The sequence below is a fragment of the Mandrillus leucophaeus genome, unplaced genomic scaffold (assembly GCF_000951045.1).
Source record: "Mandrillus leucophaeus isolate KB7577 unplaced genomic scaffold, Mleu.le_1.0 Scaffold842, whole genome shotgun sequence".
Lineage (NCBI taxonomy): Eukaryota > Metazoa > Chordata > Mammalia > Primates > Cercopithecidae > Mandrillus > Mandrillus leucophaeus.
Genome location: NW_012109164.1, coordinates 559,273 through 614,276, shown reverse-complemented (window position 1 = coordinate 614,276; position 55,004 = coordinate 559,273). Strand labels below are relative to the sequence as shown.

The 55,004-nt window shown below is 45.4% G+C and overlaps 2 protein-coding genes across 4 annotated transcripts; one reads left to right on the top strand and one right to left on the bottom strand.

Moving 5' to 3' along the window:
* The first annotated feature begins 8,536 nt into the window (after nucleotides 1-8,536).
* Nucleotides 8,537-35,009, top strand: DTX4 (deltex 4, E3 ubiquitin ligase). The gene is made up of 8 exons (XM_011968415.1): nucleotides 8,537-9,265; nucleotides 15,546-15,607; nucleotides 15,972-16,133; nucleotides 17,915-17,976; nucleotides 18,955-19,107; nucleotides 22,077-22,238; nucleotides 26,508-26,597; nucleotides 31,527-35,009. The coding sequence occupies exons 1-8, from the start codon at nucleotides 8,649-8,651 to the stop codon at nucleotides 31,758-31,760; spliced, it is 1,542 nt and encodes a 513-aa protein (XP_011823805.1). The 5' UTR covers nucleotides 8,537-8,648; the 3' UTR covers nucleotides 31,761-35,009.
* Nucleotides 35,010-35,348: 339 nt separating this feature from the next.
* On the bottom strand, nucleotides 35,349-39,955 carry LOC105530747 (macrophage-expressed gene 1 protein). Of its 3 annotated transcripts, none has more exons than XM_011968414.1 (2): nucleotides 36,806-39,955; nucleotides 35,349-36,771 (listed from the first exon to the last, which is right to left on the bottom strand). In XM_011968414.1, exon 1 carries the CDS (start codon nucleotides 39,804-39,806, stop codon nucleotides 37,656-37,658), a length of 2,151 nt encoding a protein of 716 aa, XP_011823804.1. In that variant the 5' UTR covers nucleotides 39,807-39,955; the 3' UTR covers nucleotides 35,349-36,771; nucleotides 36,806-37,655. The 3 variants fall into 3 exon arrangements, with proteins under 3 accessions (XP_011823804.1, XP_011823802.1, XP_011823801.1); XM_011968412.1 differs by having other exon boundaries at nucleotides 35,349-36,781; nucleotides 36,816-39,955; XM_011968411.1 differs by having other exon boundaries at nucleotides 35,349-36,710; nucleotides 36,816-39,955.
* Nucleotides 39,956-55,004: the final 15,049 nt, after the last annotated feature.

The window sequence follows — 55,004 nt, the reverse complement described above, 5'->3', positions numbered from 1 at the left end:
GGCACCTCGGCTGACCTGACCCTCTTTTGCCTCAGGCACGCTGGGGCTTGCCACACGTCCCCTCACCCCCGATCTCACTGCCTCTACGTCTCCTGTGTGGGATGCCTCCCGGCAGCTGGGTCCTGGATGTGGGAACTGGGGGAGGAAGAAGGGATTCCCCGGAGGTTCTCGCTGCAGTCGGGTAAGGGAAGCGCCGGGCTTCCTGGGAGGAGAGACTGGGGCTGGGGTACCCCGGACGCCGTGGCATTGGCGAATGCCTCTGCTACACACTACAAGTGCGAAGCAACAGGCCAGAGCAGATGGAGAGAGGAGGGGGAGGCTCGGGGCTTCGGAATGCATGGCAGGGAAGCCTCTCCCTTTGTCTGTGGAGGAGGAGGAGGCAGATTCCTAAGGAGAAACTGTCCCCACGCTTCCTCTTAAAACCATAGCCCGTAAGGAACCCTTGGTCTCCTGGAGCGCCAAACTACTATCTTTTCATGAGAATCAAGTTGCCACTGTAGCCAGCACAAACCCGCTTCCCAGCTGACCTGCCTTTCCAGGTCAGAGCCAGGAAGGGAGCCTCCAGGATGGGGTCGTGGGGGGTGGGGAGTGAGGGTGCTGCCCGAGGGAGAGCAGAACTGCCCCTCTTTGCTCGGTGCTTGCTTAATCGATGACCTGGGAAGAGTTTCCGTCTCCTTCGGTGACAGGTGGGGAGGGGGCCATTGTTTCTGGAATTCTGGCTCGGCTTTCCCAAGAGTGTAACGGAGGAGCCTGGAAAGGCCGGTGTGCTGGGGAGGAAGTAGAGAAGATGACTGAGAGGCCCTCCCCAGTGAACAGCTGTTTGAGCAGAGTCTCTCCGCTTCCTTGGAAAGCCCCCACATCCTGTGTGCTAATTAGGATTGTCATGGGAAAGGGGTATCTTTCCACCCTCATGTCCCCATCTTTAGTCATAACTCCCAGCAACCCCTTTGCCAAGGACTCTGCGGACACTGGCTGATTGAGGAGAGCTTTCTGGGGAGAGGATTCTGGAAGTGTTAGAATCTAGAGGGGCTTAAACGGTGTGTGGAGCTGAGGGAGACTGGGAGGAGGAGAGAATAGAGAGGAATGTGGGGAGATTGAGAAAGAGGATTAAGTGTGGCTGAGGTAGGGGGAGAGAACGTCAGTGTGCAACTTGGGTAAAGGTTGTGGAGGTGAGGGTGGAGGTGTCAGGAGGTGAGGATGGAGGGGGTGTGTGTTGTGGGGAGCTGAGCCGTGGAGGTGGAACCAGAGAGAGAGAGACCAGCAGTTAAAGCACCTGACAGGGGATTCCAGTCCCAGAAAAAAAAAAAAGCGGGTTTCAGCTTTTCTATTTCAGACTAAATCTCTGCAGCATTTGGAAAACCACCCTTGTGACAGAAAGGTCTCAGCCCCTTTCCCACATTTGGGAAGGGCAAAGGTGGAATCTGGGTTTGGTGGGACTTAGGATAGGCAAGGTATCTACAAAGGTTCATGACCCTTTCTACAGAAGTGAAGTTGTAGAGAAAACTGGGTGGAAGGAAAGAAGCTACGTGTCCCAGGTCTGATCACTCTTACCTGAGGACAGGTTGAGTACTGCCTGGTGATGAGCAATTTAGTCAGAGGATGGCGCTCCCTGGACTTTAAACCTCAGGCAGAGAACTTGCCCTGAATCATTTTAAAGGCTGCCCCAGGGTGTGTTTATCATCAGACTGCTGTGGTTTCATCCACTCATTGCTAGAGTCAGTCAGCCATCCTGAGTACCTCTCTCCTGTGCGCCAGGCCCTGTGCTGGGTGCTCAGACACTGGGCTGAATTCCCAGAAAAGCTGGGTCTGTCAGGGCGCTTGTCAAAGAAGAATAAAAGAATCTCTGGGTTTCTGAGCTCTGAGCCTCCTCCTCTCCCTTCTCCACCAACACACACATAGTTTCTCTCAATCTCATTGATGAGGCCATGACAGGGTAGGAACTTTAAACCAGTGGCTCCCAGGCAACCTCGGCCAAGCCCTTGCAATGTTTAATTAAATTACCCACCATCCTTAAGCCATAATTCAAAGCTGGGAACCAGAAACATCCCTACAAACAAAAGAGAGCTGGAAGTCCCCTGCCCAGAGGCGATTCCTCTCCTTTTTTGTTGCCTCCTCTATATGGGGACATTTCCTGACATGAGAGCTTTGTCTTTTTAGAAGTTACTTGCTCTGCTGCTGAGAGAGTCCTCAGGCTCTCGGCTTGCCTGGGCTCCTGACCTCATCTAGCCTGTCTCCAGGGAGATGGCTGGGAGATTGCAGACACCCGTCTGCCTGCCTCTGTTTGCCCTGGGCCCTTCTCCTTCCCCAGACCACCTAGGGGTCTGTTCTTATTTGCATTCTATGCCAGTCTCCTCTAGGCATTTTGGGCTAGAGAATCTGGAAGAAGGGAAGAGATGGGGTGAGATAGATGGGACTGGCTCTTGGCCATTTCCAAAAGCCTCAGTGAGGCCTTCTCCACCTGCCATCATTTACCTTGACTGGGTTGCCCTTTTTCTGTTGTAGGGCAGTGACTGAAGAACTTTACTTCAGCATCACTTCCCCCTGTACCTTTCAACACGCCTGATCCTATCAACTCCAGGGTTTCAGTAGCAGGATGAGGAAGACCCAGGCTGAGGGTGGGAGAAACAACTGTGGCCCTCATTCCAGGCTCACTGCTTACTCCGTGCCCCTGAGCAAGTCTCTAAATGGTCAGGCCTCATTTTTTTTTCTTTTTTTCTTTTTCTAGAATGAAGAGCAGCATTAAGATTTCTTTTTTCCTTCTTTTTCTTTCCTCCCATCATGCACGTCAACAGGTGAATGGGTTGGTCCCTGTGCCAGTGATGATACTGATAAGCACAGGGTGAAGGAGAGTTATTTCCAGCTCAGAGTTTCCTGTGCAAGTGTTGCCTTCTTTATGTCTTTTAAAGTGGTAAGAAGTGTCAGATGGAGAGAAAGAGGTTGGGTTGAATTAAATCATTTGACAGAAGCTGAGTTTTAGCCACCCCCCACAACACCCCCTACCCTATGTTAGCATAGAAGTGGAGGAGGCAGGCATCCTGATGACCACATGATAGTTACAATGTGCAGGATGCACCATGTGACTGCATCATGCCAAGCACGTTGCACACACTATCTGGTTTAATCCTTGCAACAGTCTTATGAAGAACCTATTATTATCCCCATTTTATAAGTAAGGAAACAAATTGAAAGTGATTAAGCTGCTCAAGGGTTTACAACTAGTCAATGGCAGGGCTGAGATTCTGAATGAGGTGCCCTATGTCCTATTTCTTCATTCAGTGAATAGTTATGGAGCAACTGTTTAGCGCAGGCACTGTTCCAGACATGTGGGATATAGCAATAATAGCGCATCCAAATGTTTCTTTGTCCTTGTGGAAAATTCTGGTGGGCGTAGGGGATGCTGGTAAGAGTGGTCTGAGACTTCTTGGACATAGTGCCTGCCCTGTAGGCAGTGAGTCACTTACATAGATGTGTGTAACATGTCCCAGAGACCTCAGTGCATGCCTGGAAGGCATTGCCTTCCACTTCCCAGAAGCGGAAAGATTTTGGGTGCTTTGTAACGCAGGTGGAAAATCAGTAAAAAACTGATTTTCTTTCTCCTTCATCATCCTTAGTTTATGAACATCCTCAATCCCTATCCTACTGGAGCCCTTTTCCTTGCATTACTTCACAGATTATCTGGTTTATAATCCTGATTCTAGAAAAGCTGAGAACCAGCACATCCAAAATAAGGTGGTCTCTGAAAATAATCAGAGAATAAAATCCCACCATGTCTGTGGTCTCAACCCTTTGGTTCTGAGGTCTGCATGTTATCTCTGACTCTCCTCTAGCGTTGAATTGAACTCAACAACTTTCCCTCCAAAACCAGCTCTTCCTGTTGACATCCCTCTGACACCATTTTACCACTTTCCCATGGTCCAAGCCCAGGATTCTTTGACTCATTCTGTCATTTAGAATCTTATTTGGGCACCTAATAGGTACAGGCACATAGATCCTGTAGCCCAGCAGCTGAAATTTGAGTGTACCTGTGCACCACTCAAGGTGGCCATTCACATGCAGATTCCCATACCCAGGCCTGGGAGATGCTGGCCTGTAGGTCTCAAGGGCATTGCTGATTCAATTCGTACCCCTGGAGATTCTGATGGAGGCAATCTTCAAACCTCACTTGGAAAGCATTTAGCTACTGATGATCAAGTCTTACCCATTTTTTTCTCTGTAAGGTCTCTCCTGTTTGTCACCTTCATTTCATTTTCTATGCCAACACCTTTCTACTCACCTGGAGCTAATGGACAGAGTGGCTCTGATCTTGCCCCTCTTTTCTTAACAAACTTTAGTGGCTCTTCATTGATTACAAATTAAATCTATCATAGCCTGCCATTTCAGACTTTCCATATCCTCTCTGGCTCTGACATATCTTTCCTGGATTGTCTTCTTCTATGTCTTATATTTCCCTCCAATCTGCCAAACAGAGGCCACCTCTATCCTCATGCATTCCTTTAGAGTTCTCTGACACCCTTCACTCCACAACTAGCCTTGAGGTCCCTTCTTCTGAAACACTGTCCTTTGCCATTTTTACCTGTCAAAATTATTTTTGTTATACGAGCCCATGCCATTTGTTATTCATTTCTTAAAATGTTCTCCACAGCTTGAAATGCTTTCCAAACCATCGTTACTTCATTTATTGAATCACTATTTCGGGGTGTCTAGGACATGCAGGCATAGAGAATACCACTATGAGCACACGCCTTGATGCCCATTCTCATGGGATTGGGAGTCTAGTGAGGGGGACAGATGTTCATCAAATTAGACACATAAATACATATGTAACTGCACATTGAGATGAGCGCTATTAAATGTTTTAAAAGGAATGAGAATTTGACCTGGCCAGGACTGCCTAGGGGGCTTCCTTGAAGAAATAAGCCCTTCCTGTAGGAAGAGCTATGGAAAAGATGCCAGAGAGTTTTGGGGAGGAACCAGCATTGTGAAGAGGCCCAGAATCAGAGAAGCCTAGCAATGAGGAGAGATTGAAGGCCCGTGTAGCTGAAATGTGGGCAGAGTTAGGCTATGAGGGGGCCATGTATGTTGGTGGGTAGGGGGGATTTAGATTTCAACCTAATGGGAAGTCATGGAAGGGATTTATGCAGGGAGGGGACGTGGTTGATTTTCCTGCCAACATGCATTTTGTTGGCATTCTCCTTGTGAAGCGTTCTGCCTCATAAATAGTCATTCACACACTTGTCTTCCAACCCTGTTTTAGACTGAAAGCTACTTCAGGAATGCTTGAGTCTGCATTCCCCATAGCAGTTAATGAGTACTCAGTGATATGTGATAAATGATTAAATATTAAAGTAGCCAGAAATCTTCAATCAGTCTCAGCAGTTTGTGGAGCCCTTGCAACTGCCAGACACTGCATTAGGCACTAAGAATGCAAAGAGCTCCACAGTGGCATTCCTGCCCCCGCTTAAGGCAGGCTGGTATGAAAAGTGTTGCTGAAACATTGGTGCACATCAGCATAGTCAAGCTACACAGCTCAGGCTTCCTGAGGGTGGAGCCTGGGCTGGGAGAACATTCTAAGAAATAGTTGGAGAATGGCTTAAGACCTGAATGGTAAGGAGAATTTTCAATAGGTAAAAATGGCAAAGGAGGCCATTTCAGTAGAAGGGACCTAGCGAATTGTGGGGGAGGGAGTCAGAGAACTCTGGGGGAATGCACGAGGATAAAAGGGGCCTCTGTCAGGCAGGAATAGAAGAAAACACAGAGACTGAGGAAAACAAACCTAGAAAGGTATATTATAGGTCCATGGCGTAGCTTCCAGAAGTTCTGGGACAACTCTCAGGCATCACCAGGATTGATAACGGTATTGTGTTTAAAAAAAAAAAAAAAGTCTTTTAGGCACATCTATGGGGGGATTAAATGCACCGTCCCTGCCACCCTGGAGAGAATATGAAATAGTGCCATTGAAACTCTCTAAACTTAAATTCTTCATTTGTGAAAGGTATTTCTAGGATTGCTATGAAATTTACATGGGATATGTGAGGTGCTTTGTAAGTAATAAAGATTGTGCAAATACCAATTTGAGAGCAGCAGAACGCAGCCAAATGACTAGGCAGATAGGGGCAGGTCTCCAGTGAAACCCTACCTTCAAGCCAAAAACAGCCTGAAGGCTGAAAGAGTGGACTGCTGGTCCAGGATGAAACCCGCAACCCAGCGTGAGAACTTCTGTTCCTGTTTCCCTACCCTTTCCCAATTGATTCTTTCTGAATAATGCCTTTCAACCAATCAAATGTTGCCTTTTCCAGTACTACCTACAGCCTGCCCCTCCCCTATTCTGAGCCTATAAAAGCCCTGGACTCGGCCACATTGCAGGGACTTTCCCAATTTTGGGTAGGGGGACCACCCCTGGGTCCCCTCTCTGCTGAAAGCTGTTTCATCACTCAATAAAACTCCCCACCTTGCTCACTCTTCGATTGTCAGCATACCCTCATTCTTCTTGGGTGTGGGACAAGAACTTAGGAACTGGTGTGCAGCCAAACTTGGCCCAGGTGGGCAGAGTGAGCAGGGCATCTCCTGCCATCTCCTGCAGCAGGCTGTGTGGCCGAGTGAGGCCTAGGCAGGTTGTTGCCGGCCAGAGGTCCCTGGCTTGCAAAGTGACCGAGAAGAAAATCCTGTGTCAGTTATATAGAAACTTTCTCTCTCTTTCTTACACCCCTCTACCACCCTAAACACACACACACACACACACACACACACACACACACACACCCTGAGCTAAACCTTCCCCATGGCTTCTCCATCCTGCTTAGACATATAATAGAAAATAAATTACAATAATAATCACCAACTTTCATTGAGCTCTTGCCATGGTGACAGGTGCTATTTTTGAGTTTTATATTCATTTCTTCATTTAATCCTCAAATCCACCCTTTGAAGTCGCTACCCGGGGCCCAAACAGATGAGGAAACTGAGGCTTAATCACACAGCTGGAAGGGACAAAACCACCCCTGTTGGCTCCAAAGCCCATACTCTTTGCCCCCAGCAAGCTGGGCACTTAGGAAGGAAATGGAGACAAACCAGGGAACTATCGCCTCCCCCTCCTCTGCTCCCCCATCCAGATACCCCCATGTTCCCCAGCAGAGGCCCTGGTGATGAATAGGGGATTGTTCTGCTTCTCCCTTGTGCCTCTGAATGTTGATGTTTGGGTCATTAAGGGGCTTGGAGTTGGGGTGGGGGGCGGGTTATGACCCTGGCAAAGGCCTGAATAGCCATTGTTTCTTTTCTTCCCTCCTTGAATGGGATTCTGTCCCCAGTCTTGGTATATCCCTCTGGGTTGGAGGAGGGGTGGGTCAGAGGCTGGTGAAGGGAGCCTTTTCTCACCACTTTGATGGATAGAGCTTAAGCTGACAGATGCAGAGATTCCAGCATCCCAGGGGCCCTCCCCAACCTCCCCACCCTCCCCTGAGCCAGGCATCTTTAGCCTTAATGTTGATACCATGAAATGAGCCCTGGTTGAGAATAGGTCAGGATTCAGGTTTTGAGTGGGGAGAAAGAGGTAACAGTTACAGGTTCAGTTCCCTTGCAGTCCTGACAGTTCATATCTGCTGTACCATTACCGTGTAATAACCCTGACCTCTTCCTGGCCCCAAAGTGAGACTGTCAAAATTAAGACAATCCTATCTTTAGGAGGGTTTGAGCTTCTTAAAGAAAGACATCAGATAAATATAAAATTATTCTCATGACCATTGAGAATGTTACTTTTGCTGCTGATATAAGACTTAATGTTGGGAAATATGAGAGAGTTTTCCCAACCTGATTTCCCGTCTCCTCATAGTAACACACCATTTTTTTTTTTTTTTTGACAGCATTCATAAATGTATAGAGATCCAGCTCCCTCACAGCCACTTCTGGGCAGCCTTCCCGCGTGGAGGCAGAGTCTTCCCTCAGTCCTCTAGGCTTCCACAGCCCTGCATTCTTTTCCTTATGACTCTTGGCACAAGAGCATTTAGAGGAACAGAGGAGAAGGAATATGATCATTATGAGCACCTACTGTCTGTCAAGGGCTTTACATGCCTTAGTGCATTCATAGGGTTCACATGAAATCCAGAACCTGGCATGTACAAATACATATTTGCTGAATAAATAAGTGAGTCATATTTAATTTGTACAAAAACTCTAGGAAGGAGTTATCCTGTTTCCCAGGAGGGAAAGGGAGGCTAAGAGGTTCTATAATAGCTAGTAAATGGAATGAATTTGGCTGCAAACCAAGTTGTCCTGACTACAAACCAGGAGGCAGTCTTTCTGCTACCTTACACTGCCACCCATATCCTTCATGTCATAACTCATCTGCTTCTACCGTGGTTGGACTGTAGACGTCTTAAAGGGAGAAATGAGTTTCATTCAAAGCTGGCACTTCAGGCAGTGTCATGCCCAGTACACAGTAGGACTTGTTTAATGTTTGCCATTATTGCAATGGCATGACTTGTTAATGTCATGCCATTCATGTAATTGCATGCTGACTCTGACCTCTCCCCTATCCCACCCTGGCAGGAACTCTCCGCCCAGTTCGCCGCAACTACTATGACCCCTCCTCAGCCCCTGGGAAGGGCGTGGTGTGGGAGTGGGAGAACGACAATGGCTCCTGGACGCCCTACGACATGGAAGTGGGCATCACCATCCAGCACGCCTATGAGAAGCAGCACCCCTGGATCGACCTCACTTCCATTGGCTTTAGCTATGTCATTGACTTCAACACCATGGGCCAGATCAACCGTCAGACCCAGCGCCAACGCCGCGTCCGCCGGCGCCTCGACCTCATCTACCCCATGGTCACGGGGACCTTGCCTAAGGCTCAGTCCTGGCCAGTCAGCTCTGGGCCAGCCACCTCGCCCCCCATGTCCCCCTGCTCCTGTCCCCAGTGTGTCTTGGTGATGAGTGTTAAGGCAGCTGTGGTCAATGGCAGCACTGGGCCCCTACAGCCACCAGTGACCCGCAAGAACTTGCCCCCTCCTGGAGTGGTCAGGCTGCCCCCACCACCAGGCTCTGGGGCCAAGCCACTGGACAGCACAGGCACCATTCGAGGCCCGGTGAAGACCGCCCCATCACAGGTAATCCGGAGACAAGCCTCCAGCGTGCCCACTGGGACAACCGTGGGCTCTCCTGCCAGCCCCCCAGGACCCAACGGCAAGACCGGAAGGGTGGCCCTGGCCACCTTGAATCGTAGCAACCTGCAGCGACTGGCCATTGCCCAGTCTCGGGTGCTGATCGCCTCTGGGTAGGTGCTTCCACAGCTGCCTCAGAGCATTTACTCACAGCAGAGATAGGCTACAGCAGATCTTCTGGATCAGAAGAAGGAGGGGCTGCCAAGACTTAAGCTTCTCCTCATCTTGTGCTGACCCCTGGCTGCCGGTGAAGGCAGCATGGTGTGGTGGATGAGGGAGGGTTTGATGCTCAGCCTCTGATCTGGACTCTGGTTGAGACTGGCTCTTACTAGTCATATGATTTAGGACCAGATCCCTAACATCATGGAGTCCTAACTTTCTCATCTGTAAATGCTGGCAGTAATACTCCTGTTAGGGTGGCTGTGAGGCTTACAGAAGATTGTGGCCAGGCGTGGTGGCTCATACCTGTAATCCCAGCACTTTGGGAGGCTGAGGCTGGAGGATCGCTTGAGCCCAGGAGGTCAAGGCTGCAGTGAGCTGTGATCGTACCACTACACTCCAGTTTGGGTGACAGAATGAGACCCTGTATCAAAAAAAAAAAAAAAAAAAGAAAGAAAGAAAAAATAAGATTGTGCCTACTAAGCAATAATAGGCAACATTAATTGAACTCCCACTATATTATAGTTTGGGGTTTTATCATCTCATGTAATCCTTGCAACAACTCTATGAAGTAGGCAAGTAGGCATTACCCCATTTATGGGTGAAGACAGTAAATGTTCACTTGTTCAAGGGTACATAGCTAATCATTGGCAGAGAATGGGATTCAGACTTTAGGACATCTGACACTAGAGCCCATATTCTGACTCTGCTGTGCTCCTCTTCTACCAAGTACCTACACAATGCCCAGCGTTCAGTAGGTGCAAAATGAGAGTTTCTTTCCTGTAGTCTCTCTGGAAGCCAGAGAGGTGACTCCACATTGAAATACTGGCCTCTTTTTAGTGATGACTTGTGGGCCAGGCACTTCCCATACATTGTCTCAGTTATTTCTGTGACAACCTGTTGATGCTGTGGGTCCTGTTTGTATTGCTTTTTATGTTCTTGATTTTCCTGATCATAAAATTGAAGTGACCCAGGTTCATGTGGTGGCTGCAAGCTTTGCCTGCCAGCCCCTGGTGTCTTAGCATCTCACAGCCACCCAGTCTTCCCTTCCTGTCTCCAGAGACGCCTGGCTCTCCTTGTTGCCCCTGATCCCAGCTGATCAGGATGGTTTTTGATTGCATTCGGTGCTTAAGTCTGAAAGTCCAGGCTGCCCTAAGAAGGTTGTTTTGATACTCGGCTGGGTCCCTGCACACAGAGGTTTGGTACTGGGAGGAGGAATGAAGGAGGGTACACCATAGAGTGGGAGGAGTGCTGGATTGGAAATCCAGAGGCCCAGCCCCTACTGCTACCGCTGTCACTGAGGTAAGCCCCAGAATCTTTGCAAGATCCAGTGGCCTTACCTCCTCCATGGAGTTATCGTGAAAATCTCCACTAAGGGAGTTGGCCGTTGGCAGTGCGTTCTCTTACTCTGTGATCTAAGTGTTACGCACAGACATCCTGCTCAGAACTGATTTCCCAAGGAGAAACACAGAGCTCATGTATTATGCAGTAGGGGTTGGAACCCAGGTTTTGGTCTCCTGATCCACTGTTCTTTTGGCTAAAGCCCAGCTCCTCATTGTACGCAAAGGCAGTTTATAAAAGGCAAAATGCTGGCGAGATGCATGAGATTTTCATGACTTCCCCTGAGATGGCAGAAGTGTTTGGGAGCGGGGAATGGATGGCTAAACCTTGCTACTGCTTAATTTCTCCCCAGTTTCACACAGCACCATCCTGGGGGCCTGTGCTGGATAAGAACACGTCCTCCAGAAACTGGGACTGTCTGGGCTCGAACCCAAGTGCCTTGCTGTGTCACTTGGGGCAAGATTTGCATCCCCTGTCTTCAGTTTCCTCACCCGTAAGATGGGATAGTAATAGTAACTTCCTTTTACAGTTGTCATGAGGATCAAATGACATGCTAAGTGTACACACTTAGCACAGTACTTGACACATAATAAGAGTTCAGTCAGTATAGGCTGCTGTCATTGTGATTGCTGTTATTATTGTTAACAGGTATCCATGTAGTTGAAGTCAAAGCTAAGTAGAGTCTGACATCCCACCTTGTCTCTGGTGCCCTTGACAAATGCCAAGTGACTTCATGCCATCACTGAGGGAGAGGCACCCAGGTGGCTTTGAATCTTGATGAGGGAGTGGGGTCAGCAGCTTTATCTATCTTCTTTATTTCCTCTGCCCGCTAATAGAATTGGGGCTAGAGAATGGGTGGAGGTCTGGGCAGCACAGTTTCAAATGGGCTAGGGAAACAAGTTGTTTTTTTTTTCTCTACTCTGTTTTCCTGACGAGGGAGGGCCCCGCTTACTCCTCTCGATCTTCCAGCCCTTTGCTTTTCACCTCTTACCACCTCTCTCACCCGCACTCCCATCTTCTCCTCCAGCCTTTCTTGGCCATTTAATTAGCGTGTTTATTCCCTTTGTCTGGCATTGCCATCAACCTTCTGTCGCTGCAGGGCCCCTTTCCCCCTCCTCTCTCTGCCCATGACCTCTTCCAGCAACTTTCCCACGGAAAAAGGAAGACCAGGGAGGGCGGGAGGAGTGGGATGAAGAGAAAGGTTTGGGGGCAGGAACAAAAGATCCTGTGAATTATTCAGAGACAGAAGCAGGGGGTTTCTAAAGGGAAGCAAGAAAGGGGCTGTGCAGTGGAGGCAAGCGCCACCCCTCTAGCCCCCTCCTCTAGAGCTGAGGATTCTCTGTCTCCAGCTAGGCCTCAGTTGCCGTAGAGACAAGATCCTTGTCCCGCTGGAGGATTCCTGGGCTGGTGCATAACTCCGAGAAAAACACTGCTTCTCGTTGTGGTGCCTGCAGCGATATCCTCCCTCCCTCAAAACTCCTTTCTCTGCCACCTTGCCAGCTCTCTTCTCTTGTCTTAGTTTTATGTTTTAGCGACAGAAACAAAACCTTGGACCCTGCATATCGGGGAACAGCCCAACTGAATGGGGGCAGAGAGTGTCTTCTGATTGGCCAAGAAGGGGTTAGCACAGACAGTTTTGGCTGATGGAGTTGCCTGAAGGATGTGAGGTGCATGCCTGCCATTGGGTTGCTGTTTTCTAGGAGAACTCAGGCTTTTGTAGCTGGGGCCCCAACTGGGTGTGACCAGATGGGACTTGATGGGCTGTTCTCCAAGGTTTAACCAGTAATAGTGGGGGAGGTGAGATCAGGTGTTGTCAACTCAACCATCTCCAGTACTACCCAGCACTCAGCTTTCTGCTGGATACCCATGACCTCAAGAATCAGAATCAGAAAATTGGAACATTAGAGCAGAAAAGGTCTTTCTTCAGCCCAATGCCCCTTTTATACTTGGGAGGTAAAAGCATAAACAAGCACCCAAACTTGCATAGGGCTCAGCTGTTTACACAGTTATTTGACCTAGTTCCTAAATCCTCACAGGGCCCCCGTGGGGCAGACATTTAGGATGCCCTTGTTCCCAGCTGTGGTAACTCAGAGATGGTCAACAAAACGCAGAGAGGCTGTGTGGTTCTCCCAAAGGCAAAGCAGGCCGTTGCTGAGCAGGGCTAAAACAGACTCCCTGACGCCAGTGCAGAGCTCCTTCCATTACACCGTTCTGGATTTCACAAGCAAATATCCCCCCTTCTCCCCAGGCCCCTCCTTCCCAGAGCCCAGTGACAAGCCCACCTACCATGTCATTCCTCTCCTGAAGTGGCAGGGACATGTATCTCTCCCACCTATTGAACCCACAGTCTTCTTGTGTGTCCCAGGTGCGCATGCGGGCCCTTCCCTCCCTCTCTCCAGACCTTGCCCCTGAGTTCTTGAGCTGCCTGAGACGTGTGGTGTTCCGGGGATTGGATTATTTCCTGGTTCGCCAGATTGGGTGTGGAAACCTGCCAGTCCAGTTTATGGGAACAAAGGTGGCTTTTGTCACCCAGATCACAGCTACTTATCAGCTGGAGTGGGGGGTTTGGAGATGGCGAGGGAGAAGGCAGGTGCACGACTGAGCCCTGAGTGCTGCCCCCTGCTGGGGAGCTGGGAGCAGGACACAGGAAGCCAGGTCTTTTCCCAAAACCTCTCCGGAAAGAGCTGGGGAAGGAGAATCTGCCGTAAGTGGGGGACTCAGGGCTTGGGTGGCCACCTTGTTCTCAGATATTGAGGTGGGAAGTTGTCAACCAGTTTCCCTGGCATCTTCTAACCCAAGACCCTCACAGTTTTACAGATGAGGAAATTGAAGCTCAGAAAAGCTAACTACCTTAGCGAGAAACTCCCGTCAGGGATGGGACTTGAACCTGATTTTCCTGACTCCCCATCCACCATACCATGCCTGGCCCTGGGGAGCAGGTCACAGAGTCCAGAAGCAAGTCCGGTCTTCTTTTCTTGGCCCAGTTGCCCTTGTTTTGTATTCAGCTTTCTCTTCCATCCTCCCATCCTGGTTTGATTTATCCTGGGGACAGTTTCAGAAGAAAAGTGGCTTTGGGTGGCCTGGTGAGACACAAACATTCCCATCCCCACATCTGTTCTTTCACATCCATCTCCCAGCATTGGTGCACATGTCGTCATCCCTGGGAAGGGACAGAGCCCCGGGCAGGCTCACAGTAGCTTAGAGCTGGGGAAGCACCTCCCTTACAGACATGAGGGGAAGAGACAGACCCCATTGCTTGGCATGGAGGTCCCGTTGCAGCTTTCCCCATTCCTAATGGTGGGTTTATTCATTACGCTCTCTGAGTTTCTGATCTATGTTTGCAGTGTGGGATGTTACAAGGATTACATAAACACAAGAGCGTGGCATAGTAAATGGGCTCTGGTGCCAGATTTTCTGGCTTAGCTGTGTGATCTTACCAAGTTTCCTTAACCTCTCTGTGCCTCAATGTAGTTGTCTCTAAAATGGTGTTAATAAGTGCATGTCTTGCATAGGATGTTGGAAGGATTAGACAGGTTTGTATGCTGTGAGCAGTTGGAGCCAGTCTTCGGAGGAGGTGAGCTCTGTGAATGTTGGCAACTATAACATGTGAGTGAAGAAGGGCCATGAGCTGTGTGTTCACTCCTGACCCCCAGCATTGGGAATAGCCAACAGCACAAAGTAGGGCTCAATAGATACTTTTTGGATGGATAAATCAATACACAGATATTCTTTTTTCCCTCCTCTTGCTTTCCCAGCACCATCCTGCCCCCACAGCAGAGCTGCTGGCTTCACAGGCTGTCTGCCTCCTGGAGTCGTCTGTGACCGGGTCCATTAGCCTCTCCAAGCCCAGCTGCAGGAGTGTGGGTGGCAGAAAGGATGGCGCAAGACCCAGCCCCATGTGTCCCATATTTTCCGAGTCAGCGCTGTGGGGGGTCGTGCCTTTCCCAGGCAGCTGCGCCATCTCCTCTCCAGCCTGGCTGGAGTTGCTGGGGAAAAGGATAGAAAGGGGAGGAGGCTTTGCCTCGTATTTATATATGTCTCAGGGAAAAGGAGACTTGAGAGCTGTTCTAGCAGTGGTTCCAAATGTTTTGCTGGGGATTACTACATCTGCATCCTCTCAGGAGCTTTGGGAAATGCAACTTCTTGTGCTCCACAGGTGGATATTCTGGTCTACACCTGGGACTCTGTCCTTCTAAAAGCGTCTTAGGTGACTCTTGTGTGTACCCTGGTTTGAACTTGCTTCTTTGTGTTTTCATTCCTTCAACAAATATCAGTTGAATGCCTGCTAGTGTCTGGCTCTGAACAAAACAGACAAAGATATTTTGCCCTTGTAGAGCCTGGATTCTAGAAGGAGGCATAATAAGCAATAATTTCCTTTAAAGGATGCTAAGTAGAGCAGGAGTCCTGGCGTGGGATGCAGGGGTGGGTAGCAGTATTCAATACGATGGTCTCAGGAACCTCACCTGGTAGGTAGGATTTAAGCCAGGACTGAAGGAGTTGTAGGAGGAAACTAAGCAGTTGTCTGGTGGAAGGGCATTTTGGGTACAGGGAACAGCATATGCAAAGGCTCTGAGGCAGGAATGCACCTGGCTCCTCGACAGCTGAGTGACATGAGAAGAAGCAAGATGAATAAGAGAAGCTGGGTGGCAGTGTTGGCAGATCGTGCCGGGCTCTGTAGGCCTTGCTAGGACTTCCGCTTTGACTCTGAGTGAACTGAGGAACAGAGGTCTGAGGTTCTGAGTGGTGGAGTGACACAGCCTGACTTAGGTTTTGAAGATGCCACTTCCTGCTGTCTGCTGTATTATGCACTTACTGCATTTTATTAGAATTAAATACTAGTCCATTTTGTTCCACATGTCAAAATGACATTGTATCTGCTCTTTCCTTTCACAGGGTCCCCACAGTCCCAGTGAAGAACCTAAATGGGTCCAGCCCTGTCAACCCTGCCTTGGCAGGTAAGAGAAACCCCAGGGTGCTCTGGGTTAAGGTAGAGAAATCAGAGTGATGAAATAGGTCATGAGCATTTGTGGGAAAAAAGGAGAGAATCTGGATATTAATGAAAGAAATGGTGATTTTAGGAATTGCATGGGAAGGGTATGAAGAGTTTGGAGAAGAACTTATTACTGAAAGGAAAGCATGCAATTGAAGATAAGTGAGTGAATAAATAAGTTTCTGGGGAAAGTGCAGGGTAGAGAATCCAGGAATTATGAGAACTTTCTCCTGGAAAGGAAGAGAGTAGGTTAATGGGGAAAGAGGAATTTGGGGAATGTTGAGAGCTAAGTCTCCAGTCCTTCCTCACCCATGCCCTGCCCCTTCCAGGAATCACTGGGATCCTCATGAGTGCAGCGGGGCTGCCTGTGTGTCTCACCAGGCCACCAAAGCTGGTCCTACACCCACCCCCCGTCAGCAAGAGTGAAATAAAATCCATCCCAGGGGTTTCCAACACAAGCCGCAAGACCACCAAAAAACAAGCCAAGAAAGGTACCAGCCTCTTGTCTTATGGGGTACTGAGAGTCAAAGACTTGGCTCTCAGCCCTGACTCTGCCTCCACCTCCAAGGGTCATAGCCACAGCTTCACCCTCTGTGCCTCAATCTCTGCATCTGCTGAGTGGGCCTAACCAGTAAACGTTGATAATTATACCAAAGCTGATTGTGTATGGATCATATAGAAACACCTTGAGAAATAAAAATATGTAGTGCAAAAGTGTAGAAACATAAAAATATAAGGTGTGGTACAAAGAAAATATGTTAGAAGAGAAAGATGACTTTGGCATTGGAACCAAAATAGACTGGAGTCAAATCGTACCTTTGTTTCTTGCAAGTTGTGTGACCACATGGAGCCCCTATTTTCTCATCTTTATAATGAAGTAAAAATAGTCACAACTGGTATAACTGGTATCCAGCAGGTATATCCTGGAATGCATCAATGACAGGATATAGTCACTGTCCTGTGTCCCCCTAGAATGTACAGATGCTCAGAAATCCTCCTTTAGGAACCCCCTCCTACCTGCACACAATCCGGCAAGTAAGGGGTCAATATCTGTACCTTCCTAGCATTGCAGGACCCCAGCTTAGCTCTGTGGCTGGTCTTTCTGGTCACTGGCATTAGTTGTTCAATTTGACCATCTCCCTAAGCCCAAACCTTGCAAACTTGTGAAGTTTAAATTGGATCATATGTGTGTGGCACTTAGCCCAGGGCCTGGCAAGAAATAGGCTCTTAATTACTAGAGCTTAATTCTTACAAGAGAAGCAGGGCAGCCAGAGGAAAGGGCCTGCATCGAAGCTTTTGGCTGTTGCATGATCCACTTCCTCAAACCCTTGTCCCACTTTTCCAGTCTATCAAGATTTCCCTGCTTAAATGAGCTCAGTTGCCTTGCTCATAGTCTTATAGGAAATAACAGCATTTTACACTTTCCCACTCTTCCTGTTATTATTCATAGTGCACATCGGGCCCTTATCTGGCAGAGAGCTAAAGGGCATTACATCCATTTGCTCATTCAATTGTCTAAGCAGCCCTTTGAGGTAGGTGCTATTGCTCATCCCCATTTCCTAGGTGAGAAAACAGAAGCTTAGAGAAATTAAGGGAGTGGCCCAAGGTGGCACTGATCATTTTTCAGGCTGTATCATCCCATCCTCTACCTTCAGGTTGGGCTACCTTTTAAGAGTCCAGTCCCCCCAAAAAATCCCTAAATCATTGCAGCCCATCAGGATGCTTCCCAGAGGATCACCCTTCCCCTGCTGCAGGGCTGTGCTTGCTGGTGGTGACAGTGTCATCCACAGCCAGGAAAGATTGTTCTGGAGTTGTGGGTCGTAACTTCCTTGTTTCCCATAAAAATAATCTCACGTTGACACCACATTATAAATTGAGACTATACTTAGCAAATTGTAAAATGAAGGTGGTAAGTGCCTAACGTCTATTTAACGTGTAACCGTTTACAAAGTGCTGTTATCAAATCATTTGATTACAAGGAAGAGAAACCCACCCAAACCTTCTCAATTAAAAAAGTGGGTTTGTTGAAAACAGGCAGAGAGATGTCAGAAAAGGGACTGCAAGAAGTAAAGCTTTCTCTTCAAACCATCTTACTTGCTTTTGCACAATCCATACTCTCTTCCATGTTCTCAACTTCAATTGCAGAAGGAATTCCTCCCCTTTTTGCTTTTAACTGGCCTAATAACTTCCCCCTCTGTCATGCCTAGCATGGCAAGGCTGTTTGATCTCTTACCTCTGCCTTGGTGACCCACTGAACCTCCTGTCTCTGCAGGTAAAACCCCAGAGGAAGTGCTAAAAAAATATCTGCAGAAAGTCCGGCACCCACCAGATGAGGTGAGTTCAGAGTTAGGAGAACGGGATTCACCTCTCCATCACCCACACGCATTTCCTCTGCCGTTGTCGGTTTCTACGGGATATGGCAGAGGCTTCATTCCAAGCTCTGATGGGTACAGAACTGGTCAGAGCTGACACTGAGGGTTCAAGGGCCATGGTCCAGAGCTGCAGCTGCACCTCAGTCTCTCCCAACTCCCCCTTCAACCTAGTGCTGGTTGATTTTAAGCTACCTTAACATGATTTTAAGCTACCTTAACATGATTTTAAGCTACCTTAACTCAATTTCAGAAAAGCAGTATGGTAAGCCACAAGAACTCACCTTAAAATGGGTTTGATACAGAACAGTGGTTCTCAAACAGAGACAATTTGGCCCCTGAGGGAACATTTGGCCATGTCTGGAGACATTTTTGGTTGTCATTATTCTCAGGAGAGGAGATGTCACCAGCACCTTGTGAGTAGAGCAGAGGCCAGGGATGGTGCTAACCACCCTACAATGCCCAGGACAGTCCTCACAGCAAATAATCGTCCTCCCCAAAATGTAAATAGTTCTGAGGTTGAGAAACCCTGTTGGACATTTATTTAAATAGCAGTCCCTCTGGAACAGTTAAAACACAATTCCTTTACATTCCTTTACAGGTTCACCTCAAGTAAAGCTCGTCAGTGGGCTTGTCGACAGCATTTGTTTCCTCCATAAGCCGTTGGAGGACAAAACAGAAGGACAGTGCATTGTCATGGCCCTCATGATTATGATAATTTAGATAATGAGTCCAAGTTAATCAGTACCAGGAATTATTTCAGGACGTTGTTGTGTAAAATAAGATAAAACGATGTTTAGATTCTAGAAAGCACATACACCCTGATTTGTGGACGTTTTAGAAGAGAAGTGGTAAGAGCTCATCTGACCTCTGAGATCATGTGGAAATCTCCCAGGCTGGGTGAGAGCTGATGGCCTCTCTGCTGTGTCTCCTCCCTCCCCAGGACTGCACCATCTGTATGGAACGCCTCACGGCCCCCTCAGGCTACAAGGGCCCGCAGCCTACAGTAAAACCTGACCTGGTAGGGAAGCTGTCCAGATGCGGCCACATCTACCACATCTACTGCTTGGTCGCCATGTACAACAATGGAAACAAGGTCAGTGCCAGCCTATGGGGCTCCTGCCACCCTTCACAATGGGCTGTGGAGTAGCAAGATGGTGAAGGCCCTATAGGGCCCTTGCTCAAGTGATCTGGGAAGTCTTAGAGACTTCCCAGAGACTTCCCTAGGCAAGAGTGAGGATCTTGGCTGTTCTCAGCAGGATCAGTTCTTTACTAAATTACAGCGCTGGTAAGACCCGTCTTCACCTTCCCTTTTGGGCTGTGCTATCTAACTCTCCATCTTCAGTGTCAGATCTAAGAGGGGGGTAGGTTTTTGTCCATGAGGGTTCTGAGGGGAGTGGCCCATTGTCATGGCCTATTGCTAGGTGAAGTGTGTTCCCAACAGTGAGAGAAAAGGAAGTTCTTATCACAGCTCTAGACCCTTGGTGAGTATTCATTCATACCATTGTAAATAGGTTTCCCAATCACCCTTTCTTCTCCAGGGATAGTGATTTTCAGCTACAATTTTCTTTGGACAGTTTCAAAATACCCTTGATTGGCCCTTCAAAGGTACTAAAGACTGTTGCCAAAGTACACCTGGTAATCCCTGCCCGAGAATCCCACTGTTGGAAGAGGGGAAGGCTGTTTTGGATGCTTATTTTGACTATTATCTGACAATGCAATGGTATCTCCTCATTAGAGCTGGTTCTTTGGAGTCTGGAAGGCTCCATAGGTGATGATTCTCTCCTTACAAGGTCTGAGCATTTCCTAAGTCATTGCCTCATGTTCTTTCCTATGCCCGAGATAACTTTTACTCCCCATCTCCATGAGTTTAAATACTACCTCTTTCTTCATGCCAAGCTTGGATTACATGAGAGTCTGAGATATCCCTGATAGCTCCCAACCTCTCACTAAGCAAGAAGTTTGTCTGGGTTTCAGGGTCTGTTCTATACGTCTGTTACTGTGGGAAAGAAGTAGAGGCAAGAGAGGTGGGAGACCTGAACTTGAATCCTGGCTTATTAGCTGAATGACCTTGGGCAAGGTTTTCCAATCTCTTTGAGATTTCATTTTCCATCTGGAAGATGGAGATTAAAACTATACCTACTTTATGGGGTGTTATGCTATTATTATTCAAATTGATATCACCTTTGTATTAAAGGCTGTAATTTTTTCCTTCATCTTCATGTAGCCTATTTGATTGAAGTTCTCAAAGCACTTTCTTGGTGTCTGAGAGACATGCTTCTAGTGGTGGGTGGTCGGTCATTGATGGGGGATGCAAATCTGGATCACTTGCTCACTTTCCCAACCCTGGGCTAAAAGGTTTCATTGGGATCTTGCATTTCAAGAGGTTATTTTGGGCTTAAAGGGGTTCCTTAGCACATTTGTTCCCTATTTGATGTCTATATTCAAGAAGAATATGGTAACTCTACTTTTATTTCCGTGGGGCTTTCAAAAATGTTTCTCAAGAGTCTATGCTTTATTCTCTTTTGCACTAATACTTTGAAGCTTGTGTTTTTCTTTGATCAAACACATGAGAGAAAAGGGCCCAGGAAGAAGGGAGTTATTCACCCTAGGTCATGAAGCAAGTCAAGGCCAGAGCAGAGAGTGGGAGCCTGGTTTCAGAGAATAGTAACCCTGAATACGAGCTATTGCTTTAAGTGAGTAGACTGGAGAAGTCCCTAAATAGCTCAGCAGAGGATCCCTGTCTTCCTGAGGAGATGGGGATGTCCTGGCAAGCTTTCATTCCCAGCTGCACAGCAGCACATTTTACACACATCGCTCCCAGCCCATGCGCCTTCCTTCTCTTCGCCCCTCCTTTTTGCGAGCCTGGGAATAGGATTTGGTGTCCAGGCCCTCCTCCAGGCAGCACCTCACCAGGCCCTGCAGTGAGACCATACATCCCTGCATCCAGAACTGCCTCTTCCCACTAATGGAGCCACTGAGTTGCAATGCAAAGCTGGGGGTTTAAACAGACCCCACCCCCTGACAAGCAGTAAGTCCTTTAATCTTGCTGTGCCTCGATTTTCCTCTCTATAAAAAGGGACTAATAATTTCTTCCAGGCCAGTGTCAGAAGCTGAGGCCTAAATGAAACAAGAAATGTTAAACTCTGTTTATAGTATGATTTAAAGCACTATAATTACTGGCCTCATTCTCTCTTCTGGGTGTTTGTGCAGACCTTACACTCTATCCTTCTAAGCAAATTCATAGCTATTCTTCAAGGACTGTTTTCTTAAAGTTATCCTCACTTACTCCAGCTCTTAGTGGCCAGTTTCTCTTTTCATAGCAGTAGTTTCCAAACCTGTATGAGCATCAGTCTTTCCACAGAAATTGCAAAAATGCTGATAACATTTAGATACACCACATGCTAAAAGCTTCCTATAGATTATCTCATTTAATTCTCTCAACAACCCAGTGAGGCAGATATTTTTTATCCTTCTCCTATAAGGGAAACTGAGACTCAGAGAAGTTAATTAATTTGTCCAAGGTCACACAGCAGGCAGATGGCAGAGCTAAGAATTACGTCTAGGCAGCCTGATTTTCGCATTCACAGCCTGAACCACTACGCTTTGCAGCTTCCCAGTTCTTTCTCAGTGGACCTGATGTGGGGCCCACGCATCTGTATGATTAACAAGCTGTGTGGGTGATTCTGATGCTCAGAAACTGGGCAGTTGCTGCTCTCCAGGTCTTGCTGTCTGTTCCACCCATTTGGCACTGAGTAGCTGAATAATGACTCCCTGTGTCTGCTCCTGCCCTAGTGAGCTGGTCCCCTCCTCAGGGACAGGGGCTTCTCTTACGTATCCCTCAGCGTGGAGCATGGGACCAGTTGTGGAATTTACCTCCTATTACTTTGAAGACAGCAGAAATGGCCTACGTGACTGAGCTGGGGGTGACAAACTAAGATCTATCACTCATTAGGGCACACTTTGTCCCCCTGGCCCTTTATCTCTGGTACCTTTTGGGACTGGGTGGGGAAGTTATTGTCAAAACTGTTTCCCAATCTGGCTCTTCTGGCCTTGGCCCCTCAGGATGGGAGTTTGCAGTGTCCAACCTGCAAGACCATTTATGGGGTGAAGACAGGCACCCAACCTCCGGGGAAGATGGAGTACCACCTCATCCCCCACTCCTTGCCTGGCCACCCAGACTGCAAAACCATCCGGATTATCTACAGCATCCCCCCTGGCATTCAGGTGAGCCTTTCTCTCAGGTGAGCCTTTCCCTCAGCCCTTGGTTTTTATTGTTCTACATGTTTGTAGGTAAAATGTTACATATGAAGAGTCTCCTTCCCACACTTGTCCTCCATCTACCCAGCCTCGCCCACATCCCCTGACTTCATCGCTATTGTTCTGACTTTCCTACGTATCCTTCCAGGATTCTTTGTGCACATGCAACAGAGAACTGCATCCACCCCTCCCTTTTTTTTCACAAACAGTGCCATTTAGGCACATTGTTTGGCATCCTGCATTTTTCAGTTAACTATATAGTCTGTAGATCGTTCACATCCGTATAGAGAGAGCTTCCTCATTCTTGTGTCTGTGTAATCATCCATTGTATAAATGTACCACTATTTGCATTCAGCAGTCTCCATTTGATGGGCATATGGATTGTTGCCAGTCTTTGGCTACAACAAATAATGCTGGAATGAATAACCTTGTACACATGTGAATATATCTGTAGAATAATTTTCCAGAAGTGGAGTTTCTTTGTCAAACGGTATTTGCACTTGTCATTTGATAGCTATACTTGGCTTTGATTTTGGTGGGCATTACTTTCCTCTTTTGATTCTTTGAAAGACAGTCCTGAAGAACAAATTTGAACACTATTCCTGCCAGTAAATCCAAATGTGGCACCTTCCTTTACACAATGAAGCTTTTTCTGAGTGTTCTGGGGCATTGACTGTATGCATTTCTTTAGCAAATATTAATTCCTCTTTTCCTCCCCCTAGTTTTCTTCTTCCATTTTGTCTTTTATTTAACAAACATGTGAGTGTGGACTATGGTCCAGACATGTTCTAGACATTGGAGAAGAAATGAGCAAAGTAGATGAAATCCTTGCTCTTTGAATCCCCTATTCTAATGGGGCCAGGAAGGCCATAAAGGAAACAAATGAATAAACAAGGCACTTCCAGATAGCGATCATCGATGTGGAGGAAATAAAACAGGAAGTTGTGATAGCCTGCAGAAGAAGTGAATAAATCGTGGTTCTTCCTGGAGGGGCTTACCAGCCAGTCAGGGGAAGATAAATGTACATTACTAACAAAACCTCTGAGATGCAATGTAGACAAAGTGAGAACACAGGCCTTCAAAGTCCGACGGACTGGGTTCTACTTCCCGGCTGAGTCTTTATTAGCTGGTGCCTTTAGCCCAGGGGTTCCCAACCCTCAGGCCACAGAAGAGGCTGCATAGCAGGAGGTGAGTGGTGGGTGAGCCAGTAATACCACATGTGCTCTGCCTTCTCCAGATAAGCGGCAGCCTTAGGTTCTCATAGGAGCACAAACTCTATTGTGAACTGTGCATGTGAGGGATCTAGGTTGCTCACTCCTTATGAGAATCTAATGCCTGATGATCTGTCACTGTCTCCCATCACCCCCAGATGGGACCACCTAGTTGCAGGGAAACAAGTTCAGGGCTCTCACTGATTCTTCATTATGGTGAGTTGTATAATTACTTTATTATATATTACAATGTAATAACAATAGAAAGAAAGTGCGCAATAAATGCAATGCTCTTACATCATCCCAAAACCATCCCCCACCACCCCGGTCCATGGAAAGGTTGTCTTCCACAAAACCAGTCCCTGGTGCCAAAATGGTTGGGGACCGCTGTTTTAGACAACAGGCTCTTGACCTTTTGGAGCCTGATTTCTTCACCTGCACAGCCAGGAGCCCAACTGGCAGAGGTTTGGTGAGAATGGGAGATAACGTTTGTCTATGCGTATTGAAGGATGAGCACAGTGCCAAGATGCTCCACACCTGCTTGTCAACATTATTTTAGGTCCTCCTTGTCATGGTAAAGAGGAGGGCTTATGTTTCTCTGTCTGGGAGGGTCAGAGGAGACTTTCTAGTGCAGGGAATTCTCTAGTTGAGTCTAGAAAGACATGAAGAAATGGAGGAGAATGTTTTTAGTGGGAGGAGGTAAGAGGGTTGTAGAGGAAAAATTTGAGTATCAAAGGACAAGAAGGAAGGGTTTAATTTGGGGCTCAAGACTTGCAAGGAAGTACAGGGAGGAAGCATGAAGGAGGTGCAGGGAAAAGACTAGGCCATGAGCGAGGTTGCATCCAGATCATAGAAGGCGTTGAATACCAGGGCGGGGGTCATGGATTTTACTCAACAGCTCTTGGGTGTGCAGTTAGGAGTATGGACCACTGTGTGATTGCAATTATGCTCTAGGAAGGCTAGTCAGGCAAAAGAGTCGGGGATGGCCAGAGGGAAAAAGGCCAATTAAAAGACCACTGGCACAGTCCAGGCCCTAGGAATGGGGCTCGAAGAAGGGAAGGCCAGGAAGAGAGAGATATGGTTGGATATGGGGTCAGGTGAGACTTCTCGAGTGTCTCAGAGGCAGTGAGTCAAGGTGATACAGACACGAATGAAAAAAACAGGACTTGGGAGAAACAGCCAATGATCTGGTGAGCAGTAGAACAGACTGAAGCTTGCAAAGACAAACGTGGGGCTACCATTTCCTCCAGGATTAAAGAGCAGAGAACCCACACTAGGGGATAGAGGTGGCACATGCTGCCTTGATGGGTGCCGTGGTGGTTCCTCCTGAAAAACCTAAGCTCGTATCAAGAGAAATGCAGCTCTCCACTGTTAGGATCTACATTCATCCCTCAGTGTAAGTAGCAGGACACTCAGTGTCATGTCACTCAAGTTTCCAGGCACCACACAGGCATGCGCCTCTGTGAGGAGTCGAGACCTTCAAGCTCTGCATTCACTGCAGAGAACCACTCCCTTGGGGAGAAACTCTGGGTTGGGCTGAGGCAGAGTCGTGACTGCTGCACTTAGCAACGAGCTGGGAGGGCACAGCCGTGTTGGGTCAGTGCCAGGCAGGCATCTGAGTTGGCCACACAAGCAACAGTCCCAGGCAGATCAGGAGCAGTCAGAGCTGTGGTTAGAATTGGCCTTTCAGTCAGGCAACTTGATTTAGAAACAGCCGGGGCCATGGGAAGGTTGTAAATTTGTAGTGATTTCCTATGAATGTAAAATTCATAAATGCTGCATTCTGCATCTCCAAGAAGGCGTTGTTGCTTCTTTCAGCTCACGGTGACCTCTCCCTTCTCTGAGACCCCATTGCATTTACTGCATCAAACCATAGGTGATCTTGAATCAGGTTAACCATTTAAGAAAATGGAAAACCACAGAATTTCTTATCATTTTGGAACCGTGGTCCATAATAAGGGAGAAAGAAAAATCTGGGGTTTTTTCTTCCGTTTTTTCATTCATTTGTTCTTCCACACTCATTCATTTATTCAGACAGGATATATTTGCTGATCATGTACATGACAGCATGGAAGTATCAGTTTTATACTGGTTGAATCTAGAAGGGATTTTTAAAGAGGATTCCATCCCTGAGGGGGTCAAGGATGCTCAGAAATCATAGACAAACCTTTGTATGGGGAGGGAGAGATTTGGTCATTGTTACCGGGAGAAAATTGGCCGCTTTTCATGAGCTTCTCAAGGGGGCCTGTGGACCCATTCTGGGCACTGATTAGGAAACCTGTTCTCACTCAATTGTTCTTCAGTTTTTTTTCTCACTCAGTGGCCTGAGACTGCCTACTTAAGAGGGTATTGGGTGGCAATAGCTGAAATGCTGTTAGAAGATTTTTAGTCCTGACTATCCCAATTCGTATTGTTAAAGAAGAAAACAAACAAAAACCCATAAGGACAAAGGAGAAAATCCACAAGAATCATTCAGAAAATTCTTTTGGCATGCCTCGTAGCTTGGAGGCACTTTCTTTATTCTGAGTAGTTAAAAATCCAGAGTGTGCCTCAGGAAATCTGGGCTTCAGTTTTAGCAAAGCCGCTAATGTTACAGAAGCCACTTATCTTCTCTGCACTGCAGATTTCTTCTTTTGTAAGACAATAGATGATGAAGATGATGGACAATGATGTTAAACATTTACTGAGCTCTTACTACTCATCAGGCACCGCTCACTTAACATTTATAACAGCCCCATAAGGGAAGGACTCTGCATCATTCCTGTTAGAGAGATGGGGAACAAAAGCCCCAAGGAAGGGTTCCAGCTAACACAGTGGGAGGTAGCAGCTCTGCATCCAAACCCAGGTCTAAGGACACAGAAACATGTGTTAAATGACCACTCACAGTGCTTTCCGGGTCTGTTCTCTCTTGAGGCGCTGTGGGAATTATTATTATCATTATTATTGAAATTAGTCACAGCCTAACCCGCCTCTTATCAGAAATATTTTGAAAAATGCCATTTGCTTGCTTGCTTTCTGCTTTCAGGGACCAGAACACCCGAATCCTGGGAAGAGTTTCAGCGCCCGAGGCTTCCCACGACATTGTTACCTTCCGGACAGCGAGAAAGGGAGAAAAGTAAGACCGGAGGTTTCCACACAGAACTAGGTTTTAGAATAGATCGGGCAGTTTACTCCTATATCAAGGCCTAAAGTTTTACTTCTTACAATGCACAGACCAAAGAGAACTGTGTCTCTTTTAACTCTAGATGCACACAGTAGCAAGGTCAAGTTTGAGTCAACCATAGGTGGGGTGGCTACGATTCGAATTTTTTTTCTTTTTTGCAGGTGGGTGGGAGTGGGACATTTAGTTTGTGTTATTAGCCTGTTCTCACGCTGCTAATAAAGACATAAATGAAACTGGGTGATTTATGAAGGAAAGAGGAAAGAGGTTTAATTGACTCAAAGTTCCACGTGGCAGGGAAGTCCTCACAATTGTAGCAGAAGATGAAAGGCAACTCTTACATGGTGGCAGTCAAGAGAGAATGAGGGCCAAGTGAAAGGGGAAACCCCTTATGAAACCATCAGATCTTGTGACACTTACTCACTACCACGAGAACAGTATGGCGAAAACCGCCCCCATGATTCAATTATCTCTCACTGAGTCCCTCCCACAGCGTGTGGGAATTATGGGAGCTACAATTCAAGATGAGGTTTGGGTGGGGTCACAGTCAGACCGTATCAGTTTGTTTCCTCTCTAGGGTATTACTGGCAATAATTTATCTATTTTAAGATCCTGTGTCGAGAGTCCTGCTGCTTAAAAGCTGGTCCTGGAACCAGCACCAGTGGCACCATAGGAGCTTGATAGAAATGCAGAACCAGAAGCCACTTCATCTTAACGAGATGCGTAGCTGATCTGACAACACCTTGAAGCTTGAGAAACACTGGTCTGGGATAGGGATCTTAACATGTAGATTATTTTCTTTTTATGTACTTTCATATCATTTGAATTTTTCCCAAAAGGGCAGAGAAAACAATCATTGGATTTCTGGATTCCTAGTGATTCATGATTAGGCGTCAGTGGTTCTATGAACTCTAAAATTCGAATAAAAAAATGTATGTTTGTATTTCTATGGATGAGGCCAGAAAATCGTTGGATTTTCAAAATCTTTCCTGATTTCAAAAGGAGTAGGAACCATTGATCTACAGGGAGTACTGGGGGGAATATTGGACAAGATGTATTTTAGTGAGCTTTCTCTCCAAATTTCCGCAGCTTACTTCAACAAGTGTTTATTTGTCATGCACTTTGCATGTCAGCGGCTATGGCTATGTTGTTGCTGTGGGTCAGTGTCTTAGTCTGTTCTGGCTGCTGTAACATAGTGCCACACACGGGGTGGCTTATAAACAATAGACACTTATGTCTCACAATTCTGGAGCCTGAGAAGTCCAAGATCAAGGCGCTGGTGGATTTAGTGTCTGGCTAGGACTTCTTCATATGAACCCATCCTGGTTCGTAAATGGTGCCTTCTCACTGTGTCCCCACATGGTAGAAGGGGGCAAGGGGTTTCTCTGGGGCTTCTTTTATAAGGGCACTAATGTCATCCATTTAGGGTTCTGCTGTCATTACCTAATCACTTCTCCAAGGACCCACCTTCTAATACTGTCACCTTGAGGGTGAGGATTTCGACATGGCAATTTGGTGAGGACACATATTCAGACCATAGCAGCAACTTCAGTCGGCTCCATGTGTCTTCCTGTTCTGGAGCCCAGGTGGAAGGAGCAGCCCTTCTGTGGCCCATGCCCTTCCCATGGAGGGGACAGAGGACAGAGAACCCAAGTGGAAGTGTGTAATCCCATTTAGAGCTCCTGGATGCTTGTTACTTCCACTCACCCTTCACAGGCCCCAACAAGTTCTGGGCAAGCCAGATAAGGGGTGGGACGGTGACCTTTCTACAGGGAGGCCCTTTGGGTTTCCTGTCAAAGGGTATGGATATGGTCTCCCCCTACAGGTGGGAAGCAGGTATTTTGGAAGAAATAGAAAATCAACCACACAGAGAAGACGTGCGAGTGCAGTGTCCCCAGATTAGGAGTGAGGACCATCCCTGATACTGTTTACCTTGAAGAGCCAGATTTCTGTGCTTGAGCCCTGGAGCTACATCCCAACTCTTGGCGAAATGTCTCTACTCTAAAGTCCTGCAGTTAAAACTAGAATCCTGTTGCCAAGAGCTGCTTTTCTTCCAGGCCTCCCTCTTTATGTTAATAACATACTCAGAGTGCCTGGTACCCAGATGGGCACATGAACCTGTTCTTATCCACCTGTTCTTATCCACCGCATCCATTTAGCTCATTCCTCCCTGCACTCACTGCCTTCCAAACCACTAGACTCCTCTTCTAACCCTGCCACTGCCAACATAGATAAGACTTCTTCATCTTTTACCTGCTGCCAGGTTAGTTATCTCAAACAGTTTCTAGAATCAAGCTTTTTGTGTGTAAAAGAAATAAAACAAAGAAACAACAAAGTGCAGTCTTCTCAGCTTGACATATAAGACCTACTACAGTGTGAGTTAAACCTTCTCCTCACACCAATTTCTCATCCTTTTCCTTCACATCTGCTGTTCCAGGAACCTAACATTGGACTTCATTGTAGATTGAGGTATAATTAGAGGATGGGCTTTGGAGCCAGACCAGCCTGGGTTCAAGTCCCATTTCGGCCATTTACTAGCTGTGGGAACTGGTTGGCTTCATGTCCTGAAGTCTCAGTTTCCTAATCTGTAAAACAGTGGTGATAATTTCCATCTGTATGGACAGGATGTTGGAAAAATTAAATGAAAATATCATTTGTAAAATGCACAGCACAGTGACAGCGATTGTAATTTATCCATGCCTTAGGTTTATATTTGTTTACTAGGTCTGCACATCCTTCTCTACTAATATACCCCAAATCCTTCCCTTCCTTTACTACTCAGCTCAGAAGCAACCTCCTCCATGAATTCTAGACTGATTCCCATCTGAGAGTCAACAGAGTGGTGATTCAGACCATGGGCTATGGAGTCAGGCAGTCCTGAAATCAATCCCTTAACCACTGCCCCCAGCCACTTACTAGCTATAAGACCAAGGCAAGTCTTTCACCTTTTGAGCCTCTGTTTCCTTGAGAGGGATAATGAGAGTCCAGTTTTCTGTCATTTAATGGCGTGGATATCATTATTATTAGACAGCTTCATCATCATACAAACATCATAGCGTGTACTCACACAAAACTAGATGGAATAGCCTATTACACAGCTAGGCAATATGGTATAGCCTATTGCTCCTAGGCTACAGACCTGTACACCATGTTATTTTATTGAATACTATAGGTAGTTGTATAATGGTAAGTATTTGTGAATCTAAACATTGAAGACTTATAGTAAAAATACAGTATAAAAGATAAAAGTGCTATATCTGTATAGGGCACTTACCATGAATGGGACTTGCAGGACTGGAAGTAGTTTTGGCTGAATCCGTGAGTGAATATGAAGACCTAGGACACTGCCGTACACTACTAAAGACTTTATAAACACTGTACACTTAAATGACACTAAATTTATATACAACTACTTTTCTTTCTTCAATAATAAACTAACTTTAGCTTATTGTGACTTCTCCATTTAAAAACCTTTTACTTTTTTTAACTTTTGACTTGTTTGTAACAACACAGCTTAAAACACAAACACGTTGTACAGCTGTAGAAAAATATTTAATCCTTATTCTATAAGCTTTTTTATTTTTAAAACTTTTTTTTTTTTTTTACTTTTGAAACTTTTTGTTTAAAATGAACACATGAACATAAGCATTAGCCTTGAGCTACTCAGGGCAGAATCAGCAGCATCACTGTCTTCCACCTCCATATCTTATCCTGCTGGAAGGCCTTGGGGACGGTGACAGGAATGGAACTGTCATCTCTTATGATAACAATGCCTTCTTCTGGAATACCTCCTGAAGAAACTGCCTGAGGCCGTTTTACAGTTAGCTTTTCTTTTTGTAAATAAGTAGGAGTGCACTCTACGATAATGATTAAAAGTACAGTATAGTAAGTACTAGGGCAGTAGGAATTCCTCAGCTCTATTGTAATCTTGTGAGATCACCATTGCATATGTGTTCAGTCATTGACCAAAATGTCACTATGTGTGGCACATGGCCATACCTATATCATCGGATTATATGTAACAATTACATGTCCCAATGTCCAGCACTTAGAAAGTAAACACTCAGGAAGTAGCAGCTCATATTTCTAATGTCTGCTTTTATTACTAATACTATTATGGTTTCCTCTCCTCCAGCCCATACCATGTTTACAGTAGTTCAGTTTTGAACCCAAGACATTTTCATTGGATGCTTTTCCTTCATGCTGGACACTACTCTGACGAAGGCCTGGAACAGGGCATTAGGCATTGGTCTTGTTCAACAAACATTTTTTAAATTTAACTGATTTAGAACATTCTGCAAGCCCCAAAACTTTCTTTGAGCCTCAGTTTTCTCACCTCAAGAAAGTCAAAGTGCTCCAAGATGTCACTAGAGAAATATCACGCAACTTCAGCTTTGGGTAAATTAATACTACATTGAGGTAGTGGTGGTGGTAATGAAGGGCAGAGCTTCAGAAGTTCTCAGATCATAAGCGCCTTCAACTCCTAGATCCTATCTTTCAAAATGCAGCTGTTATGTTGGCAGATAACATTTATCAGTTAGCACGCTGTAGGCACTGGTGCGAAAATACTTTTCATGTAGTGTCCAGTAAGATGTTCACAACATTTAGAGGCAGATTGTACCATTGCCATTTCATAAATAAGAAAATTAATGTTCAAAGGGGTGCTATAACTTCTCCAAGGTCACACAGTTATTCAGTGACAGAGCCGGGACTCAGCCTGTAGCTCCCAAACTCCAAGTCCAAATCTCTTTCTTTCCCCTGGGCGCTTAGGGTATCATGATGCAGGAAGGGATGAGGCCCTTGGGAAGATTCTCTACCATCCAAGGGATAGTCTTTGACTGCCAATTAATGTCTGCTTTTCATAACCCACTTTTGTCCCTCTAGGTTCTGAAGCTGCTGCTCGTGGCCTGGGATCGCCGCCTCATTTTTGCCATTGGCACCTCCAGCACCACGGGGGAGTCAGATACTGTCATCTGGAATGAGGTCCACCACAAGACAGAGTTTGGCTCTAATCTCACTGGCCATGGCTACCCAGATGCCAATTACCTGGATAATGTGCTGGCTGAACTGGCTGCCCAGGGCATCTCTGAGGACAGCACTGCCCAGGAGAAGGACTGAGGCCAGAAAAGCTTTGAGGTGGGAGGGGCCGTGGGGACTGCAGGACAGGAAGTGAGGAGAGTGAGTCAATGTAGAAGAAGTTGGTGTCCTGCCCTCCCAACTTTCTATCCTCCCCTCCTGCCCTGTGTCCACCCCTCATCCCTCCCAACCACAGCGGGAGCCAGACTGAATATAGCGACATCATTCATAAACCTTATCCAACACAAAGGGAGAGGGGATGAGGGCCACCCTGGGTCTGTTCCCATGGAGTTTTTGGTGCTGGGTAGGCAAGAATCCCCTCCCTACCCCACCTCCCAAGTAGGGGCATGGTCAACACACCTGGGGTATGGGCAGTGCCTGGGCACTCCATACCCTGGCTTTGGGAAGCCGGGGTTTCTGGCCTCAGCCGGCTTCTTGCTACTTCCACTCTGCTTTGAGAGTGGAATTTCTGCTATTCTCCCTCTGCTGCAGCCAGGGAGCTCTCACTGTGCAAGGTTGGGGGGACAAAGGGGTGAACCACTAAACTGCTGTGACATCAGAAACGGATGCCTTGGTGTAGAGCGAGGAAGCACTCCTTCCCAAGAGGGTCAGAGAAGGAAAAGCCTCTGGGAGCACATTCCGCTCTCATCACAGTCCTTGGCTTCTCTGGGCCCTCCTCTCCTCCTCACAGCTCTGACCTGTCCAAAGAGGCATCTGGTTCTCTCATGTGGATGGGTGGACTCTGGGGTTCCTCTTTGGGGTGGCATCCCGTGATGCTGTTTCTAGCCCCTCTCTGATCAAACCAGAGCCTGCATCCCACTGAGCATCTGAACTGTCCTCAGGGAGAGGAGCCCACAGCCTTCTTCCCAACTCATTCTAGACCAGCTCAAAGATTCCATGAGTTTCATCAAGTCACTGTGAGTGGAGCCCATGCCGGGCTCTGTGCCCTCTGTGTCTGTGCATGCGTGTGTGTGTGGGGTGGGGGAGGGGGCGTGTGTGCATCGCTGGGCCAGCTTGATGGGAAGGCCCGTCATGTCCCTGCACTCTGTTTTGCAAGATGCCAAACCCCAGTTCTGATGGGGCTCCAACAGCCAGGCTGTGGTCCTTTGATGTTTCTCACCTGTTGCCAACCTATCCCACAGAGAACTGAAACCCCAGTGGAGACAGAACTGTGCCTGGGGAGATGCAATGAGGTGAGGGTTGGACTCATCCTTTTATATTTCTTTTCGAGATTGGAGCAGAGCTCATCTCCATCCAGTCTTGTTTCTATGAAGGCTTCAATCTGTTTCCATGCAAATTTGCTCATCAGAGCCCAGAGCTGCTGGGTCCCTCATCTCCTTCATCTATTATAGATTGACTTAGAGCAGGGAGAGAACCTCTTTAGCTCCTTCCTAATGGGGTTGGGACCACGGTATGGTCTGGTCCAATCTGCATCTTGGTTGTGTCCCAAGACCCTGTCTCCTCCCCAACATTCTTATTGCCTTTGGCTCCCAGTAAGGAATGAATTGGGGGCCAGGGAGGAGAAAAGGGGGGATCAAGAAGGGAAACCGAATTCCCCCTTTGAAAGTGGGTTCTTTGAACTATGTGTTTGGGGGAAGTTCCTCTGGATACTAATTTGTATTTATATACCTCATGTTTTGGGGGTTTGACGTATATATATATGCATATATATTTCATAATATTTGGAAGGTTTTTGATGCTAGAAAAATGGAAACAAGAAAACCTTCAAAAATGGTACTTCGATGGGAACCGGAGGCCAGGCTTTCATAAAAGCCAGCCCCATAGCTGCTTGCTGTTAGGCCTCCAGCCATTTTGACGTGGGTGTGGATAGTCGATTCACTTGCCTGTCACCCAGATCTGTGGATGTGCTGGTGCTGAGCCTTTGCTCTCTTTCCAAATGGCTACAAGGGATGTTGATCAGCTCCACCAGAGGGAGCTCTGATGGGAGGAATTGTTCTGCCATCCTTGTCCCCGTGTCTCCTGTCAGCAGGCAGCCATTATATCTCACCAGCAGACCAGGAGACTGGTCCCGAGCTTACTGCACCACAGGGCAATTTCCTGCCAGAGTCAGGAAGGAAACCCCTGAACTAAATGGAAGAGACATCCCTGCGGTGTTTAATGTCACACCCATGCCCTTTGTCAAGTTACCATGTGCCAGAGATTACTTGGAGAGCCTCATGCCATCTCTGCCTTCAGCACACTGGTCAAGTATCTGCTGAACTTCTTGGCTGCAAGGGTGCAGCAATAGGCTGAGGGTTCTTGGGAAGAAAGACACGATGAGGCAGTAGGAGGTGGGGAAGAAAAGAAGACAGACTTTCACAATGGAATTAGGCAGTGGGGAGAGATCAGTTTCCCCACGTCAGGGAGAACAAGGTATAGGTGGGGAAGGGGTGGCCAGGAGGAGAAGGAAGAGGACTCAAGATGGAAAGGGAGCCGCTGTGCATGTGGCAATACCACTTGGAGAGGTCGTCTTCACACCTTCAAGCCTTTTCCCCTGGGCTTTTGATTATGTCTGTGCCCAATTTCTTGTCCTCTCTGCAGATGCCCAGTAGGGGCTACCTCATTCTCATGCTGTTCTTGTGTGGCTTTCTGGGCAGTAGGGATCTTGAATTTCCTTTCTAACACTGTGCCAGGCAAGGCAGGGAGCATTCCTCTGCCCTTTCTCTTGTGTCAACCTGGTAAGGTGCAGTCTAGATTTCAGCGAGAACCCTGCCAGCCGAGCCCTGTGCATCCACTACCTTAACACAAAGTGTTTTCCCACCAGAAGCCCTGCTGTGCTCTCCTGGCCCAAGTAGGGGATTCCATGCCTTCCCTTTCATGCTCTTAGCGCCAGCAGCCTAGTTTCTCCCTTCCAGAGTCTCCTGGGATGACAAATTGGATTGGAGACAAACCTCATCGGATGCTCATCCCCTAAAAGGTTAAGTGTGTATTTGTGGCTGCGTGTGCCTTTGTGTTTTCATTCTCTTTCCATTTTTGTAAAATTAGGTCGTCTCTGTGGTTTTATACTTGGTCAAAAGTACTCATCTTGGTATTGCACTGTTGTATGCATGAGAAAACTGGGGGAAGGCTCATGTGGTACAAGAAAGGACGCCTGACCCATTTCCTTCTCTGTGGTCCCCGGCATTAGATTGGGGGTTCTGGGAGAGGCAGGTGAATGTCCTAAGTGAATTGTTCTGTTTGTAACTGGAGTGTTTTTGAAGTCTTTGGTGTTGCTCTGTGAGAGGACATCGCCACCTGGTGCTCATGAAGTGTCTGTGCAGAACAATAAATGGCAAATGAACAACCACAAAATTGTTGCTGTTGTTGGCCTTCTGCTTTTTGTAGATTAGTGCACCTATCTGTGAGGGATTTGGGTTACCTCCCTGAGTCTGTAAGCAACCACAAGCCCTTCCACTTGATGGGGGAAGCCCCTCCCCCACCACTTAAAAACAAATTTTCCACATATTACCCACCCACACATTTGACCTGGCTAGACTCTTCGTGAGACTAAAGGAACAGATCACACGGCCGGGAAAATGAGTAAGTGAACGTGTGGGAGAAAAAAACACTTTTGAAATCACGAATATTCACTTTTAAAGGTCCCTTTGCCTGACTACAATATAGTATGTGTTTAAATGGTTTACAGGCTGCTGTTTCTCAAATAAATGTTTGATATTAATCATCCCCAAACTGACAAGAACACAAAAATAAAATGCAAATGCAGAGCCACCTTTGTCACCCAAATCTGTGTCTATTTCTGATAGTCCATGGGATGAGGTTTTCTTGGAAGCCAGGGTTGGTCTCCCCACAGACCCCAGCCTAAGACCACCAGTTAGGAACCCAGGACTTGGAAGGCAGAGCCTGTGAGCTCTTCCATCTGGGATCTGACTCTGCAAAATGATTTGATGAATGCAACCGGCAGACTCCCATGTTCTAACTTCACATGCATGAGCTGTTGGACAGAGGGTTCCTTAGTACATATTTTAATGTATATTTATGTGCAATCTTGTTGGTAGGAATATAGGTTTGTAAGGAACTTTTCATTTCAATACACGGTTAGCGCATTAAAAGCCTGGGAATTTGGGGCTGTATTTTTCCTTTCTGACTCAATAATCTTCAAAGAATTCATAGGGAAGTCAGTATTTGCAGACAAGTGGTTAACTTGGCTAAAATGTACAAAACACCCAGAACCCACAAAACACTCAGAGGTTTAGGAGAATGTTTTAATGCTTAAGAGGCAGGATTAAGTGAAGACATTAAAGAAATCAGTGTCCCTGGCTGGGCAGTCAAGAGAGCAGGGCTCAAATTCTGTGACTCACTTCTCTGTGTCTCAGTTGGAAATGAATGGGGATCCTGGTTCCCACCTTCCCACCCGCTGTGAAGCTTCAAACTCGTTGGTGAAGGGCCTCTTCTCAGCCCAAGATTTTGATTGTGAACATTAACAAAGAGAACAGTCATCCTCCACAGAAGATAACTCATTAATGACATTTGATTCAGTGAATAAATGTATTATTTTAAAAAATATTGTAGGGGATCATGAAAGTAGTGGAGGTAATTGTAATCAGGAGAGATTGGTATTAAAATTGAGCAAGTCCCAACTATTGCCAGATGACAATTATGCATCCTGCTAGATGCCCCAGGGCTCTCAGCCTGGAACTGAAATAAATGGGTTACAAGTGGTGCTGGATGACTTTTTCAGTTCATTTGAAAACATGGATTTGATCATGTCAGCTCCCTTTCTGCTGGAAAAAAAAGTAGCTTGCATAATTGGTGTTAACTACTCTGTTTTGATTCTACAGAGTAATACTTAAATGTGGTCTTACTTTAATTTCTTGCCTGTTTTACCCCCAGAACAATGCAGACTTACTGAAATGTGGAGTGTGTGTGTGTGTGTGTGTGTGTGTGTGTGTGTTCATATAACAGGAGGACAGGAATAGTAAGGACCCGGAACAATGCAGACTTATTGAAATGTGGGGTGTTTGTGTGTGTGTGTGTGTGTGTGCGTGTGTGTGTGTTCATATAATGGACAAGAAAGGTAAGGACCTAGAACAATGCAGAATTACTGAAATGTGGGGTGCATGTGTGTGTGTATGTGTGTGTGTGTTCATGTGTGTGTATGTGTGTGTGTGTTCATGTAACAGGAGGACAGGAAAGGTCATGACCATCCGTGGAAGATGAAGCGGTAGTACTCAGCACCGAAACTTTTTCAGTTTTTACCCATCTTTCATTACTCCTTGTCTCCAAATCATCCCTTCCTCTTTGACCCACTAATAGTTTACAAGTTAAAATATTTTCTGAGGACTTGATGACACCAGTCAGAAGTCCAAGAGTGGTCTGGTGTAAGGGAGTGTTCATCAAGGGGCAGCTGGAAAAAGTGGAATCGGCACAGGCAACATCTTTCTTTTCAGATGTTTGAGGTGGCTCCGAGTAGATAACAGTCTGTCAACATAGAGCCCTCACAGTTAAAAAGCAGTAACCAAGCAAGACTTGTGTCTTTTCGGGACTCTTCTGGGCTCTAAGAGTGTGAAATTCAGACAGCTTTTAAAAAATCAAAATAAAGGGAGGGTAGTTGTTACAGGCAGAAACTCTTAGAGCTCACAAATTGGAAACAACTGCAAACTTCAGAGTAAATTCATGGCTTCCAAATCCAAATGTTAGCATTCTCCCTCCTCTATTTTTACACAAATGCATTCAGGTGAAGACAGCGACACACACTGGGAAAGGGCATCTGCTTCCTATTTTAGTCCCAGAATGGCTTTTGCTTCTACTCCCAACTGTTCCCTCTCCCCAATCCCACCCTTATCCATGTAACAGTGTGAATTTTCTGGCCCAGAGACTTAAACAAGAAGTCACAAATATACCTACTTTTGGTTGCACATGCCATTTCAATGTTTAGGAAAACAGAGTGGTCAGCAGTGACCACACTGGAGATGAGAGAAACCATTTTTGGGGAGAGATTTAAGCTGGACTCTGCCCCTGCTCTTCGTGAGGTGTGTCTCCAGTTGCTGCAGTGCCTGGAACCAAACTCTGCCTTTCCCCAATTTCCTGATATGCTTTCTTCTTGAACTTCCGGGTGCCATAGATGGCCAGGGTGATAGCAAGAGCCAGAATGGTGGTGACCCCCACTGTGACCCCAGCTGCAGCCCCTCCTGACAGACCACCACCATCCCCATGGATGACATTCATGGCCCTCCGCAGCTCTACCGGCTCTCCCAGCCTCCACTGGTGGGTCTGGGAGTCTTTAATCCAGGATCTCGCATTCTCAGAATTGGTCACTATGACAGTATTGGTGGCAGCCTGACTCATGAGGGGTGGCCGGGTGAAAGGTGGGAGCCTGGCAGGGGGCAGGGACCCTCCTGTAAAAAGCCCGGATTTGACACAGTAGGACACTTGGCATCCGTCGCTGATGAGGGCTAGGTGCTGGCTGAAGCCCCCAGGGCACTTTTTCAGGGAAGGTGCCTCTAAATCTCTGGATATAGCAGGATCTACCAGGGGGTTCCCAACTGCGCAGCTAAAGAACCCACCAAACGGGACCGCAAACCTGCTTCCCAACTCATAGTCCTGAGAAACACATACCTTGAGGTTTTCAAAGAGTCTCAGGGGAAAGTAGCCGGCTGGGCATGACTGTGCATTTGTCATGGGGTTTATGCTCTTGCTGCTGAAGAGGCCTCCGAAAAGCAGTCCTGAGTTCTCAGGCACTTGGCTACTGGCCACACACCAAAAAGCCCTGAATTCAGCCTTTGCCACCTGGAACACATCTTCACACACGGTCTTGCAGAAAACAAGGAGAGTGCACTTTCGATGACACTCCAGGTGGTTGTAACCCTCCTCGTGGATCTGGGATAGCAAGTGCACCGGGGAGTAGCCAGAGGGGCAAGAGAAATCACCAGTGAGTGGATTCTTCTGCTCCAACTTTTGGCAGAGGAGGACATCCCTACTCCCTGAGAGCTGAGTGCATTCCTGATAAACCCCACCCAGAGAGAAGTTGGTCATTTTCCCCTCGCAGGAGCCATCATCCGTGTTGGCCTGAAAATTGAAGTTGGGAGAATTGAGAGCGGTGCAGCCAGGGTAGGTGTTGAATGTGTAATAGCGCTTCACAGCAGTTTCCACCGTCTTTGACACCTTCCTCACCAGGGGGCCTGGCAAGTCAGGCAGCATGTTGGGGTTGACGAAGAAATGCAGTGGCAGGCCAGAGCGGTCGATGGCCACCAGGTGGTTGGTGATACCCTGCTGCCAGACCTGGAGGGTGATGCCTGGGTAAAAAGGAACCCCTCCGATGCTCTGCACCCTGGAGTTGGTTCGGTTTGAGAGGTAGCTCTTGGTGAGGACATTCTGCAACGTATAGTTTTCCTCAAATTTGAAGTTCACGGTGTTTTGGAAGGCAAGTCCAGCAGAGGCGGTCACGGCACTACGACTGCTCTGGCTGTCTTGGAGAAAGGAGGTCTTGATGTGGTCCTCCTGAATAAGAGCAGCCCCAGCGTCCACACTGGTGATGACATGGGTGCCATAGTTGAGGACCAGGAGTTCTGCCAGGTAGGTGGCCATCCTCGTCTGGTTGTTCTCTAGACGGTCAGAGATGTCAAGGAGCTCCTTCCTGAAACCTGAGCTTAGTGCTACAGTTGGGTTGATTTTGACTGTGTAGACGAGGTTTCTTACCTGAACTCGGGTAGTTATAGCTTGGTCCTTCACTTGGAGGGTTTTCATCCTCTGGAACTCAGTGGAAAACTTGCCATTGACTTTGGAAAAAAGAGAGAGATCTGTGTTGATGGAGTAGGAGGTGCTGCTCTGGTAATTCACCCAAGATTCCAGGATTTCTGAGTTCATCTCCAGGTTGCTCTGTTTCTGGGGAATGGTGAAGATTTCATCAGGGGTGATATACTGTCCATCCTCAGTTGTCCTGCAGTTGGTGTAAGTCAATTCCATAACCCGTCCCATGTCCACATTACGCAGATTGTCCCAGCCCCCTCCAGGTAGGACTTCCAGGACAGGCAGTTTCAAGGCATTTTTGCATTTTTGAACTCCAGCTTCATCTGTCTCTCCCAAAGGCTTGCCTGATGTAGCCCATGCTGCCACTGCCCAGAAGAGGATGGTGGCCCTGAAGCTGTTCATGGCTCAGACAGCCCCGGCCACTCGCCAGCCCTACACAGCGGCCAGCAAGCTTTGGGCAACCTAAAATGGAGAAAACAAAAGCAGATGATGAAGCAGAAAACTCATCAGTTCTCTAAAAGCTACCAGCTCCTCTTTAAGTTAATTTCTTACAAAATGGGGAAATGAGAGTTGGTTGAAATACTAAAGACCGTCAGTTCCTTGAAGAATTTATGCCATACTGAACATGCAAACACAGCGGTACATGCCTAACAGTTAACTATCCTAATTTTCCCCCAGCCCTCACTGGTTACTCTGCTGCAGGGGCGTGCACTTACAAAAAAAAATCCTGACCCCACACCCTACTGCTTCCTCCGCCAGAAAGTTTGGCTTTGCTTTTTGCTCACTCTCTTAGACTTGAGGTTTCATATTTTTCCTGACTGCTGTCTCTTGGAACTCCAATACCAGTTTCCTTTTACTGTATATGCAGAGGCAAATGACCACACCACCCTGAGTGAAACACCCTGGCTCAACCATACCTGTGCAAGCTGTTAGTCAAGGCCAACCCTGGGGTTCCTCTTTGCCTGAGGGTGGAGGCTGTTTCCACAAAAGAAAGGAGTGAAACTCTTGGGCACTTGTCCTGTGAGTTTCACTGTTATGAACCATAACAGTTCTGTCTTAGGGGATGGCATTGTCTGGAGCAGAGCTGACGGGGCCTGAAGAGGATTCGGTCGCAATATGCTGAGAAACCCCAATTTGCATTGTCCTAAGTATTCAGAATGAGGGCAAGGAACCCCTACAGTGTGTTGTTTTCATTCAGATAGAAATGTTCAAGACAAAGCCACACTATAATCTATATTTTGATTTGCCAACAGCAGGCAGGGGCCAAGGAACACATGTGTATGTGTACACACATTTATATATCCTCTGCGTGTGTGCATTTTACATGAAGTTGGTACCTGTTATACCTTTAATTTTTCATTCCATTGCTAAGTGTGTGTAATTAGTTTAGGTGCATAAAAAAGAATGTGGCTCCTCATTATCCAATATTTTTTCTAAAAGCAACAATTCATCTGCTATATCATTAGAAGAATATAATTACATGAGCTTCTTTTCAAGCTCCAATGCCAACTCTATTAGAGCCCATAATTTAAAACAATGTGCCAGGTTTGGTTGAAACCCAACTCTGTTAATTCTTTGGGATAATTAGGCTGTGTCTTAGTATGCTTAGTGGTAGCCAGGGAATCCAGAGGACTTAATGAAGCTCCCAATCGCATCCTTAACATTCCCAAGATTATACCATGAATTAGATACAATACTGAGACTGAAAAAGTCATGTTGCAATTCACAGGTATCACTACACCATCACCTGTATGCATCCTGAAGGAAGGTTCCAAGGAATTGAATTTCTCTGTTGGTTATTAATGCAGCTAAGAAGTGTTTTTAGAAAGAATGAGGCTAGTTACCTTCCTTCCCAGGCTGAGTTTCACCAGTTATTATCAAAACCGTGATGGTGTTCTGTAAATCTAGAAATACTGCTTTCTGGGTCTATTTTTTTTTTCCAAGACAGGGTCTTGCTTATTGCCCAGGGTTGAGTGCAGTAGCTATTCACAGACGTGGTCCCACGACTAATCAGCATGGGAATTTTGACCTGCTCCGTTTCCAACCTGGACCCGTTTACCCCTCCTTAGGCAACTGGTGATTTGCTCCAAGGAGGTCACCATATTGATTCTGAACTTAGTGCAGACAACCAACTGGCATAGCACACTACAGCCCAGAACTCATGGATTCAAGCAATCCTCCCACATCAGCCTCCCAGGAATCTGGGACTGCAGTCATGTACCACCACACCTGGCCATTCTGGGTCTATTTGTGCCACAGTTAACATGCTTCTGGAAACTGACACCAGCCACCCAAGAGGGATTAATTTATGAACCAGTGCCCAGTCTATATTTGACTAGAGAGCCAAACCTTTGCACAGGATGTTCTAGTTAATTTATAAATCAGTTAGCTATAAATTTATACCTCAGCAGCATGATCCCAGAATTAGAAAAGTGAGAGTTGAATGCCCTTGAGTACTTCCAATGAGTCTGTTGAAATACCTACATACTTCTCTTAAAACTATTTCTAGAATGGTTCATCAAAATTAGAATACTCTCACACTGCTTTGGAGACAAGCTGACAATTTGTTACCCTCTCCTTTCTCTTTAGTAGACCCTGTTGAGAGCTCACTCTCCTGAAATGAGAATACAAACAAGGTTGATACAGACAATTCTATATTCAGGTGTCCCTGTGTCTCCAGACGTCCAGTCACTTTATTTTTTATTTCTTCTACAGCTTTTGTCTTCATTTTATCATAGGAAAAAAAAATTGAAAATAGCGGAAAGGGCCAACAAGGGTAAAATTACATTGTACCCATAAGACAAAATATTTTGTAGCCATCACAATTATTTAAAACAATTTTAATAACATGAGAAATGCTTATGCCATAATGTTACTGGCAAGGGTTTCCAATGCAGACCTCAAGACAGAGTTCTTGGACTTTGTACAGGAAGGAATTCAGGGCAAGTTCACAGAGTAAAGTGGAAGTAAGTTGATTAGAGAAGTAAAGAAACAAAAGAATGGCTACTGCGTAGGCAGAGCAGAAGCATGTGCTGCTTGACTAAGGATACTTATTGTTATTTCTTGATTATATGCTAAACAAGGGGTGAATTAATCATGAGTTTTCTGGGAAAGAGTTGGGCAATTCTCAGAACTGAGGGTTCCTCTCCTTTTTAGACTATACAGGGTAACTTCGGGAAATTGGCAGTCATGGCACTGGTGGAAATATCTTTTAGCATGCGAATGTGCTATAATTAGCATATAATGAACAATGAGGATGACCAGAGTTCACTCTTGTCGCCATCTTAGTTTTGGTGGGTTTTGGCTGCCTTCTTTACTGCATGCTGTTTTATCAGCCAGCTCTTTGTCATCTGAATCTGTATCTTCTGCGACCTTCTATCTCATCCCGTGACTTAGAATACCTAACTCTCTGGGAATTCAGCCCAGCAGGTCTCAGCCTTCTTTTACCCAGCCCTTATTCGAGATGGAGTTATTCTGGTTCAAATACCTCTGACAATAATGTTATAAAAAAAAAAGAAAAACATTCAGCATGACCCCAACTATGTATATAACTAGAGGGATGTATGCCAATGCATAGACAGTAATTACATCTGGTTGGGAGGTTTTTCTAAATTATTTTAATTTTTTCCTCTTTTCTGTGTTTTTAGAGTTTTCAACAATGAACATGTATTTACTAACTTGAGAAATTTGTATTCAGAGCCTATTAAGTACCCAACAATGATGGGTGTTGGGTAATCATCACTTTTGTGCTCAGGAAAATAACCAATGCACACCATGTAAAAAAAAAAAAAAAAAAAAGGAAAGAAAAGAAACAGGCCAGGCAGGGTGGCTCATACCTGTAATCCTAGCACTTTGGAAATCCGAGGTAGATGGATCACTTGAGGTTGGGAGTTCAAGACCAGCCTGGCTAACATGGAGAAACCACACCTTTACTAAAAATACAAAAAAAAAAATTAGCCAGATGTGGTGATGGCACATAACTGTAATCCCAGCTACTCGGGAGGCTGAGAGAGGAGAATTGCTTGAACCCAAGAGGCTGAGGTTGCAGTGAGCTGAGATCGCACCACTGCACTCCAGCCTGCGGAACAGAGTGAGACTGTCAAAAAAAAAATTATTTCTGGAATTTTTATATGCCTGAAATGACCCAAAGCCTATGGATTCTGTGACTGCTGTGCTCAAGGAAGTTTTCTTTCCAATTCTCTGGGAAACAGTGAAAGGAGAAGTGCAAATGATGGGAAATTTGGCTTAACTTAATTTTACATACCAGGAGCAGTAGAACTGCTCATAACAGTCACATATGAGGAAGTGGTGACCAGTGCGTTTTACCCACACATTTTCTGGTTTATTCTGTTCACCAGAAATTTCCTTTGCTTTTTCTTCTGCTAGAATGCACATGCAGTCACATAACCTCCCCAGATGGCCACACTTGAGGAGTAATGGCCTGTGGCTAACACTGATCTTTGATCTCTAAAAGAGGCATCTTGTCCACAAACCTTTGCATCTGCATTGCTGAAAGGCGATTTCACTTCCTCCAAAACGAGGCAAGAAGGAAGTCCCACATCTGCTTTCTTTCTCTGTTTGATCCCGTGCAACCTTCTGACACCATCTCGTCCAGAGCCAAAGCATGATTCATGTCTGAGGTTCACTCCTGTGTGGGCTTGGAACTAGTCCAGGTGTTTGCTACTTCTGCATTTCACCTGTGATCTCAAATGGGGAGGAAAGTCTAGTTGCATTTGCTGGGACAATTCCCTTTCAGCAGGAATCTAGGAGAACAGTGTGAAAACTGATAGTTAAATAATCACTAAGTAGATCGGAGAACTATGGCTTTTATAGACTTTGGAGTGAACTTTGTTATGGAAAATCTGGAAGGTCTCAGTGAACAAAGTGGCAGTATTTTCCTTCTGAACAACTGATTCCTAACCTGATGTTTTAAGAGTTGCGTTGTCAGCTTCTTCCCCTCAGAGGCTCTTTCCACCAGGGTCATTTGGGTACTGACCACAAAACTAAGAACATAGTGATTTCATGACTCCGTGTAATCTGGAGGGTGAAAACAGAAGGCCCGTGTGAAATGTTGCATATTCCCATTAAAAGCTAGGCCAGAATTTGATGGCCTAAGCCATTTCATTTCTGTTCTCTATTAGCACTCTTTTTCTTCCTCTCTCTTCCATTTTCCTTGATCCATTTTCTCATCTTCAGTTATTCCCTTTCTGCTCTTTTTTTTTTTCCTCTTTGGCATTTGCAAATTTAGATTTGGAGGACACATGTCAGTGTGGTACTTCCACTGGACTAAAGAAGAGCTGGTTTGAGGGTGTGAGCCTATAGTCTCAGCTATTCAAGAAACTGAAGCAGGAGGATCCCTTGAGCCCAGGAGTTCAAGACCAGCCTGGCTAACATAGTGAGACACTGGAAAAAAAAAAAAAAAAGCAAGAAAGCAAGAAGGAAGGAAGAAGGAAGGAAGGAAGGAAGGAAGGGAGAGAGGGAAGGAGGAAGAAAAAAGAAAAGAAAAGAAAGAAAGAAAGAAAAAGAAAAAGAGAAGAGACAAGAAAAGAAAAAGATAAAAGAAAAGAAAAGAAAAGAAAAATAAGGACACCCTGATGTGGCAAAAGCTTAGCCTTTTTAGCCTGTAGGCTTCCACACTCCTATTCCATGTCATGGCAGACATCACTGAGCTGTCATACCCTTGATTTCCACTGAGCCCTAAGGCTGCCTCAACATCATTCTCAATACAGTTCTCTAGGACATTCTAGTGAAGCCCAATTCATCAATCCATTAAATAAATACTCCTTGAGCATCTGTTATTGGTCATTTGAAGAGTCTAGGAGACAGAATAAGCCCTGAGAGCCATTATTTCCTCTCCATCTCTCCTCCAAGCTATGCTCTACAAGGATTGAGCATTAGGACCAACTCACTTCCCCTGCCCATCTGCCTTGAGGCTTCCAAATAACATTAGCCTAACATAAAAAGTACCTCTTGCATTATCCTTCAGCTGAAAACAATTTAGTATGAAGAGCTTTGCACACATAGGACTGGAAACACAGTGAAATTTCTCTTATGTCCTCATTTCTCTGTCTCCACTTCTTCCCTCTCATGTAACTTCCTTCTTAAGGAAGATGTGAATAAAAGCAGTGATGGAGTTGCATTCGGTCTCTCTGGATTAACTGCTGTCAGACTTCATATTTCTAAATTTGTTTCATTATTAGGTAACATAAAACCAGTCTCACGTTCAATCTTTTCTTCCTTTATGCTGGGATATTCAGATAAACCTTGAGAAGAAGCAAAGTAAAATTGCCACCATTTTTCTTTCTGCCTGAAATAGCCATGAATAAGTTAAGGTAGAAACAAGCAATTTAAGTGAGGTGATTCTTCTATCACAGACTTATATAGAATTTGGAGCTTTAGGTCCTCTATTGAAATGTTCCAATTGGCTCTTCTATTTATTGGTAATCTTAATATGAGATTAAGAACAAAGCCTGGATTGTGAGTCTATTTAGTCCCTAAACTTTGTTCTTGCTTTGCTAGTCACTCAAATATCTCAACTGCTAGACTGACAAATATAGATGGAAAATAGAGGTTTCGGAATTGAAATACAGGCAACATTCTGGCTCAATAGATGATTTTGTGCAAGTTCTGGAGTTTCTCTAAGCCTTCATCTTCTCAACCATGAAACACAAACAATAGGAGCTTCTCTATACAGTAGATGAAGTTGCTAAGAGGATTGACTGCAACCATCCCTGTAAATCTCAACATGGTCCAGGCAGGAGCTCAATGTATATCAGCTCTCAACTTTGCTTGCTGTACAGTCTTCAGGATGGGAATTGGAGGAAAGGCATGTTAGAGCATCTCAGAAGCTTGACTTTCCTCCCCAGTTATGGATTTGACAGTGTGAGAAGTCATATTGACTCAGAGAGACCACCTGACTATTGTTTACTAATGTCCTAAACAAAGGTATGAATCTCTTTAAGAAAAGCAATCTAATTGCAATGCCATCTGGATTAATGGCATTGGTAAATGAGAAGTGATTGGTTGCTTTATCAAAAAATTCATTTTAGGAGTGCTTTACAATGCGGTTGCTAATAAATGAGAAGCTAGTAAATATTCTAGGCTTCGCAACCAAATGATCTCTGTGGTAACTATCGAGCTCTGCCACTGTAGTACAAAAGTAGGTGATAGGAAAATGAATGACCATGAGTGTGTTCCAATAAATCTTTTAAAAAATAAGTTGAGGCTGGATTTGGCCTATAGTCTGTAGTTTACTGACCCTCAATTTAGAATGATAGAATTATAGAATCCCATAATTGAAAAGGACCTGTCCTCCCAGCCAGTGATTTAACATCCTCCAAGAAAGTCTGACAAAGTGGTCATCCATCCAGAGCTTGAGGGCTCCCTAGCTCCTGTAAAGACAGTTCTGATCTTAAAACACTCCTGCTTCAACTGATCCCAGATGGTCTGTTTGATCTTCTGGTGGCTGAACGCATTCTTCTTCTATGCTGTGGCTGTCTTGGCAGTGATGCTGTACATCGTATCCAAGCAAAAGAAGATGGTAGCTTTAGATGACCATGAGCCGAGAGGTCCTGTGAGGATGTGACTGTATCTATCTTGTTTACTGATTAATTGGAATGAATGAGGACCACAATGCAAGGGTCCCAGAAGCCTCCTGTTGGGTCAATTTTTTTTGTTGTTGTTACTGGATTGTGGAGAATTTCAGTGGTTTTCAGGTCAGAGATCAAGATGAATAGGGCAATTAATGTGCTTGAAGAAGCACCAGTTAACTTTCAAGAAGAAAATATTTCAATATTTCCACAATCCCTCAATGTGGGGATTTTTTTCTGAAGAGGTCCTATATGACCCAGAAGAGTCCTGCCCTACATGATAACTGTGAGGCAGGAGATGCCCCGTTTCCTGGGAGAGCCATGAGGCTTTCCTGAATTTCAACCTAAGATAAGTGGGAAATATTTACAAACTTAGAGACAATTTAATATGTAAGAAAATTTTGCAGTGAGCATTAGGAAGTGTTGTAGAGGCAACACTTCTATCTTTTGAGGGGCAGGCAAAAAAAAAAAAAAATGGGTAGGGGCAGTGACTCAAACCTGAAGTGCTCTCTCTAGAGCCTGGGCAGTGCATGCTGTTTATCTAGATTGAGCTACATCCTAAATTCTCCAGGCTAATTTTTGCTTGTCCTCATATTTCAGTTTAAACATGATTTCTTCCTAGAAGCCACTGTTGAATCCATAGGCCTATGTTGCAAGATAACGATTTATGTGTCTCCCTAGATTCCATCAGCAGCACCAGCTTCCCAAGCCCTTGGCTACTCCCTCTGTGTAGATTCCCAGGTTGTCCTCCATCCCCTCACCTCCAAAACCACTTGCCTCTCTCCCAGGAAAAGGCCTGGGCTCTGGTATAGTCTCCCCCTCCCCAGTGGTTCCTATGCAAGTCCAGCAAGAGTAGGGCTGCTAGATTTAACAAATACAAATTCAGGACACCCAACTAAATTTGAATTTCACATAAACAATGAATATGTTTTTTAGTATAAAAATGTCTCATGCAATACTTGGGGAATAAAAAACTTATCCGTTGTTTATCAAAAATTCAATTTTAACTGAGCATCCAGTACTTTATCTGAAGACCCTAATTATGAAGGACCTCCAGAGACTTTGTTTTCTCTCATCATGTCTGAACTCCACTGAAGCACCGAGTCATTGCCTGTGGCGTCTGGCTTCTCCAGTGGCTGGCCAGAGGTGCTGCACAGCCCGGAAGTTAAGAGGACTTAATTCCATAGGGCAGTGAACATTGATGAATTAGAGCTGAGATACAGGAGAGAAAAGAGATCCTCTCCTTTCTTCCTCCAATGGACTGTCCCAAGCCCTGGTGGTTACATATGGTCTGGTTAAAGATATTAACCAACTGTGTTTTTCACTGAGCTACAGTCACCTCAGTAATATTAGATTTGCTTCCTCTCCTTCTCTACCTTATCTCCCTTGCTCCCTCACATTTGCTGCCCTTGGATTGCACCTCCCAATAAAGTGTTATTAAATGATAGGGCATTAAATAATACCAGAATCTTCCTCTTACATGCTCCAATAGCACCTCTTGCATTATTACTGTGTATTTCAATTGACTTTTTGTTTGGGTCTCTCCTCGAGTGAATGTAAGCTCTTCAATGGCAGAGGACTGTGTCATTGGTTTATCATTCTCTTCTTGGAATGTAGCAGTGTTTGGTACATAGTTTGCTTATATTGAATGAATAAAGACGTGAATAAAACAGACAAATCCGACAGCTTTTCTCAAACATTTCCCTGGAAAAGCAGGCCATGACTCATTGAGATGGAATACTCAAGCTTAAGTAACATTATTATGAAGTTTTTGTTTCAATTTACTTCAATATTTTTGAACAGTTACCCTGGGTCTAGTTTGTGCTATATTTGTGTTTCTTACTATAAAAGAATTGATTTTCTGGTCTGAAGTTATATCCTTGGTAAACCTGGGATGGTGGGGATGGTGTAAACCTGGTGTCTTCTATAATGAATTAATTACAAAGCCTAAAGACAGTGCTCCTCTATGCCAAAACCTTTGGCCTTATTTACATCTGATCTGGTCTTCGAGGCTGTGGCCCTGCACGGCTGAACCCATAGCCAATTCCATACCCACCTTGCTTCCCATCTTTGCCTGCAGCTAGTGAGACTGGCCTACAGGTACCTGGTCTTACCCCTCTCCCTGTTCCTAACCCTCCTACATAGATATAGAAGACAGAGATTGGAAAGGAAGGAGGAACTATCACAGAACCAGACTTGCCCCAATTGGAATAACACTTTCATTATGCCAACAGCAGGAGAAGGACTAAGTAGGGGAAAGCTAGGAAAGAGAACCAGGTCAGCATAACACAAATACAAGACACAAGGCATTTATTTAAAGTTTCTAGTTATTAGAGAGCCAAATAGGAGCTTTGCTAATTAGAACTAGGGTCCTCACTCCAACTTTTCCTGGATCCTGGGTAGGTCTTTCTGTCCCTCTTTTCTACTGGTCCTCTCTTGAAGCTAGATTTTTAATTTTTACCTTGAGAAATCAGGGCCTCATGGGACAGAAAAAAGTAGCACAGGGCTAGAAACCTGGCAACTTTGATTCTATTCCTCTTTCTCCCACTAACCTAAGGGTGACTTTAGACAAGTCACTTCCCCTCTCTGAGTCTCTGTTTCCCCATCTGTAAAATAAAAAAAAGCTTGTTAAGATTCTTTCCAGCATCTGAATGACACATGGTCTATGATTCTGCAATCCAGTGATAACAAACTTCTTCAACTAAAAATTATGACCATGATGTTTTTCTCAGAAAAAAAAAAAAAAGAATATCTTGTTGAATCCAGGTCATGGTGTGGAAATTTTCCTATTTTGTTTCTGCTGATACTTCCCCTTTGTGACTTGCTTCCTTGTGTGGTTTGTAATTTCTGAGTCTTGAGCTCCATTTCCACTGGGGTTGTTTGCTGTGGAGGCTGGTTTGCTCTGGTTTATGGAACTGTCCCTACAAGATGGTTTTAACTTTGCCTCTACTGAGGCCTACTCTGCCAGTATATGAGGCCTTAGACTCAATATACTGAATAAACTTATACTGAATATGCTGAGTATATGAGGTCTTATGCTGAACCAGCATTTATGGTAATTTCTTGGTTTGGGATCAATGTGAACAAAAACATCACACCTATGTGGTCATAGGTCTTCTTGACTCCCAAAACAGTTCCATCACCCCCTTGAACCTTGTACACAGGACCAGCAGCCTAGATCCCCACCCACAGCGCTTAAAGCCCCAAGACTCTGCCATTAAGTCTACATAAGGCCCAGCAAGCTCCTTAGCTGCAGGGCTTCAGCTCCCACTTACTGCTCTGATTTTGAGTTCTCTCTTTTTGGCCTTCAGATATTTCCCTTTCTTGGTTTTGAGCTTGAATCTTTGTGTTTGAAGAAATGTGTCCATACCTGAGTATATGCAGGGCAGGGTTTCCATGCGTCAGCTCACCCAGCCAAATTCTCTTTTGTTATAATTATTTTGTAATGGTTAACTTTTTCATAGATATAACAGGTGGCCATGCATGTATTATGGTTTCAGGGCTGTGGGAAACAAATCTTCCTGCTGTCACACCCCTGCCCTGAATAAAATAATACTTTCACAGAAGTCTAAAACCCTTTCTTTCCGGAGGTAACAACTTTCTTTCCATAGGGAGAGCTCAGGCTGCAGATGTAATCTGCCTTCCCTCTCCCTGAACCACTAGAGTAAAGATGAAGAACTGCTATTTCTTCAAGTGATGAGAACAGAACTTTTCCTGAGAGTCGGGAGAGGGCAAAAGAGCAGCTGGTGATTGCATCAGTGAAGTGGAGAGAGAAAAAGACAGAGAGAGCTGAGGTCTTGGGGTGGAGAAAGGTCTGGAGACTAACTTCACTGGCAGTGGGATGTTAACAAGAGCCAGATCTCTGCAATGTTCTTCTCCTGTGCTTTCATGATGGGTAAGATAATACGAAGGAATTTTTCATAGAGAGGCAAGGTTATGGTCAGGACATGAGGAGTCAGGAGCAGTCGGCGTGAATCCTAGCTCTGCCACCATCTAGCAAATTGCTTCCTTTCTCTGGGCTTTCATTTTCTCATTTACAAAATTAGAGGATTATATTAAATTTGTGGATTATAAGCATTATTCAGCCGTAGAGCCTTTCTTTTCCCATGTAAGCTTACATGGAAATCAAAAATATAATACATATAAAAGAGGAGCTCCCTCGGTTGAGTAGGAAGCAGGGTGCCAAAGCCCAGAGGTTCACTTCCTCCTCACCTCTCAGAGCAGGCCTGGGATCCCCGGAACACAATTGGAAAACTGCCAGTCGATATATTCTCTTATGGTTTCTTCCATTTAAGGCATAATAAGTATGATGAGAAGAAATTTCTCAAGCTATAAGATTCATGGGATAGAGCTGAAGTAGCATGATTTCCTTGAAAACAGGAAATCAGAGTCGCCAAAGAGTGGAGCAAGGGTTTTTAGACCATACTGCATTCTTCCTTCTAGAACCTTTCACCTCCTGTTGGGTAAGTTGTCAACAAGCAACACCCAGCTGTTGTGTGATAAGTGGAAAGATTGCTGGGCCAGAAAAGAGTGCTTTCATTAACCAGCTGTGAGACATTAGCCAATTATTTCCCCACTGGGAGCTCCAGTTATTTGCTTGTAAACAGAGGAGAGTGGGTAGACTAGTCACTAGGAGATCACGGATAGCTCTAAAAACGTTGTGAGGTACAGTCAAATTAATAATGTGCTCCTCCCCAAATTTGTTGAGCAAATACTGAGTCAGGCACCACTTGCTTTGTCATGAAGATTAGAGTCATTCAAGGACAGACATTGAGCAGGATGCACTATGCGAAAGGGAGGTTCAAGGTGCTGAGAGAACATAGCAGGGACCTCAATGTGACCCTGGGGATCAGCATGGCCCTCCAAGACAGATGGAGAGGGAGCTGGGGATTCAGCGACAAAGAGAGCCACACATGGAGACAGAGACAGAGAAACGGAGTGAGAGACAGACAGACAGAGATACAGAGAGGAACAGAAACAGACACAAAGAGAGAGAGACAGAGAAAGAAGAGACAAAAACAGAGTCAGAGACTATCTTTGTCATAGAGACATAGAAGAACAGAGAGAGAATGACAGAGATAGAAATAGACAGATATGTAGAGATAGAGACAGAGATATATACAGAAACAGAAAGACAAACAGATAGACATAGAGACAGAGAAACAGAAACAGAGAGGGAAAAAAGAAACAGAGAGACCACGGATAGAGACACAGAGACAGGGAGACAGAGACAGAGTGAGTCAGAAATAGAGACAGAGAGATAGACAGACAGAAAGGCAGAGAGAGACACAGAGACAGACAGATTGTTTTAGGCCATTTTGCATTCATGTAAAGGAACATTTGAGGCTGGGTAATATGTAAAGAAAATAGGTTTCATTGGCTCAGAGTTCTGCAGGCTTTACACAAAGCATGGCACCAGCATCTGCTCCTGGAGAGGCCTCAGGAAGCTTTGAATCATGGCAGAATGCAAAGGGGGAGCAGGTGCATCACACATCGCATGGCGAGAGTGGGAGCAAGAGAGAGAGAAGGTGGATGTCCCAAACTCTTTCAAACAACCAGCTGTCAGGTGAACTAACTGGGCGAGAACTCACTTATCGCCAAGGGGATGGTGCTCTTCTATTCATGAGGGATTCGCCCCCATGATCCAATCACCACCCACCAGGCCCTACCTCCCTACCTCCAACGTTGGGAATCCCATTTCAAAGGGAGATTTGGAAAAGACACATATCCAAACCATATCACAGATAGAGAGACAGAGATTGAGACATACTGAGAGAGAATGGAGATAATGATGGGAAGTCTAGGATGACTACAGATTACAGAGGTGGCTGTGGTTTGAGCAGAGACTGGAGAGACAGGTAAAGGAGTGGATTTCATCGTACATTGTGTATAATAAGAATTGGGGACTTCAGCAGTTAATAAAAGGTTTTATTCAGGAGAGTAAAATGATACAATTTCTCTTTTATAAGATCCCTCAGGATGTTCCATGGGGGTGGGGGTTGGGGTCATTTTGTGGATCATTGCAGTAGGTTCCTATGGCTGTCTCAACAAATTATCACAAATTTATTTTCCAAGTATCAGGGATTGGAGGAGCAGTTAATAAGACAAGGGATGGATGTTTTAAAGTCTACTCCTGGATTAAGCCAGGTAAGAAAAGTCTGACTCCCAACAGTGTGCTGGAGGTCAGAAGTCTAAAATTAAGGTGTTTTCAGAGCTGCATTCCTTCTGGAAGCTTCAGAGGAAAATCTGTTTTCTTGCCTCTTTTGGCTTTTGTATTCTTGTCTTGTGGTCCTTTCTCCATATCATTCCAACCTTCTGCTTCTGTTGTCACGTCCCCCATGTCTGACTCCTTTATACAACATAAGGTAGCACATTCACAAGTTCTGGGGGTTAGAATGTGGGCATCTTTGGGAGAGGAGGGCTTATTTTTCAGCTGACCACAATCATGATTGAAAGGTGACGGTCAAAGCTTCAAACACATATGCCCTTTAGTCTCCTCAGAAGCATGGATAGTAGGATTTCCTGTGATTCTTTACAAATAACAGTGATAATACTTGGCAGTGAAAATAAATATGAAAAGTTGCCTGGAATGTCCTCTAAGACCTGCTAACTCATTCCACATTGTTTATGGAGCCCATACTGTATTCTTGACTCTCACTGTATGTAGTTTTCCATTTCAAATAATAATCACCTTCACCTTGTATATTCTCTTCCTCAGCAAACTGTCAGTGAGAACAACAGTATGATATGGTATTTTTATCTCAGCACATTGAAAAGTAGTAAAACAACACGTGTGTTTTACTATTGTTTTATTCTTTTATTCCTGGCTCTACTCCGCATCTCTATAAGCAAGAGAATGTGTTGGTTTCATTGAAGGTAAAAGTATTTGTTGAAGTGTTTGTCAAAATCTGTTAAACTGCCATTGAGCAATTGATAAAGGGAAGAGGGTCTTCATTTGCTCCCTTACAATTTGATTTTATGCTTTGATTTAGGGATAGATTAAAGGACTTAGCATTTTTCAGCAGATATTAGAGACCAAGTGTGCTCATCTTCATTAGGAGTTATCTCCATAGGTGTTCGGATTTTTAGCAGTTTATCTTTCCCTGCAGTTTTAGCAGCTTTCGTCACAAAAAGGGAGCTGTGGTCCAGTTAAAATGATCATAAATAGAAGTACTAAAGTCATAATCTTGATAGAAAGGGGGCAGTTCCACATTACATGAATGAGTTACCAAAAATTAGGTTATGATGCGGTTCTGTGGTTTCTTTTAAAAAATGGTTTTCCTTCTTATTTTAATCGGATCCACGAAACCACAAAATGTAGAGAGATTCAAAACACACTTGAGGGTTCACTTGACACATATTAGAAGTTTCATTGATTTCATAGTTCACAAAATTTATTTTACTTACATTATTTAGTTTGACCCTCACTCAAACTTGTACGGGTAATTCATATGATGGAAGAACAGCTATTAATATTTCCATTATATACATGAAGACACTGGGATGTCTATTTTATCGAAAAAGACCCAATTTGAGTAAGAAACCAAGCACAATTCTCCGAATTCCTATCCTAATTGACTTTCTAACGTGGGTATTTATGATTTCTTTTCTTCTGGTGGCAGTGGATCGACATTTCTGATATTTGCTACCAAAAGAACCACGACACATTCTCTTTCTGATGCATCATCTTTCTGGGTAAAGCAAAATCTTGGACTTTATTGTACTCTACTTTGCTCCAAAATGTTTAACCAAGCATCCTGCAAAGATATATAAAATATGCAAAATAAAAAATTTAGGCCAGGCTCAGTGGCACAGGCCTGTAATCCCAGCACTTTGGGAGGCCGAGGCGGGCGGATCACGAGGTCAAAAGATCCAGACCATCCTGGTTAACACGGTGAAACTCGGTCTGTACTAAAAATACAAAAAAAATTAGCTGGGCATGGTGGCGGGTGCCTGTCATCCCAGCTACTTGGGAGGCTAAGGCAGGAGAATGGCGTGAACCCGGGAGGCA

Excerpts from the sequence above, each read along its gene's own strand:
- DTX4 (XM_011968415.1), top strand. The coding sequence starts at position 8,649 with ATGGAAGTGGGCATCACCATCCAGCACGCCTATGAGAAGCAGCACCCC. Across the intron at positions 9,266-15,545 it reads CGGGTGCTGATCGCCTCTGG|GGTCCCCACAGTCCCAGTGA; the intron begins GTAGGTGCTTCC and ends TTCCTTTCACAG. Across the intron at positions 16,134-17,914 it reads CAAAAAACAAGCCAAGAAAG|GTAAAACCCCAGAGGAAGTG; the intron begins GTACCAGCCTCT and ends CTGTCTCTGCAG.
- LOC105530747 (XM_011968414.1), bottom strand. The coding sequence starts at position 39,806 with ATGAACAGCTTCAGGGCCACCATCCTCTTCTGGGCAGTGGCAGCATGG.